Source organism: Rhinichthys klamathensis, unplaced genomic scaffold (genome assembly GCF_029890125.1).
Source record: "Rhinichthys klamathensis goyatoka isolate OS25496 unplaced genomic scaffold, OSU_Roscu_1.1 h1tg000310l_1, whole genome shotgun sequence".
NCBI classification, from domain to species: Eukaryota; Metazoa; Chordata; class Actinopteri; order Cypriniformes; family Leuciscidae; genus Rhinichthys; species Rhinichthys klamathensis.
Window position 1 is genome coordinate 451,879 of NW_026606828.1, and position 72,089 is coordinate 523,967.

Below are 72,089 nucleotides of genomic sequence, written 5' to 3' on the forward strand. Positions count from 1 at the left end.
GTTACAACTCCAGTGACCTCACCCAAGCAAACATAAATAGTGAATTGCAATACAAATACAATACAAACGTCATTATCAATTCAGCTTAAGTTATAATAGGCCTAGAGAAAGCAAACGTTTTGGTCTCATTGTTAATTGTAGAGGAGAAACCATAAGTGTGCAAAAATGGAAACAGCTACCCCATGTGGCAAGGTAGAATTATTATTCAATTCATATAATCTTCCATTTTAACAAGGCGCTTACAACTTCCCTAGTTTTTAGTCACAGTTTAAACTTGCAATTGCAATTTCATAGCTCACAGATTACTACAAAATACCTGGCATTCTTGTGATCTAAAAAACATGCCAAGCAATAGTAGGATTTATAGATTTACATTGAAAGACTGGATAAGATTTAAAGTCATCAAGAGCGTTCAAATTTCAGTGGTCATAGGCAATTCTCAAATATGTGCATGCGTCAAAAATCACAGCTGTATAACTTTTAGAATCACTGAATTTTCATAAATGAATTCATTTTTGTAGCTGATAATGTGTTTAAATCCAAAGCAAATGTCTGACTTGCAGTAACTGTCAAATGTATTAAATCCTTATAACCAAAATATACCCATCAGCTGACAAGTCAAGAAACTCTTAAGCCAGACACTGTTGACAATGTTCATGAAATATTTTTAAAAGACTGATCATTTCATAACATGTTGCAACAGCCCCTGACCCCACAGCTGTGATGAAATCTTTTGTGGTAAACTACAAAGTCATTCATGTTAACGTTTAACCAGCAACCTACAGAGTTAAAAATACATCCAAAAAGTTCATCAAAGTTGTCCTAAGACAGATAGACAAGAACGGGTATTGTTCAAAATGTATAACTTGATGAAAGGTTTTGATCCACTTCAAATGTTGACTACTGTAGTTAAGTGTACATTCAACAGCATCTTAAAAATTGGCAACAGAAAATAAAACATTTTTACACTTCAAATAATTAATTTGAGTTGAAACCATCACACTTTTAACTCAGGCAGAGAGTGTTAGTATTTATATTCTGGCGTCCCTGATGTTTTCTTAAAGGCACAGTATGCAAGTTTCTCCACTAGAGGTCTCTAATTCAAATTCGGCATTCACACCATGTCGTAAATTCCGTAAATAAAGCTCCGTGTGCTTTTGAGTGGCTCTCGATGTACTTTGATGTCATATATTGATCGGTTGAACACACCTTAAATCTGATGTGGTCAGGTGGTACAAGTCGTAGCTCTCAGAGTTTACATGTTGTAATTACAAGTTCTACAATCATAAAGGCTTTTTAAAGTTCAGGGACATTTCACGTAGCTGTTTTTATTACGCTTATATGCCACAGTCGGCCGCCGCCACTCCTTTAGTTTTGGTGTTTATGCATGTTTTGCGATTAAAGTTTCATTTAACAAAATTTGTTACAGTTACGTTTGATTTTATCTCATTCTAATGGAACAGCCGAATTACTGTGAATTACTACTTGAAGTGCTGGATTACTACTCATAGAGGTCACTTTATTTGACTAATTAAAATTATGGGGTAACAGCGCTGTTTTACTTGGTAAAAACAATCATACTAAAATACATTGGTTTGTATTGAAAGTTATAACATTACATGTGCGTTCGCTCTAGTACGAGACACTTGTTGCACACTGCAGTATGCAAGATCGATATTAGAATTTCATATTACTAAAAGCTTGTGTTGCTTAATGGCATTTAATTAATGTTAAAACATTGTGTTGTGGAGAAAATGCTGTATTACTGTTCCTACAAATAAAGCTCTTCTTAGATTATGCCACTTAAATTTAGTTGAGAACTTAAATATCCTACTTAACTAAACTTAATATTTTAAGTCAAGCATGAACATACTTTAAGTTGTGATAAATAATCACAGCAATCCTTTTTTACAGTGCATGTTAGGCACTTGACAAAATAGTGTTGTCTGATCAACATTTTGGGTACAAACGTGTTACTCGCGGTAAATCAAGAAAACGAGATTCAAATAAGACGGTGTTGAGCTATAAAACAAGATTAGTTCTCTGGGTTGATAAATGTGTCCAAACAGTTGCTCACCTGTCTAATAAAACATTATACAGCGATTTTGATGTTTCTCATGGAAATCGAAAGGGTAACGCGAATATGATGTCATTAACAGATGACGCAATGACACGGGACATTACACTGTTTAAAATTGCTAATTTCTCTGGATTTAAACATTTTTGGAAACATTTGGGATAATGCAAGTACACGTCAACAAAATTGAAAACATTTTTGAATTTTACATATTGTGCCTTTAATGAAAATTGAAGTTCTCGAAATGCATCAACCAGATCACTCACAGATTCCCCAACAAGGCTCCTCGTAAAATTCTTTATTCATAAACTTGATGCAAGTTTACAAATATACTGTACATGGTCAAAATTCTCTTATAATGAAAAAAAAAAAAAAAAACGAAAAAAAAAAAAAACACCCCAGAAAGCATGCCAACAGTGTGAGCTTTAAGAACCATTCCGTGAAATGGCACCAGAGACGAGCTTTGTTATTAGTTAATGTGAGGTTCACGTTCGGTGTGAAAACAAAAAACAAACAAGTCATTACTGTTCGGACAAGGAAAGAAGAAAGACTAATCAGTCACAGAAATCTTGGTCAACGCAGACAAGCCCAAGTCAACAACTCAGAGAACGCAGATGTACTTCTGAGATGAATAACCCCCTAAAAGGAACATCAGTCGGAAAGGTCTGCCTTTTCAAATCTCACCGATGAAAACCCAAGACCGAGCTCATCTCTGAAACAAGACAGCAGCAATTACTCGCAAAGCAGACCCTTGAGTTACTCAAGACATTCCTGCTGTAATGGCTCTCTTGAATTACATTTACATGTGATTGGAGTAAAAGATTACATTTGCATCCATGTTAAAGATAATACGGAATACGTATCCAAGAGCCTGCCTGTTATGGAAGTTCAAACTCAGGACTGATCCAAGAGGCACAATCACAACATTCTGTGCAAATACTAAACCCAAATGCCCCAAAATATTTACAACTGGAAAAAGTTGAAGTCAGAGGGGTGAGAAACAACAAAAACATAAGTTACATTTGATTGAGCACTCAAATTCAGTAAACACAATGGAAATCTGATGCATTTTTATAGCCAGAGTCGTCCAATCACATATGGCCTTTAACACTTCTTACGATGGAACCAAGCCCCATCATAAAACACTAAATAGAGGCCACAGGAAGCTGTTAAAACAATCCTTCTTTGCTTTCGGGAACTAAAGAAAGTCCTTGAAGTGGATAGGTAGAGCAAACGGACCGAAAAAGCATTTTCTAACAAAATGGATTTTCCTGAGTTTTTAAATGGAAACTGCAAGACGCCTTCACATGCGCGAGCCTTCGACAGCCAGTTTTATAATACAGTCCAAAACAAAGACAAAAAAAATAGGGAGGTATGGTGTATTTTGACCAGTTCTCTTTCGCCGGTAACGTTAAGACTTTATACTGGACGTTGAAATCCGAGAGGTAAAATAAACAATGCCTTGAGTTTTGTATGATTTGTCCATCGGGCATGGAAAGAAACAGTGCTCTTTTAGTGTTGTGCTATGAGAAGAGTATTATTTGCGCTCTTGAATCCATCGATGCTCACAAAATAAAACTGACAGTATTGAAAAACTCTCGGTTTAAGTACTGCTGATCATGAGAGGTCCATTAGTAATGTAAACCTCAAATGTCTCAATCTGTAACAGCTGTTTTAATGGAGCAGAAATTATGAACATCTTTCAAAACAGGAAATAACAATTAAGGGTGGGAACAAAAAAAAAAAAAAGAGTTATGTTCATATCACTTATATAAATACAATTTTTAAGATATTACCCCAGTTATTTTGAGAAACATCAACCTTTTCCCCCCATTTCGAGTCCAAAAAAGTCCTCAGGTGAAAACAACTCTGATAATTCCCCCACTTCACATAAACACCACATTTAAGACGCCTCAAATCCATTTACAAGTATACAAGTGGAGCTCTGTTCAACTATGGAGCCACGGCAAGATCCACTTCGCCTTTTCAAAGCCAAAGCTTGCATTTGTCCATTATTGTTCAGATCAGCCACATGCTAAAAGCGAGCGCAAGGAAACTGAGTGGAGTTCATCCGAACGAGATCTGGAGCTAGAGTCGTATAAACGCCCTTTCTTCTCGTCCTCGACGTTATCATTAATATCAGGGGTTGCTTAAGAAGCTTGCGCATATAATTGTGGCAAATAATGATTCTTCAACAACATCAGCATTTAATGTACCAGTACATGTTAACTCAAAATGCATGGGGTGGGGGTCTCTATAGATACAAGAGCAGTGGCACATTGTCTTCACATTGTCTCTAGTTGCATCCATATCCTGTTTTAAGTTCAGTAAACCATCATTTAAAGTCCATGGCCATAAGAACGTCCTTTAAAAGCAGACAGAGAGGATCAGATCCAGCATCTTCATTGGGCATCTCCATCTATGTAATAATCCTGAACAGAGCCATGCTCCAGTAAAAGTGAGGAGGAAGCAACAAAAAGTAGAGAAAGAAAAGAAAAACACATCTTTCTCTGATCAGACCATTTTGACGCCATGTTAGATGCCTTATTAGTACCAAGGCTCTTAAAGTCCCATCAGTATAGAAAGAAAGAATGAATATGAATATGAGAGAGAGAGAGAGACGCATGAGAAACAGACATAAATCCAGATGTCACGGGATATGGTCAAAGAGTCCAGCCTTGCAGGAGATAAAGGACGATGCAAATTTCCGAGCATTCCAGACAGCGAGAGAACGTGTCCCCTTGATGGTTTCAACTTACACGTCTCAAGCTGAAGAGGTGAAAAACATTAGTAAAATAAAGCAAAGGTTTGACCAGACATCCCATGTTTGCAGTGTGCAAGTGGAGCGATTCTTCTACTAGCCATCTTCTTTAGGAGGTGTGTACCAGCCTAGAGGAAAAACATCAGAAAACACATCTGAGAGCAGTTCAAAGCGCATTAATTCTGTACCTCATTTTGTAGTTTCTCCACCTACCATTCTTTTCATGAATCTGAACCAATGATTTGTATGACTGTTGTGCTCTGGCAAGATTGTATTGATTCTGCACAAAAACAAAAGGGAAAGGGTCCGTATTTCTGCAAGCAAATATTTTTGGTCTCTGATCATGAGGCGGCCAGACAAACCTTATTTGCTCCAAATTGCACTCTGGCTTTCCCTTTGACTAAGGTGGCATTGATTTGCATGATGACTGACTCTATTGAGTAGGCACTGCTCCAGCCCTATGATCAACGCCACAGATTAGATTGATTTTATTTCAGATTTATTTCAATAGTTAAACCTTAAAGTGAATTCAAACCTGTTTTGTGAGTAGCTCCATACACAAGGCTCCTCCTCCAAGAACATAGCTGGATGAGAAAAAAGGACAAATCAAATTACTATTTATTTCTACCAAACTGTGATTCTGAAAATTAACATTATTTGTATAACTCATATTTTATATTTTTAAGAAATACATTTTCAAGAAATTAAAAGCTTAATGTAAAACAACATGAATTAATAATTGAAAACTGTATGACTGTGCATTCTAACATGCATAAGTGTTCTATAGAAATCTATACAAACATAAGTGCAAGTCTTTAAATGTAAATATTAATACTGGCAATAGACAGGTGCTCACCCTCCAGACAGGACAGGAGACACAACCCGTACAAAGGGAGGATCAAAAGGAAAGTTATCCTGCCATCAGAAAGAAAGAAAACAAAACTTCAGTTGCGTAATCTTGCCTTTCAATCAAATTATCTTCAATCTGTATTTTTTTGGTACAAAAACGAAACAAAACAACACTAACTTTATAAGAGAAATTGAGCAGAATGTAGTCCATGCCTTCTTTTTCCTTCAAAACCTGCAAGTCGCTGTGTAACGGACTGTCCGGGTCAACACTTAAACACGGAAGAATGATTTTCAGTTAAACCATCATCAGCCTATATGTTATTTCATATGTTGTGCAACCATACTTACGTCCTTAACTTGACATGCCACTCATACAGGCTATCATTGACTAACTCCACTGAATAGATACCTGGAAACGACACAATGGAAGAGTAAACGAACAGATCATACAGATCTGTAACAGTCCTTTCACTAGAACAAGATAAAAATCATTTTCAAAACCATTTTAAGGTGCACTCCTGACGTAAAAGTGGCAGCTCCGAAAGTGAAGCTACTTAAAATGTGGCCAGATTCCAAGATCAGATCACATACTTTGTGGAGAAGGCAATCTCAGAAATGTGTTGTGATGGCAGACAAAGCAAAAAAAACTAAAAAAAAAGAAAATGGGCAAGGGAACTGTTCTAAATTACAGGTAAGTTGTTCACTTAGAAGGCAACAGCCTACTCAGGCAGTATGAAGGTTTGGAACAGACACATGGAAAGATCAAAACTGAAATTACCTGTCTTATAACTCTGTGATCTATAGATCTCCCTGAGTTCCTTCATGAGGCGGTCAGAGGCCTGAACTGAACCGGACACTGCACCCTAAGAGGGTTTAGGAAAAACAGCATTTAGGGAACATATACAGCACTACAAGGCGCAATCTTTCAAATTATTCTTCAGTGGATAAATGACAGAATTTGTTCATTGAAAAAGCTGACCCAACTTGTAAATAAACCAAATCATTTGCTTTATTGCATTATATTACACAACACAAGGAGGATAGAGTAGCAGGGCTCTGGCTCAAAGTGTCTTTCTGAATTGACGGAACGGTCACTTGCGAATGAGACAATACTGTTTATATCGATATACAGTAGTTTGATACGAGCGCATCTGAAAAATAGCGGTGGACAGGAACGTGCATTATTCAATTTGTCCTACACATGAGACGAGCTTTATGTTAAGGGCTTTAAAATAACTGGTAAGATAACACGTATAGTTTAAAGCGGCTTGCTCTGGCAGACGTGCTGACCGATCGATACTTGTGCTGTTTAATGTGTTTGAGATGTAGTGCTTTCCTCAGTGCATAACTTACATTTCACAGGTATATTCCTCATCTGTAAATGTTAGAAACTCATGCAAATATTTCCACTTTGCTGTCAGGAGTGAATCTCCGCTAAACTTCACAGATTCCCGTGAGCGAGCGCCGCCGCGCGCATGCGCGAAAATCAGACAGTGAGCATTCATATTGCTAAAATAATTGTTGGATAATAAATTTGCCACATGTAGAATTTTCAACCTACAAGTGAGTGTATTTATATGATAGCAGTAACTGTATAGTGACTATTGTAATGTGGTTATCAAATGTAGGTTAATCAATCTGTGCTCTTGTTTTTATTTATTTTTTAGTTTAGTGACTTTAAAATCATTATTTTTGTTTTTAGATTGTAATGTTACAATGTTAGAATTTAATGTGATTTTAACCCATTTTTGCACATAATATATATATAACATTAGACTATGCTATAGGCTAGTTGTTTTCATAGCCTTCAATATGAACACTGTTTGTAGGACAATATTGGGCAGGATATGCAATAAAAATTTTTTTTTTTTAAATAAATACAGATTTTATCATCCAAGTACAAAAACATAGAAAATACAGAGATATATACCGTATATCGCCATTCACCCAAAAAATACAGAAATTTTTTGGCCATATCACCCAGCCCTAATTCACACAAAATGATGTCAAAATGCCAACCTTGTCGAGAATCATCGTAAACATAGTCGGTTGTGTCTTAAGTAGGGTTGGGAACCAAGAACCGGTTCTTATGCAGAACCGGTAGTGTTTTTTAAAAAATACCGGAACCGTGCGAAATTCCTGAGTTTCGGTTCCGAAAACGGTTCTGATGCGATGTGTGGACGAAGTGCTGGGAGCTTATCCTTTAATAGCGACGTCTCACCACATGAATATTAAAATTGTAATGAATGCACTGTCCCTCGCGCTTTTCGTATAACAAGTTACTTTTTTTTTTTTTGCGTCAGATATCAACGCAGAGAGAGAGAATAAAGACAGTAGAGCTGTGCCATTAATCTTTAAACGATCTCGATTCAAACACCCACGCGATCTTATTCCTAAATGACAAAAACTTCACACCGGGACATTCAAATCAGTTTGCGCTGTCGCTGACCCAGAGAGAGCAGTTCTACATGAAACAGCTAGCTTTACTTTCAGTCTTTTCAACAACACAGTATCGATATTTCTGTGTTAAAAATATTCAAATGATCACAGAAGTACTGAGATAAAAGTTTATAGTTCGAGGATAAACACTGATGTCTACTGTAGCAACCAAAACAGTTAATCACCTTTTGAAAGTCGCTTCAAATAACGAAAATTCGCTTCAGAATTTACAAAATGTACATAATGAGCGATTACATCATGAATGCCTTTTTTCAAAACGTGTTTTTGTCTTATCCTGAATCACTACGGTAAGTCGTAAGACTCGGACTACTTTACACTGGTCGGTTCGGCACTGCTGCAGAGTAGCCCAGTGCCTGCGTGACTCACCCGCGTCATAGACATAAACATAGAGAAGTAGCTCCGGCTACAATGTTCTTCCGCAAGACGCATGCATTTCTGTTTATTAACTGCTAGAGCACTTTAATCCAGTAAGGAAACAAGTTAAGTTTTTATGAATCAATCATTCAAACCGATTTTAAAAATATTATGTTTCACCTGTCTGGATCTTACATGTGTGTTCAAGCATATTCTACCCCTTCTGAGAGGGTATTCCACTGCTGGAGATACAATAAGATATAGGAGAGGTCCCAAATTATCCTTGACAATGCAACATTTTTTATTTTCCTTCAGAAAAAATTATTGCTAAATAATATGTTGCATTTGTTGACATTGCCAGTCTGTTAAACTCATTTGACAAGTATTAGATATAAAACACAAAAAGGATTGTGTATTTTCCCCGTACTACTATTTGTATTAGTTGTTTTAATAATTTTTATTGAATGGGAACCGGAACCGGAATCGTTTGGCGGAATCGGAACCGGAACCGAAAAAATTATCACGATTCCCAACCCTAGTCTTAAGTGAGCATAAACATGAGAAGATGCATGTGTAAATATTGGATCCGTGCAGCTCTTACAGTGACAGGTGCCTAATATTACTGCTGCTGTCTGTTATTATATGTTAATCAAACAAAAGACAGAAAATTGAAAGACAGACTGAATTACTGTAATAAGGGTTCATCTATATTTATACAGTGAGATGTATTACTATTTCTGTACCTGAAAATCTAATTTCGATCTACATGAAAAACCTGAAAAGCACTGTTTATTTCATTTGTATACGTTTGTTCTGTTGTATTTATTTGTGCTATTGCTCATAATTTGATTTGTTCTTATTTTATAACTGACTGTCTTTAACAATATTTCAAATTTATATGAGTTAGGCTAGTAGTTTTTAGTGTCATAACCTTATCTATTAAGGTTACATGGATCAAAAACAACTAAAACAATAACTAGCCCTTTTTTATTTTATTTATTTATTACTTTTGTTGTGGGTGCCAGTGAAAATTTTGGCAGGGCAAGTAAAAATGTCAACCACTGCCCCGACTAGGCCAGTAGAAAAAACCCTGGTTATCAGTGCTATTTTGCATCAATCAAAAAAGCTGCTTTTTTAAGTGCTCCACCCAACCCCAAAGTTAAATAAAAAGGGTACCTTACCGAATGGACACTTACGTTCAAGTGGTCCTGCCTCTGGTTCTTTCGGATTTTCTCCAGAATTGCCAGATTCTCCTTCTCGATGCCATCGTCCTCCGACTTTTTCCCATCGACCGGTTCCTCTTTCATGTCATAGTGGTCTAGATCTTCAATATCCTGCTGCCACAGCAACAAACAAAAGAACGTGTTAGGTGTCATCTAGTCTTTTCGTCGTAACTGTAATCATAAAGAAGCCTTTGCATCCCCCAAAGCTTAATACCTCTGCCATTTCCTCTTCCTCCTCCTCTTCTGATGTCACTTCATCAGTTGTTCCATGCTGGGAACAACAAGAACATGAAACAAAGTTTACATCAGCTCAAACACACCTTAAAAACTAGAGATGTTCCGATACCCTTTTTCCCTTCCCGATACCGATTCCGATACCTGGACACAGGGTATCAGCCTATACCCAATACCGATCCGATACCTGGGTCTGTACAGTATTGTATGAATTGATAGAATTATTTTATGGTGTGCTTCAGACTTATCCCTTAATTAAACATGAACAAATACATAGAGTGAACTAGAGTATTTTTATTATCTGACATACATTTCACAGCAATATATTATTTATCTTTCTTAAATGAAAAAGAACTTAAAATGCAGCCACACATCTAATACTGTAAACTGAAAAAAGGTATTTTAGATTTACAATATATAACTGTATAAAAAAAAGTGCAACAAATAAATCTAGGAATCTAAAAAAATGATATATGAATAATATAAGAAAATTATCTCTTTATAATTTAAGGTCCATAAACAGTTTTGTTAAATAAACGGCATTTCAGTTTTGACATCGGCTGGTCATCCAGAATAATAAACTTAATAACTTACATGTTGTATCGGTTATATTTATGATCGTTTGAATGAAGCTTTCAGAGATAGTTGATTCTGGCGCGGCTCATCCTTCTCTGCCCTTGCCTGTGTAATCGTGTTTTGCGGGGTTACTCTGTGTTACTTGAAGTTGCTAATACTTGTTCCACCCCTCGAAATTGCAGTATGGCATATGAGACATGTCGGCGTTTTACTACCTGGTTGTCCAGTCTGAAATACTGCTAAACAGCGGACATACTGCTATCGCGCGCTTTCTTCTTCGCTGCTCTAAACAGTGGTTGCTTGTGTGGCAACAGCACGACTTCCTGTGTTGCCACAAGCAACCACTGTTTAGAGCAGCGAAGAAGAATTGAGCTCCGATTTGCAGCGTTACGCAAAGCTAGCTTGCATAACTAGTTATTGTTTAAGAAAATGGTATCGGATCGGTACGCGGATAGAAGTACTCGCCGATACCAGAATTTTTATTGGTATCGGCGGCATTTCCGATACTAGTATCGGAATCGGAACAACTCTATTAAAAACAGGGGAAAAGGAAGGGGTAAGAAGGCTATGTAGGTCTGATTTGGGCTACCTTCTTGTCTTGACTGATGGGTCCAGCAGGAAGAGGCTGATCCAGCATCTCCACATCAGGATGCTGGGGCAGGTTATAGAGTCGGCATAAATCACAGATCAGCCTTTTCAGCTGCTGTAGGAGCTGCATAAGAAAAAGTGGTAACAACTGGTGAGGAACTTCATTAGAGAAAAACTAACTAATATAAAACAGCTGATCTACTATAAAGCATTGGGTCACATAGAAAGAAAAAAAAGCTAGATAAAGTGTGTTTCAGATAAAGAAACCAGTCTCATCCTGACCGACCAATATGTGGATTTAGGTTCATTATGGATTAGGGCTGCACGATTATGGCACAATCATATTTGGGTCAATGCATTATAAAGCAGGGCTTGACAATAAGGACTGCACCAGCGTGATCAACGCTCGGGACAGTTGACGGAACTGCATCAAGCATCGCTGCATTGTTACAAAAGTTGGTAACACTAGGGCTGTGACGGTGGCAGTTTTTTACCACCGTCGTGGTAATGAACTAAGCACCGGCAGTGGCGCGGTGGTTGGGGGGTGTTATATATATATATATATATATATATATATATATACACACACACATCAATTAAATACATATTGAAATAAAATAATAATAATAAACAAGACTCAAACATCCATTTCGTAACAGACATGCGTGTTTATTTGAGCACTTCCGTCAATGAAACATCACACTAAAGCCTGTAAAGCATTGAAATAAATATCAGTAAATAATATTAACTTAAATAATATAATAGCTAAATAATTAACACATTCGTTTAATATTTCCACACAAAGACGCGTGATATAGCCTAAGCCTACCGCTCTCCACTTTGAGAGGGATCAGGGATGTAGGACACAAGCAGAAAGACCATCTCTCTTTATATATATATATATATATATATATATATTCATGTTTTCTACTTGTCTTATCTTCCACAAGGGCAAGAAATTTAAGCTGTTTGATTTTGAGCTGCCAGAGAAAGCAAAACTAAAATCACCCGCACGTGTGAAACGCACTTTACAAACAATCTTGATGCGCCTTACCAAGTCTAATAACAAGCACAAACTGTGTTGAATATGACGTGCAAGTAAAAAGGTAGGCTATCTTTCCTACAATGTTTTTCTACTTTATTTAATAAAGAATGCAAATATAATATGCCTACTTTAAAGCAAACCAAAGGAAGACACGTTTAATGCGAAAATGGGTGAGACGTGTGTGAAGATTTGGCAAAAGAAACAAGAGATTCCATGTCCAATGGAATAACTAATGGACTATTGTTAAATTAGCTGATAATTGGAAGACCAGATCGCAAAACAGAATACAAAGCCTGTATTCTCTGTATTGTACTCCTGTCATAATTTTCATGTAAAACAGCATTCACATACCAAATAAATTGTTTTGGAGGACCACCGCTGGTGCTACTCAGCCACTGCGGTGGCGCTTTACAACCACGGTGGTGCGGTTGTCAAGTTTACCGGCACAGCCCTAGGTAACACTTTACAATAAGGTTGATTAGTTAACATTAGTTACTGTATTAACTAACATGTACTAACAATGAGCAATACATTTGTTACAGTATTTATTAATCTTTGTTAATATTAATGAATAAAAATACAGCTGTTCATTGTTTGTTCATGTTAGTTCACAGTACATTAATGTTAACAAATACAACCTTTGATTTTAATAACATTAGTAAATGTTGAAATGAATATTAATTAACTAAGCTTAATAAATGCTGAAGTAGTATTGTTCATTCTCAGTTCATGTTAACTAAGATTAACTAATGAACCTGATTGTAAAATGTTACCCAAAAGTTTCTCAATTAATTATTTGCACATGTTTTTAAGCCTTGCCAATTGAAATATGGAAGCGGAAGACGATACAAAAGAGAACTCAATTCAGTACTTGCGCACTGTTTGAGAAGTTTTGTGTGCGCATACACCCAGGAAGCTGTGGTGCAGACAGTGTGCAGACAGTGTGCGAATAATAAATTGAGTTCCCTTTCACATCTTCGTGCGCTTGAATGGACAAATTCACACATAATTGTGTCTTGGTGAGATTCCATATAAACATAGTTGGTTATGACTTGTGAACGTAAACAGTTGAAAAATAAAACGCATGTGTAACAGTATATTGGATTGGTGCATTTGCTTAAAGATGCTTTAATGATAATCAAACAACAAAGGACAAAGTACTTGTCTTTAATAATACTTAATTTATATTAGTTATACTTGTAGTTTTTGGTGTCATAACCTTATTTATTAAGGTTTATTTGAAATAAATTATTTTGTGGAGGGGACAGTAAAAATGTTGGCAACCTCAGCATTAAAATAAATGTGCCAAGCTCTTAGAAAATGTTCTCTATTCTTGTTGGTTTCATATGAATTTGACAAACTACTATACCATTTAACAAAAGCTCTTTCATTTCTCTTTCACCTGTGTACACATTTTAATCATTAGTATTTTCAAAAATGTTTCATACCAATGTTTTTTTGTTTCTATGATATCAAATCAGTTGCATCAACATGACATTTTTCATTTCCTGAACTCCCCAGAAATATCGAAATGGGTTTTAATTTAAACACATGTTCTTTATAGAGAGGTTTTCAGATCACTGCGTGTACGAATTGCATGTTTCATGTATTTTTGGAATAAATCAATAGATCCGGACAAATATGTGAAAATAATAGTTCAATAGAATTGAAAATAATCAATTTTATTAGATTTAAGATTTTTTTTTAATGTTTTTTTGAAGGAAGTCTCACATGCTGCATTTATTTGATTAACAATAATATTGTGAAATATTATTACAATTTAAATCAACGTTTTTCTATGTATTTATTTTCTATAATTTAAAATTAGATTTATTCCTGTGATTCAAAGCTAAATTTTCAGCATCATTACTCCAGTCTTCAGTGTCACATGATCCTTCAGATATCATTCTAATATGCTGATTTGGTGAAACCTTTCTTATTATAAATGTTGCAAACAGCTGTGCTACTTAAAGCCCACAGAAGTACCTTGAAATGCACAGCGTTGACGTAATTTCCACTGAAACAGGAAGACAATAGATTTCCCTTTTAGATTTAATATGAAACTATTACTAAAGCAAAACCGTGAACTTAATCATGCTGAGGATGTGTTGATTGAAAAGTGTGTACATGGCATTGGTGTTATCTCTTCTACTCGTCAATGCTGTTTATAATGCCGAGTCTAACTGTTTCTCCACCATATAGCTTTAAAATATAGCATTCTGTGCCGAATTCAAATGGGTCTGATATATGTTTTCTGGTCTGCTCTGTGCTAACATGACTCTGGACCAGAGACGACTGTGTTAGCACTGCGGCGGTTCGTGTCCAACTAACGGAAAACCAGACTTCATTCCCCCCAATGGAAAGCATATTTGCACTGTCTGAATCATTTCCTATCTATTACGCATTATCTGCTATTCACCATATAGAAAATAGTAATTGTGTGAATAAGTGGCCAATTTCAGCCACAGATTCAGCATCTATTTATGGTGCAGGGGGCGGGACTCTTCAGCTTCTAGAGAGCATTTGATTGGACAGAAAATGTGATGAGAAGCTGAAGTACAGAGTGATGTCATCAAAATTGTTAATCCATATTGGCGGAAGTGAGAGACTCGGTTTTGAACGCTTATATCTAGGGATGGGAATTGATAAGATTTTATCAATATCAATGCCACTAACGATTCTGCTCATCGATCCGATTCTTTAACGATTCTCTTATCGATTACTTTTTATGTAATTTATGTAATAAATGGAACCTTATTGTAAAGTGTTACCGATTAGTTATAGGCCTACAACGATTAAACGTACCGTGAGTTCAGTGTTGGAAAGATCAGTTGTTTTAACCATTCATTAAAACGAATCGGTTCAAATGAGTCATCATTAGTTAGCGAATTGGACGTGTCATTATCGAACGTGTGCCGGCGGTTGGGACATCCCACAAGATGTGTCATCAGAGAAAACATTTCATCACTGGATAGTTTTTTTCGTTTTATTTAAAGTGTGGTTTATGTCAGCTGAATGTGCGGAACGCTTTACAGAGAAGATAAGGCAACGTATTTTAGCACAATTCACACCCAGCGGTAGCCTAATTCAGGAAAAACAAATCTCCGAATGCTCCACATGAAACTTTAGTCTCCCCTTACCATCGTGTCGTTTATTTTGATTAATATGTGCGAGGGAGAGAGCAAGACAGCGCTTAGTTTTGAGACGGTGAAGCCGCCTTGCTCCGAAGAGAGAGAGTGCGCGCGCGCGACCGGGGCTCTCTCTCTCTCTCTGCTCGTTCAGTTAAACATGCGCCCTGTCACAAGCGCAGCAGTTCATCTACATTACTCACCGATCAAATAAGACTTTGGCGGTACAAAAATTCGCTTTGGACGCCGTGCTATGGTGCTTGATAAAAGGACAAAAGGGACAGTTGTGAGTTCACGGTCTGTAGCCTACATACTATGGCTGAGCAGGAGCATCGATAAGAGGACTCGTTAACGTCGAGGGCATACAATATCGATGGATCGTAAAACTTAGAACCGGTTCTCGAGTAGAACCGGTTTTCAATTCCCATCCCTACTTATATCTTATAAATGTAAATTTTGTCATTGTTTCGGAGAACACTAGCTTACAGATAACATTAAGGCTAACATATACTAAAAGCCAAAATACTTCATGGGGACTTTAATATTTTTGTGGAAACGTGATAGATTTGTCTTTCAGGATTCAGATATATGTAGAAGTCTTACTGTCACATTACTGATCAATTTAAAGCATTTTTTACTTAATCATTTCTTTAAAAAAAAAAATCTACTGACTACCAACTTTTGAACAGTAATGTACAGTAAAATACTTATTTTGTGTTGCATTTTGATGATCACATCTCATTGAAATCTCAGATAGCGGAAAAACCTCCTTACCAAAGTATTGCCTCTTCTGACATCCTCTAGCCGTTCAAGGACTTCGGTCAGACTTGGGTCATCGGAATCAACGAACCATATTGGTGGCGTTGAAGGGTAAGACTCCTACAAAAATATCAAGAGTTACAACATCAGCATCTTCCTAATTGCATCCAAACCCTTTGTCCTTTCACAAGGTTACTGAAGTCTGATCGGATCCATTCAGCCACTTGCATAAGAAGCCACATCAACAGCTGCCAAACCAATTAATCAAACACGTCTAAATGAACACCCAAAAGAGACCACAGCAGACCTGTGCAGTGGAGTGTGAGTCAGAGCTGATGTTCCTGTGGTCCATGTAAAATCACTTGAACATTATGTTCCCATCCACTACTTACAAATCTCCTCCCAACATTGGAGGGTCAAAAGGATGGCGACGTGATTTGCTTCTGCTTGTCAGGACCACACACACTGAACTTACAGCACCACACACATCAAAATATAAACTCAGCGAACTAACTGACCTCAATAACACCACAACGGCAGCCAGTTGCACTGCAGTGGCGATGCAGCGCGTTTTCATAGATAGTGAACGTTATGACAACACCTCTTGATAATCGAGTAGACTTAATATTCACTCAACATCGTGTCCTCTAAATTGCTGTGAAAATGTCAGGAATCGCTCAAATTATTAAGTTTGGAAATGCGCTAATATCGCTAGCACACACCATTAGTAATCATGATAGCAATGAGAAATTACGATAATTATATTGCAACAAAATTACGATAGATTTAACTGGATATAGAGTTGGATCATTTTAAATCTACGCATTTCTTAACAGGCCTCGCTAAATGAAGAACTTCGACAAAACAGCTAATTAATTGCTAAATTAGATAGCCAACATTATAACTGACCGTTTACACAAAATATGTGGTTTTATTACAACATGTATATTCAAAAATAGCATCTCAGAGTCGGTCTAGAAAGACGACATGGACAAAAAAACATTTTGTCCAAAACGTCGTTTAGCTAGCTAATGTATCATTTTGCTAAATTAGCACACAAGCGAATTACCTGCTAACTAACTTAATTGCAAAATCCACACCGACGCGGAATAAAACAACTATCCGTTTTATTTAACTAACTTGTGTTTGATATGATCAAATAAGCCTGAATATTAGCTGGCGAGTTTGTTTAGCTAACACAGTTAAAGCGAGAGCCAACGCAGTTAACTTTGTTAGCTAATCAACTAGCAGGCTAAATGTAGCTCGGGCTAGGAGTGGGTACTTGTTTATCTGCTATTTTGACATCCGTTTGAGGATATGTAATCGATTCTGGTCGGTCTAAATGCTTTTATTCACATTATGATGGCTTTAATCGAGTCAAAGGGGGGTTGTGGTGATGTTATTTCACTCGGCCTTGTCTTGTTCGCATGTAAGCTACACAAGGCTGATGAATCTTACCGTGATGTTGCAGTGAATAATTAGCAGCTTTTCTCCTGTCACATTAAACTGGCAGCTCAGTTCATCGGGTTTCCAGTCGATTATTCTGAATCGCTCATGGTTTGGATCAAAGATTGACTCCAGGAACTTTAATTCGGCCTTGAGCCCCGACACCGACATCTTCCACTCATCTCATCAGCAGCCAGGCCGCGGGGGGAAGGGACGTGCACGGATACTGCGAGCGCGCAGCTGATCCCAGGGAGTGTGTGTGTGTGTGTGTGTGTGCGCGCGCGCACAGCAGAGGCTGGACGAGAGAAACAACAAAGAGGGGGTGGGGAGGAGAGGAGCGCTGAAGACAGGGGAGAGACCAGCAAACAACGCCCGCCAAACAAATAATGTGAGAGGGGCCACGGGGATGATGATGATCAGTAGGCATGGAGGCTGATGGTTTTGTTTTCATACTCGCATGAATGTATTTTTTTTTTCTGGTCGACCATCCTGAATTAATAATAATTATAATAATAATAATATATTATAAAGATCATAATTATTATTATTTATTAACCAACAGTAACCCGTTTGATCATCCACTTGCACTATCTATCAAATAAAATAATTCAGTAAAAAATAATAATAGCCTACATTAAACATATATTATAATATCGTAGTAGGCCTAAGTGTTATTAATAATAATAATAATAATACACATGTATGAGATCTTTATAAGTGTCAATAATAATAATAATGATGATAATAATAATATAATAATAATAGGTTAATAATAAATAAATAAAAATTATATTAAAATTATCATTATGGTTTATTATTTTTTAGGATGGTCGACTACAAATAATTTGAGTAGGAACCAACAGTAACCCATATGATCATCACCTTGCACTATCTATCATATAAAATAATTCAAGAAATAAGTCAATAATAATAATATATTAAACATATATTATAATGTCGTAGTAAGTGTTATTAATAATAATAATAATAATAATAAACATATAATAAGATCTTAATAAGTGTCAATAATAATACAAATATATATGTTGAAATTATCATTATGATTTATTATTTTTAAGATGGTCGACTAGAAATCATTTGAGTAGGAACCAACATGTAGTCCATGTGATCATCACCCTGCACCCGCATATAAAATAATTGTAATAATACAAATAATAATTGTTATCCTTCTTGTTAAAAACCGAGCAAAGAACAACACTCGGAGATGTGTCTCCCGCCGCTCTGCATACGTCATCTCCTTCATCGCTCTGATTGGTTTTAGGTCTATCCGCGACGTCCGTTGGTGACGCCCCTCTGGAAATGATTTGTCTACTATGACGCTTTGCCAGACCATAACTCAGTTAACTGAGAATGCTCTGGTTTTAACCAGGCTAATCATTATTACTATTATTACTAAAATGTTTCACACCTATACAGATGGTGCTGCAATCAAAACCTGCTGCGTATTTGGACTGATTTTGGACTGACTGGTATTTTTGTGGGTGTCTGCTGTTGCTATTTGTCTCCATCTAGCGGCGCATATAGTTTCCAGAGAACTGTACAATTGTATAGTTTCTACAGAACGTTACTTTATTTTCGACACATAGGTCCATATCAGTAAAAAAGAAAAAACAAGTATTACAAGCGCCTGTCTAAAATTGTAACTGAACGAAATGAATACTAAATGCTAAAGAGAGCGATTTTATAGATAATTGCTTTTATAGATGTGTCCTAAATTGGCATTATGACCGAAACCTTTTTACCGAAAGTGTCAGAGAGAGAGAGAGAGCTGTTACAGTGATATATAGGATGAGCTTTTAAAGCTGCACTACTTTTTTTTTAGTTATTGGGTTTTTATGGGCGGGAGCAATTTTCCTCTGTAGGTCAATGCCTTTTGATATTCAAAGCTACAAGTCATTCACAGCAACAAAGTAAGTTTGTAGAGGAGCGTCTGCGCGCCAACACTGACCAAACATGAAATATCTTCAGCTTCTTCCTCTTCTGCTCCTCATCCTCCAGAGCCACGAGGTCCATATGAACACAATTGAGAAGAACCAGGACTGTGCTTGGAGTTGTTCTGAGGTTTGTAAGTTACATTTATATATATATATATATATATATATATATATATATATATATATATATATATATATATATATATATATATATATAAATGGAATAGAGTAATTTACGTTATGTTTATTTGTTTGTTTTGTATACTATTAATTTAGTAATTTTCTTTTACTTTATATTACCTTGAAATTACTTGAGTAGAGCATTGCTGCAGTAATAACTTGATTTTTAAAAAGTTTAACATCAATATGCTGGAATTATGTCTTTTCCATGTAACACATTTAACTACAGACAGTGCTATTTCAGGATCAATTGCATATATTAATATTTCATTTAAGTATGCCAGTTCTTATTTATATGAGCTATTGCTGTTTTATATCAGAAAAGAGTAGTGGCAGGTTAAGTGGCTTTTAATTATGAGTCATAAAAATATGATCTCATCTAATAAAGCTTTGTGTTTGTAATACATTAAAGAAGCATTAGTCGCAGTCTTACAGAAGCACACTTTGCGAATGTTTGCTTAAGACTGAGACCAAAACATCCCACTCTCACTGATCCAGGTCATTGGACAGGCCAAGTTAATATTTTTGTATTCTTTTGATTACTGTAACTGGATATGAGGATACACTACACTAGACTCTCTGCCTGATATTTGCTCTGTCTAACCAGGAACTTCCTCAGGTGTCAGGAGTGAGGGAAACCCCTTGTTTTACTATCCTTACACATTTCCTGTTACTGTAAATGTTAAAGCATTTTTGGACCCATGAATGGGAAAGTAGTTTACATTATTGTTACTCAGTTTAGTATTTTTTTAAAAGTCAAACAATTTCGATCTCTTCAAACAGGGTCTACAGTGTAAACCCAGAGCTTACTGTGAGTATCTATCTATCTATCTATCTATCTATCAATCTATCTATCTATCTATCTATCTATCTATCTATCTATCTATCTATCTATCTATCTATCTATCTATCTATCTATCTATCTATCTATCTATCTATCACAATATATCGCAATACAAAAATGCAACAAAATGAATCGTGTATGATATCTATCTATTTGTCTGTGGCACTAACATATTCTATAACTCATAGCTCCACTGTCAGAATTTCCCTGCAGAGATCAGCCTTCTCTCAGCGGCGTGTTCAGTAATGTGATGTTGTCTACCGCTTTGGCGTGTGAGGAGAGGAAATGTTCACTCCAGCTCAGAATTGCAACATCAGTGAATGTTACTGGTGTGTATGATTCAGCTCACATTAATATTCTATGAATGAAATGCCTTTGATGTGGTACACGTTTCAAATGGAAAAAATATACAATTTATTAATTGCTATATATTTGTTGGCTAAAACGATAGTTTAATATTTCTTTAAGATATACCTCTTATTTTTTGGATGATATTTTTATATTTTATATTTTCGTATTTGAATGTTTCACAAATCGTTTGGTGTTCGATAATTGTTTTACTGATTCAGTGTAGCTGACATTTAGCATTATGATAACTTACCCTACTATGATCAATATGTTCAATGAACTGCATCCTTTTGTCAGCTGGAAAAGTTCAAGATTGCTGTGTAATTACTCAGGTCTACTGAGTCATGCTGTATTAAAAACAAAGACTGCGGTAACTCATTGACACAGTACTGCTTCTTAGTACAACTATCTTTCAAAACAACTTTTTTCAAAAAAATAAGTTATTAATTACTTACTTTATAATCGGAAAGGTCTAACATTAACCAACCACATAGTGCCTTAATAGTTACTACCTTGTTGATTTAGCCTCAAATGTTAATTCAAGGAAAAACTGTGCAAAATGTCACCACTTTGCTCCACCCATAAATAAATAAATAGGTTCTTATAAAGTTTTGACCTGTTTTCCAGGTGATATCCGTGGAGTTTTAGTGTGTGCTGATTCTGCAGGGATGATAGGACATTGCCAGATTTATACATTTGGCAGAGTTGGCAGAGGAAACGCCACAGGAAAACAGGTATGAACATATTAAGCTACAATTAGACATCTAGCTAGCATAACCACTGAGCATTTATCAAGGACATAAATCTGTCATTGTAATCTCCTGCCGTGTATGATTGTCAGATATTGTATAATCTGTTTCTACTTCTAGGTTGATGTGCAGTTTAAGTGTGTTCCCGTTAGACCTGGACAGCATATGTTTGTGACTCTCAAAACGATTCCCAACTACTGTACGGCCATGCAGTCACAACAACACATTGTTCCCGGTATCAGTATTGTGTTTTTTTTCTAATTCCACCCATTTGAACTTCCTCCTTATTCTGTTTTTCAGCAGTCTATATTCTTATTCCCAGACACATGAGTCATGACATGAATAACAATATCTATTGCCCTTTTCTTTTTAATGCCAGAATGCAGTCATGAAGGAATCAGAGACTCAATTGCAGAGTGCATCAGTAAGTTTCATTATTATGATGTCAATACAATGATAGATAGATAGATAGATAGATAGATAGATAGATAGATAGATAGATAGATAGATAGATAGATAGATAGATAGATAGATAGATAGATGGATGGATGGATGGATGGATGGATGGATGGATGGATGGATTACAGATAGATAGACAGTCAGACAGATAGATAGACAGACAGACAGATATGTCAGTATGTAAAGCCTTAACTGTTTTGTCATTTTGTTGTAGCTGGGAAGCTGGCATACACTGTAGATAAAGACAGGAATACATTAACAGTGAAAGTGACTAATGCTCGTGAGGACACAGATTACAATCTCAGGCTCTGCCATAAACGCAGTGTTATCTGTGCAGGGGAAGGGCCACACAGAACGGTAAGAAGAGCGAGCACACTTCTCCACAAGTTCCTCAAGACTTTGTCATTGACATTTTACCCTTTTGTTTTGCATTATGTTTTAGATAAAACCACAACATCTGCAGAAAAGCATAACGCTTCAGTATTCCAAAGCATTACCCTGTTTGTGCATTGAGGTATGAAAGCTTTATTTTATAGAAAATGATGTTCTTAATGTGCAATCTGACTGTTAGAGAATGAACCGATGATTTCCACTATCTTCTTTTTCAGGGTTGGCCTGCCAGAGCAGATGCACGGAGAGTTCAAGTGTGTCCATTCAAAAACAGTGAGTAAAATGTACAATATTCAAAACAAAAGTCATTTAACTTTTAGATGTTTTCAATTTTTCAATTTACACGACAAAAAATGTTTTGTGAAGTAACCTACAACTTCATAGCAAGTGGCAACATCTAAGTCAATCTTCAGACCCACCTCAAGACTGAATTTAAAAAAAATCTTGCATTGGCTTGCTAATTTGCACTTGGTTGTGTTGTATCTGTATTGGATTTTATATACTAGTTAGCACTTGCTCATATTTGTAAATGGAGTACTTATTTCTTATCCAAACAGCCAATAACATAGAACATGGAGAGTGTCAGTTTGATTCACTTCTCGCGAGAGAGCCGGCACAATTCACTTCTCTGCTGAAGATTAAGAGATCATTATTAAAAAATACAATGAAAATAAATGCATTTACATAGTTTTGTGAAGTAACCTACAACTTCATAGCAAGTGGCAACATCTAAGTCAATCTTCAGACCCGCCTCAAGACTGAATTAAAAAAAAATCTTGCATTGGCCTGCTTATTTGCACTTGGTTGTGTTGTATCTGTATTGGATTTTATATACTAGTTAGCACTTGCTCATATTTGTAAATGGAGTACTTATTTCTTATCCAAACAGCCAATAACATACTGTAGAATATGGAGAGTGTCAGTTTGATTCACTTCTCGCGAGAGAGCCGGCACAATTCACTTCTCTGCTGAAGATTAAGAGATCATTATTAAAAAATACAATGAAAATAAATGCATTTACATAGTTTTGTATTTTTACTTGTTTGGACCAGAGTAGCCACTTCCTAGGTAGTGGCTAATGGGGATCCAAATAAACATGCTTGGCATTTGCTGGTGGCATCATGTCACCCATAATGAACTTCTGCGCAAAGCTAACATCACCTCATTGGAATACATGCTTTTCAGTCATTTTTGAAGGAAAAATGTTATATTTGTTTTTATTTTATTTTTTGGTAATGGTACGGAATGGCACTTGCTATGTGAACACAAAAACAAATGATTCAAACAGGTTTAATAGTCCTGAAAAAAATAGTCACACTTGTGCTCCTCACGGTCAAAAAAGACCGCATTGGAAATGAATGGGAGACGAATTTCATCTAGTGAAAACTTTCTGTACTGCGGCCAAACAAAATCTTACTAAAAGCGAACACAAGTTTTTTAACACAACTTGTTTAGATTTATGGCTTTGATTTTCTCACAGTTTTAGAGTAAAATTTGTTTTTGAAAATATATATTTCATATAAAAATGTCATAAAATTCTTAAAAAAAAACTTGTTTAAAAACTATTTTCACTTCAGTAATAATCTGCTAAGTGTCATCTTTGAAAAGAGATCAAACTTAAGTCTGTGCTCTAAAGCATTCGAGATTTACGACGGTTTAAGTTGGAAAATACATTTTCAGGTGTATGTTCAAAAAGTGAATAAATGGATTATAAATACAGCGTAAATATAATTTACTACCATGAAATCCCCGTAAAAAAAAAAAAAAGAAATAAAAAACATTTTCGAACTATAGTATCATTGAAATAAAAAATATTAACTTCGGTCATTTTTGACCGACACGCGAAGAGCACCAGAGGGTTAGTAGGCCTACATCCAACTGCGCTGGATCGGTCATGTTATTAGATATAGTGACCTTCTGACCGGATGCCACTGCTGCTGTGTGTTTGGTGAGCTCCCGCAAGGACAGTAAACTGTGGACCGCCCTAAAACACATTATATAGATCATCTGAAAGTTATACCGAAGGTCTATGGCGTCCCAGTAACATCCATCGAAGGTCTGGCACCTGTAAGACCGGTCTTGATGCCTAGGAAGCGGCCATGTCCCAGGCGGCAGAGGAAAGCCGCCAGGGCAGGCATGCATGCTGTACTTTCAACACTGTGGGTGCATCTGCACCTCAGAGTTTAGTCTCTGCAGTCACTTACATGTCCACTCTAAGACTGATCAATAGCAATGCATCATCTCAAACTTACCTGGGTAGCAACTAAAACCGGCTTTATGCAACAGGCCACAGTTTTACTACATAATGTTCAAACATGGATAAATGTGTGTTATTTGAGTTCACGTTGTGACGCATGAGTTCATTATAAGCTGTACTTGTGTCTTCTGAATGAGAACATGTTTAAACCTGAGCAGAATTAGGGAATTTTTGTTGAGAGGTAGATTGAGAACTGAATGAATGGTTTGGGTTTTGGTGAGAGTGTGTTAGCAATCAAGACAAACTGTAAATCACTATGGACAAGAGAGATTTTGATTATAATTTTGAACATGTTTTTGTTTAAAATGCAGATTTAGAAGAACTGTGGTCTGGGATAACCTATGACTTCAGTAAGGACGAGCTGATATGGGAGCCGCTGTGTCCTGTCAAAGTGTCAGTTTCTCTATGCCATGTTGATGGAGGAAAAAGCTGCCGAGACCTCGGAAATGTTTTTCATTCAAAGGGGGAAAAAGTATGTTCTCATCCTCTCTGATCTTTTGTTCCTTTTTAGTACATCTGCAGTTATAGCTGCTGATTGTCAGGAACCCTTTCATCATTTCTTACTGTTTTTACCTCAGGTGATATTCTCCTCTGTGGATCCACACCCTACTCTTTGCACGAAGGTAGAATGTTTTTTATTGCTTTCTTTGACCCAAAAATGAAAATTTTGTCCGAATTTTCTCAACCTCGTGATCCTAAACGTGTGGTTTTTATTTTTCCTTGGAACAATAAAGGAGAAATGAAGCAGTATATTCCTGCTGCTCTATACTAAACGTGATGGGACTAGAGCTGTCATGCTACAAAAATGTCAAAACATAAAAACATTATAGAAGTTGTCCATATGACTATCCTGCGCTATATCCATATTGTTCTCGCGGTATATTACACTTAGCTTTAAAGATAATGGTAATCGTATCTATAGCTATCTAGCTACATAGCTATACCGGCGGAGAAGGTTTTCTGTGAATTTTAATGAAAAACATCTTATAATTTTAATTATGGTCTATTCCTGAAACAAAAACTGTCAAACGGCTTGGAATTTACCACATGAGTTGTTAAGACATGAAGACAGAATTTTCATTTTTGGGTGAACTGTTACTTTAAATTAATGGTCATTGACAAATAATGATTTCATTGAAAATGGATTATTGGGTTGGGTCAGAATTCACAGTAATGACGTTATTTTTTTTATTTTTTTTTTATAGTTTACTACTGAAGTGGGGACATGGATTAAGTGTCCTTTTGCCAAAGGGAATTTCTCAGGTATACAAAGTACTACCACAGCAAACACAAATATGTTTTGCTTACTCTCCATTTAGTTATGGAAATGTTACTTTTGAATGTTCTCTGAAAGTTCTAAAACAATAACTTTTAAAAAATGTTAGATGAACGTCCAATTAAAATGTTTTAGAAAAAAAAAACTCCCATGAACGTTCTTTTAATGTTACTGGAAGAATGTTTACACATAAGTTACTGCCAGAACGCCCTGAGAACGTTCCCTGTTAGCTAGGACATGTTTAACAAGCAGTTTGTTTATGTTACACACTGTATGATGGCTAAATGACTTTAATGTTTTATCCGACAAGTTTGGACAGCAAAGATGACATCAAAAAATGGTCAGCAGTGGGCAGAGATATCAACATGGGTCAAAGCCAACTTCTCAGTTTCAGTGTGTGAGATGAAACCATCTTCTAAGTGCAAACAAATCGAGGGAAACAAGTCCCAAACCCTTTCTGTGGTAAGGAGACATTAGCAGAATTATCAGCATGTAGGATTAGTGATAACATCTTCAGAGCAATTGTACATGATATGATGTCATACAGATGTTTTTTTCATAATTTTGTTTTTCGGTACTCTCCTATTCATCTTAGTAAACCATGCCTTGAGGCTTCCATTGAAAGCAATTCCCCTGTCAAAGTAAAACTTTTCACCTGGTTTGTAACTGATGACATGACAAAGAAAAGGGTCTGTTCTAAGGAAAACAGGGGCAGTCTTGTTTAAGCCTGTTTGATGCCACGCCAGTTCTTATTTGTTTTCTAGGGCAAAATGAAGCGCACAGTTTTCAACTTGTCTAAAAATGCATGTGAAGTGTGTGTTTGCATCCAGGTAAGACAACAAAGAAAGTGACAGTGCTGATAAAACTTATTGGATTTATGTAATTTATGATTTATTGATGTACATTGTTTCATGTTTTCCTGTGCAAAAGGTCCAGAGGGTAGATGTGCACTTCTCAGTCCCTGTACTTCAGTGCGACTTGCAGTGTTGTAAGTACATAGCCTATAATGGTGATGAGGTTGGGTAACCCCCTTTGAAACTGTAGCTGAGCTACAAGATATACAGCTGATCATAATGCCAAGTAGTTCAACTACAGGCAAGCTAATCTAAAAATTTTTTTACATGTAGCTACAGTGCACTACAAGTTTCAAAATAGTAGATAACTACATTGTGGGGGAATACAATGTGGGGAAAAACATAGCAATGCAGCTTTTATTAGTGTGGCATCTTACTGCAATAGCTACACTATTTTGAAAACAGCTAAGCTAGTGTCATGCTAATGAAAATCTGAGTTAAAGGGTTAGTTCGCCCATTAAAGACATGAAGTTGTATGCAATCCTTACCAGCACTATAGTGCATACACACTGACCCACTCTGTTGTCACCTCCCTGGTCAGAGTTCTGGCCGCTGGAAGTTTTTCAATAAAGTACTCCCGGTTATTTTCCGGGGCCACAAAACTGTGCGTTTTTACGTGAAAAAATGATTTGCGGTTCAAAGCTTGATTAATTTACCACACAAAAAACACGCCGGTCAAAATTCATACCTCAGTTTTAATCGGCACTATTTTCTATCCATTTCTATCAATCCGCGCTGCTGTCAACGTCAACAGTGCGCATCAGCTGTTCCATAGTGTTTACACAATCGATTGACAACGACGTAAAAAGTATTAAATTAACAATGGTGCGAACTTGTAAATTCCCAGGCTGTGACCACAAGGATGTGCCGGGATCAAAGTTCAGATTCCATCGTTTTCCTGTTTCGAATATATCTATGAGACAGCTTTGGCTGGTTGCCATCGGCTACTCTGCGGGAGCTTAAATATCCAGAATAAAGGATTTTCGTGTGTGTAGTGCTCACTTCAGCGAAGACGATTACATCCCCAACCAAGGAGGAAAAGGAAAATTAAAGAATTTTGCTGTACCAATACCACAGGTAAGCTCTATTTACTAACTTTATGATCCCATGTCTAAACTGTACGGTAAACAAGCTGATGTTTAGACTCCATTATAAAACACGTGAAAAGATGTCTAATATAAAAACAGTATATAGGGATATTGGTACAATTTGCTGAGAAAACTATTTGATTGAACACACACACAATTGAGGTTTTGTGTTGCAATCAATAACATTGTCGTTGTGCTAAAATTACTTTCATCATCTGATCCGTCTGACATTGTGCTAAAATTGGTTTCATCATCAGAAGTTTCGCAGTCAGACATGTTGTCAGCGAGTCGCGCTATCAACAGCTGATCGGAACGTGCGCACTGTTCTGTAACGTTGACATCAGCGCGGATTGATAGAAATGGATAGAAAATAGTTCCGATTAAAACTGAGGAATTAATTTTGACCGGCGTGTTTTTTGTGTGGTAAATTAATCAAGCTTTGAAACGCAAATCATTTTTTCACGTAAAAACGCACAGTTTTGTGGCCCCGGAAAATAACCGAGAGTACTTTATTGAAAAACTTCCAGCGGCCAGAACTCTGACCAGGGAGATGACAACAGAGTGGGTCAGTGTGTATGCACTATAGTGCTGGTAAGGATTGCATACAACTTCATGTCTTAAATGGGCGAACTAACCCTTTAAGTGCGTCGCCTGTAATACATTTACAGCTACTTATACTTCCAAATAGTTCAACTACAGTCAAGCTAATCTTTTATAGTGGTAGCTGCTAACAGAAAATAGCTAAATTGTGGGTATAAAACAATGGTGTGAAAAATATGACAATGTAGCGATTTTACTTACTGGAAAAGCGAAACAATTTTGATAGCTAAATTAGTGTCATGCTAATAAAAATGTAGTTATAAGTACCGTCATCTGCGATACAGCTAAAGCTACTCACGAACCGCTGTACAAATGACAGTAAAGTTAATCTTTTAAAAAATAGTGACATGTCGCTACACTCAAGCTACTAAAAAAGTAGCTAACTACTTTATAAAGTTGTGGCCACAATAAAATGGGATGAAAAATAAAGCAATGTAGCATTTTACAGTGTAGCTCCTTACTGAAAAAGCTACACTGTTTTGAAAACAGTTAAAATAGCATCATGCTAATGAAAATGTAGCTGATTTAGAAAGTGTCGCCCGTGCTACAGCTACAGCTACTCAACGAACCGTTTTTGGAACTTGATTAAATGCTATTAATTTTTACAATATGTTTTAATGATACAGAGACCTCTTACATTTCAAAAGATCAAGGCAGATTTGATTTCTCATGTCATGTTCCGTTAAAAAAAAAAACAGTTCCATGTAGCTTCACTACAAGCTAAAAACGTAATTAACTATATTATAAAGTTGTGACCACAAAGTAATGCAATGAAAATTTATGCGGTGGCAATGTAGCTTTTTACTGGAAAGCTAGTTTCATGTCAATGAAAATGTCCACTTTTATTTGTACTGTATTGCCACTGTTTACACAAGACCACAAGCTATTAAGAATGTGCATTTTGTTGTTTAATCACAGTAAATTGGTGTCGTGCCCAGGAGAGAAGTCACTTTCAGGACATTGAGAAGATCTTACTGTCTGCTGTCATTTTTCTGACAGTGATCCTGGCAGCTGCCTTGTTTGGTAGATTGACAATTAAAGGTAAACTGACAGCAGTTCGACACACCTGTTGCCGCTGGCTTGAAGGAAATGGTGAGAATGTTGTTGGTAACAGTACACATTTGGTCTGAGATGATAGAATCCACGACAAAAGAATTCTAAATGTAAGTTTAATGACCATTTCCAGTCAAAATAAGAGTAGTAATAATAATAATTAAAAGCAAATGCCAGATGGAAGGCTTCAACTCAAGTCAAATAATAGTAGACCTACCAGTTCCAAACCCGCATTTATGCAAAATGAATTGGGTGTGGACTTGTTGCAATAAATAAGATGCAAATCTCTGATATACTGGTTGCTAGACTCCAGTTGCTACTGTTTGTTTTTCTTGGAAATTTCTTGGTTTATTTTCATGTGTTTGTTTCTGGTTCAATAGATGAGGACAAGAAAAGAAAAGCATGGATGAAACTGACGTGTCAGGGGACGGTAGGTTAACCAAGATGATATGATGGATAATGAGTCCTCAGCATGCTAGTTTACTATCTATGATTACAATCATATAATTCATGGCATCCCCGGCGTGAACAGACATGAGCCCCCCCACATACTCTCTTGAGTAGTTACTTATTTTGAAAGTACTTACTTCACAACAGCTAAAAAAGTATGTTCTATAGTATGAGTGTGTTTAGTATGAATATAATCCAGACATACTACGTTCGCCATGTTGTCATTATCATGTGACCTGCCAGTGTCAGTTGCGTCGCTTCTCTGCCATTCATAAATCCTCTCCCGTGGCCTCATGGGATAGTAAAGTGTCCATTGTTTGCACACTTCAGAATCTCACCGGAAGTAGTAGGTCTTCCGGGTACTTTTTTCTACTCTTTTATGAGTACTGTGAATTTGGGCATACTTCTTTTGTCACATACTGTTTTTCACCTACTATATAGTAGGGAAGTATGCGATTTCAGATGCAGCCAGTGTTTACATATAACATCCTTTTAACTTTTACCTAATATGTCTTATGTTCCCTTTGACAGAATCATTGACATGTGGAGGTGGATTATGGGACAGTTCTCGATGAAGCATACATGTCTTAAAGTTTGTTTTGTTTTCTACTGTAAGGATTGAAACTTTAGCATAATTTGCATGTCTTGTCTGATGCACACACAGAAGTTGTAACATCTGAGTCATGCATTTAAATACATTTGTTTTCAATAATGCAAAAGCTGCTTTTAGAGTTCATAACATGCGATGTATTAGAATGCCAAAATATAACTTTATACACATATTTTAAAGCATTTGTATATAAAATGTATGTAAGACCAATATAAGACTGAACTTGGTGAACTTGTGTGACTAATTGTTTCCTGCTACTTCCTGCTTGGCATAATCAAATTGGTTTGCTACCTGTGAACTACTACTTGTGTACAGCAGAGGGCAGTCTCGTTCTTAAATGAATGTAGGTATCAGCAGTGTGAATTAGCTTTTGCTTCTCATGTTGATATTTCTCTCACGTCAGGCTTGTAACTAGGTCACAAATGGGTGGTCAGCTTACAGACACTTGTGTAACCCTGTCTTTTGGTTCATTGCCATAGAAACTTTTGCGACTTCATATGTTCCTGTGTTGCTTTTGCCGTCGTCATTGTTTATAAATGGCACACGTTTCTCTGATCCTGAGGATGCAGAGGCTGGATGACATTCTTGGATGGTGCGGCTCTTTGCCGATGGGAGGGGCATGGTGAAATCAGCTCTGGGGTTTACTGATGAAAACATTCTTGAAGGATAGAGTAAGGCCCAAACAACAGAGCTCAATCCCAGATATAGGACAAATTCAGTTTTGGGGAGATGCCACCATCGTCCATCTCAGTCAGTGATTCTATTGTGTTTTTATGAGCATAAATGGGGCGATTTTTTTGATCATACCTAGAGTTCACAGGGTTTAGCTCACCGCGTGGTATGTGGGCGTTAACGCTAGGGAGTTTTGACTGGTGTAAACACTGTAAAACAAACCCATGTGAAAATTGTTGGCCCCAATGACCTCATTGCTGCCTCCAGACTCCACCTGCTGTCTGCGAGTCTTCAGCTGGGAGTGAAGCATTTTGATACTTTCCATACGGACCAGACCGCTACCTTTTCTGTACCTCCCTTACAGAATGTTCGACTGATTGTGCTGCTGCCGAAACGTGTTTGGGATAAAGGGATAAAGCACTGAAAAAAAGAAACAGACAAAAGCATTTGCTGAGTTGTTGTATGTTTAGCTACTTCCACTAGTGACCGCCAGTGACCTTTTTGGTTGGGGTCAACAGCCACCAGCCCTGTCCTCTAACCTTTGGGTTGGTCAGTTTTATTACCATGGACTCATACCATCTGTGGGTTTTTGAACCTATAAATCCCAAAGCAGAGAGTATAATTCCATTCTCACTTCAGAAAATGCTCACTTCGCTACTATGTAGTATTCAAAAATCAATATACTTAGTATTTGATGTGGAACTTTGTGACTGATAAAATTGTATGTATTGTATCGTATGAATGTGTTATATGAATGAAATCCGGACTTACTACATCCACCATGCTGTCATTGCATTGTGACTTGCACCGTTGTTTCACTGTCATTCACTACTCCTCTCCCATGGCCTCATGGGACAGTAAAGTGTCCAGATGTGCACTTCAGAATCTCGATGGAAGTAGGTAATCTGGGTACTTTCCATGTATTGTTTTATGAATAGGCCTACTATGAAGAGTGCACTGTAGGATGTCCTAATTTGTAGTATTAATGAAACAGAAGTTATGTGCAACTATAATACTTTGCTATTTCATGATGGAAATTTTGCTTCAGCAATATTTAAGGTGATATTTGATATGTAATTTAAAATACACTATGAACATGTTTTCTATACAGTATTTACAGTGTAAACCAATGTTCTGTCATTTCTAATCAGGCACCGCATAGAGGAACCATAAAAAGTTGATTCAATCGCTTTTCGAATACACTGAATCACTTTACAAAATGAGTCAACGTTTCGAGTCAAATCTGTCTGGTTAAAGAAGTACGAGAAAAGTGTTGGTTTTAGTGACATACAAAACTATACTCAAATTTAAAGAACCTAGATTAAAAAAAACGTTTCGAAATCAGTGATAATTATAGCCTACATTTAATGTTGGTTCATGGGTTCATCATATTTCTCCTGAGATCAACACGTGATTCGGTCAGCTTGATAAAAGCTCCGAAGCATTCATTCTAAATAAAAGATTCATTAAGTGAATCGCGGAGCATTGTTTGGACCTGACCATATAGAGAAGTAAGTTAATTTTTTAATTGAATTTAGTAGGCTACGTCATAATCTGAAAGTACGCGATTTTGGGCGCAGCACATAACGTTACATCAGACACGAATGACTCATTGCGACCAATTAAAACTAAATTGCGTCCGTTTAAACTGGAAACTTCTGTTGCAGCGTTGTTATACAATTGGTGATGTATTTTTACCTCCAGTTTAGTCATTTGAATAATCTTTTGTGTCATAATTGTTACACATAATTGTGTCACATTGTAATACTACGCGGTACGAATGATAATTCAACACTTTCAGTGTAAGTTAGCCTACACAGACTGAAACCGTTGCAGACTGAGGCATCAGTGGTTATTTCCAGTCAGTGCGGTTTAAGAAAAGGCCACTTCTATCGTGGATGTGGAAAAGGAAACCATTTAAAACATTTAGGACGTGGTATTCCTGACTCTGGCAGATTTGTCTTCTTACAGCTAAGGGAGTTAATGAGTTCAATGTTTCTATTTGAAGTTTTTGGAACAGATACTATTTAGCTTCATCTAAACACCATAGAATAACATAATGGAACATTGGGAAGCGGAGAGGAAGGAAAATAGCCCATAAATTCATGGTCCGGTGCCTCCAAGGGACATCATAATGGTCCATTGGGCACAAACCCCTGTGGGGGTGGTAGTGGGGTCAGGTTTGCATTCAGTACCCTGGGACTATCCATAATGAATCTTCCTCTGAGTGGAGTCCAGCCAGCTCGCTAAAGTACAAACCAGTACACCAAGGCCCTTGTCTAATGGTGATAATGGTCTGCTGGCACTGGGCATGAAATCCATTGCAGAAACAGCCGGACTCACAATGAGGAGAGATGGTCTAGCAAAACAGACACAAAGAGATAGGTGGAGTCAACTTTAACCTTTGGGGGTCCATGTCCAACATGACATTCTACAGCTATTTTGTTTAAATTAATGGTTAAGTCATTGCTTATGCTCTGCTTTATGACAGTATGCTTTATGACTACACTTTTGCAATAAATTAATCAATTATTAAACAATGTGTATTTAAAAATTGACTGTTTAAGGAAGTTTAAGTTTAGGGCTCAAAAAAAGAAAAAGAAACATTTAGGGGCCAAATAATTTTTTAGGCTGACTGAATGGCTTCATCCGAAATCGCATATTTCACGACTGTGTAGTAGATGTCTGAATTCACAGTATTTATAAAACTGTAGGCAAGAAGTACCCGGATGACTTACTTTTGGTGAGATTCTGAAGTGCACATCTGCTGGACACTTTACTATCCCATGAGGCCACGGGAGAGGATAAATGAATGGCAGTGAAGCTACGCAACTGATGCTGGTAGGTCACATGACAATTACAATATGATGGATGTAGTACGTCTGGATTATATTCTCCACACATTGATACTATAACATACTTTTTTAACAGTTGCAAAGTAATTACCCAGTAAGTATGCGATTTCAGACAGTCCACTTGATAAAGAGTGAGGTTCAAAAGCGCTTCAGTTCACTGAGTGCAAAGCTTCTCACTTTATCTATGTTGTTCTAGCTGTATTCACTGACAGTTTAGTGATCCTGATTGTGTTTGTGCCTTATAAAGTTCACTGTTTTGACAATTCATTCAGCAGTTCTGATTGGTCGAGCAGCGTTCAAATATGCTGATAAAACAGTTTGACTGCACTGTTTCTTTTGTCATTATCGCACTCATTCAATCCCATAATGCACTTCAATTATGAGTGTACAGCTGATGTACATTTCCATGCACTGTAAGTGACATTTCCCGCATCTCAATTCTCGCTAGAACATGCCGTCCGCAGGCCGCACGACTTACGGCTCCTCACTTATTTTCATTTACTCTTGCAGCAAAATCTCTTCTCTGATGACGTGTTTACTGGCGTGAGGGCGGGACACCCTTTTCTTGTTCGAGAAGCCGTTCATACGTCACAATAGGATAGAAAAGGCTATCGCAACTTCCGTTTAATGCCAACTTTAAGTCATTTCATACTTTAACATAAATGATCATACATTTGTGTAGGTATATTGTTTGTAATACATCCATGTGTATTTACATAGTTATGCATTTATTATTAATTAAATGAATATACATCATTTAAATAATATAATTAATATAAATCATTGTGTCAAAGTGCTAGATCGAGTGATAATTGTCTATTGGGATGTTTAATATGTAAAACAAAAGTGTATTTTGTCTTATTTAACCATAATAATGATGACTGGTGTGTACATTTCCCCAGTGATCTTTTATTCCCTATCCACCTTATTTTGCGTAAGTAAGCTATTTTTATGGCAGCAATATCAATAACACTTATCAGCCACATCCACTCGAGGACAACAGCCACTATACATTCAGGTCGTGTATATACACAGGATCATTAGGATTACTAAGCCACTGCTTGTCAGTACATGACGGTCCTACCAGTGATCACACATTCCAGGAAATTGCATCCATTGAAAAAGGTTCTTTCCTAACACCGTGTTCCTCACAAGCTCTTTGAATTACAGTCCCTTGAGGGGTTGTGGTGGTAGTTGATATCACTGAACAATTGAATTGTTCCTAGACTTGTTGAGACAACTGTTTTGTACTTTACTGTATAATTCACTTCATATGGTAATTAGTTTGCTACTTGTTTAATTACATTCCTCAGTGGTGCCTCCAAGCCATATGGGAGAATATGTAATAATGCACTTGTCAAATTGGCAACCGTTTAATTATTATTATTTTTTTCATAACAGACACGCCAATGAAAACATTTCAAAGACGTTTCAGACAAAACATAGCCTTTTTGGCGTCTGCATATCTTGACCCAGTGTTATCTGGCTGTGATTTATGGTCCCGCATATGTTAAACTCAATGTTAACCAAGTCTCTTAACCAAACCCACCGTGCCACATGCATAAATAGATCAGTAAACGATCAATGATGAATGACTCCAAAGCATATGGAAATAGATTTGAAATAAATACACTTCCCCGCCCCCCACTGAGCACATTCAAACTCACTTCTCAGATATTCATGAGTCCACCACCGCCATATTGTCTGGCCATTCTGAGACTTTGTCTCAATTTTGGACAAAGAGGACAATGGGATAGACACCTGTCACCAGTCTATGGGCGTAACAGAGACATCATCCTGCTGCAATGTTCCATCCACTCTGGGCAGAAAAGTGTCCCATGCTGAATTTCACAGTCTTCCCTAATGATTTTTAATGCTCATATTTCATGCTTTCTGTGACATTATCTGTTTGGCCATGTAGATTTTTCCATGCACTTTCCAAGTGCCTTCTGTTTATTTGTATAGGGCCTGTGGACACACTCATTACCCCACCACCCAATGTCCTTGGAAGGCCCCTGTAGAGTTCATAGAAGGGGGTCTGAACAGATGGTTCCTGGTGAACCCCCCACATCGGACACTCTCTTCACACTGCATCACTGTCATTTAAGCCAGTTGCGCCTTTGAGGGGGGAAATTGAGGATATCTTAAGTTAATTATATTAAACAACCAAGTTACTACAAGAATTCATACAGTGCAGCAGATACAAAATGTAAGATACAAAAACGAAAATATAGGGACAAAAATACCCATTTTGTTCTTTAGCATTGTATTCAGTAATATAAATAGTATTTAAAATATTTTATTAATTCAAAGTATACTTATACAAAATAAAATAATGTGTCCCCATTAAACAAGCCCCTAGGAATCATTTGCAAGTGACAAATATTGCATGAAAAAAGTCAAGTCTCGCTGTGTCAAAAAGACGTAGCGAGTTTTTTTCCACAACATTTCCAAAACCTTCCTAAGGCTGACAAACTTAGAGTGGTTAACTTATTTTAAAGACTGTTCCTGAACATTATAACAGCAACGTTTATCTGTACGCTGCACATTTTATGGAGAACAGCTTGTTTTCTGTTGCTTTGTAAGCTCTCGCTTACCGCTCCTTTGGAAAACTAACTATGGTTTTGTAATCGATTACTGTTTGTATTACCATAGTTTTCTGACAAATATCACGATTAAATGGTGTATAACATTGTATCTATAATGTATAAAAAAATTATAAAAAAAATACCACTTTGAAACGTCCTGTGAACTTGTTCGTTAACATTGTCAGGGTCTGAATCGGGCTCGAATTGATTTGAAATTGATGCCATCCTCATTATTTACACTAGAGAAGAACTCACAGACATTTCCCGAACATGCGCCAAGGTCTGCCAATCACAGCACATTTCGTATTTCAGAAATAGGGGTGTAACGGAGCAGGCTCCCGCACCACCTCCTCTTCACCACCGGAGGGAACCGTCTCCGGAATATTAACTTTACCCATCGAACTCCAATTCCCATCATGCCTCATACCTGGGACTGATTGCACTCACACCTGCACCTCATTCACACACACTCATATAAGCCTCATTCACACACTCATTCAGTGCGAAGTCTTGATCTGCCCCGGCCATCATTTCTGAGCGTTATTTCCCGAGTTTTGTTTCCTGTGTTTGATCTTGGATTGTTTATCGTTGCTGACCCTTCTCTGCCTGCCCTGACCCCGGACTGTTTACTGGACTCTGATTCTTCTCTGCCTGCCTCGACCCTTTGCCTGTTTACCTGGTTTGTCTCAGCCTTGCCTTCTCTGTTCTGTTTGCCACTGTTGGACCCTGCCTGTTTTGATTATTCTAATAAATGCTGCAAATGGATCCTCCTGACTCCGCCTCATCACAACAGAAGACTTCGCCCACACTCGATCCAGCAGCAGTCATGCAGCTCGCCACTGAGGTATCTGCTCAAGCTTCCCAGTTATCCTTGCATCACCATCAGCTGAGCCGACTCACTTCTCTCACCGAGGATCTGGTTCAATCACTGCAAAGCTTGCGAATATCAACCTTCAGCGCGCCCGCTGAACATTCACAAGGTGCATCTTCCCACGCTGTCAACACTTCCGGCCACCCTCGTCTTGCTTTCCCTGAGAAATTTGACGGCAACCCAACCAAATGCAAGGGTTTTCTGGTACAGTGCACGCTTTACCTCGATCAGCAACCATCATTCTACCCCAATGATGCTGGACGTATTGCATTCGTTTGTTCACTACTCACCGGAAAGGCATTAGAATGGGCTACGGCAGTTTGGAGACCCGATGGTTCTGCATTTCCCTCATTCACGGGGTTTCTGCAGCAATTCCGTGATGTCTTTGAACACTCCACTGCAAAAGGGAATCCGGGAGAACAGTTGTTAACTCTCTCTCAAGGACGAAACACCGCTGCCGAGTATGCTCTCACTTTTCGCACTCTCGCGGCTCAAACCAACTGGGTCGAGGATACTCTTAAAACACTCTTCAGGAAGGGACTAATAGTCGAGTTACAGTCTGAGTTGGCCTGCCGAGATGAGGGCCGGAACCTGAATGAATTCATTGATCTCGCCATCCAGGTTGATAATCTGATGCGTTCTCGCTGCCACCCTAGAGCCCCACCACGATACACAAACGAAGCCGCCACGGCACCCGAGCCCATGCAACTGGGGTTCACCCATCTCTCTCCAGAGGAACGAGAACGCCGCCAGCAAAACCGCCTCTGCCTGTACTGTGGTCAGCCAGGCCACATGAGAATCGATTGTCCCATTCGCCCTGCCAATAGGACCCAAGCGGTGAGTAACAAAGAGAATCAATGTACATCCAACCTCTTACTACCCATTCGTTTGTCCGTCCGGGACCAAAGCATTTCAACCACTGCTATGATCGATTCCAGAGCTGCGGGGAACTTCATTTCCCGCGAATTCGCTTCTTTACATCAGCTAAAATTGAACCCCTGTTCTTCTTCTTTGACAGTGGAGGCGCTAGACGGACGCCCCATCGGAGGGGGAAGAATTCACCGGGTGACTGAAGAGATCACAATGCACATCGGGGTCCTGCACTCTGAGAAAATTCAATTCTACGTCATTCAAGCTTCACATCATAGGATAATACTCGGTCTGCCTTGGTTACGTATCCACAATCCACAAATTTCTTGGAGAGAGGGTCAAATCACTCAATGGGATGTCACATGTCACGAACACTGCTTGAATAGGATCACTCAAGTTCCTCAACCCATCTCAACTAACCCCACTTCTGATCAACAAGAGATAAAACTCCCTCCAGAATACGCAGATCTAACGTAAGCCTTCAGCAAGAGGAAAGCATCACAACTTCCTGAACATCGCTCCATTGACTGTGCCATCGAACTCATGCCCGGAGCCGTTCCACCTAAAGGTCGAATTTTTCCCTTATCTCAGCCTGAATCTGAAGCCATGAAGCAGTACATTGAGGAGGAATTAGCCAAAGGTTTCATTAGACCCTCAACATCTCCAGCATCAGCAGGTTTCTTCTTTGTTAAGAAAAAGGATGGAGGGTTGAGACCCTGTATTGACTATCGTGGACTCAATGAGGTGACTGTTAAGTTCCGCTATCCCTTACCTCTTGTTCCAGCCGCTCTCGAACAACTCCGCCAGGCCAAATATTACACCAAACTGGACCTTCGCAATGCCTATAACCTCATTCGCATTCGGGAGGGAGATGAATGGAAAACGGCGTTTTCAACCAGCAGTGGGCACTATGAATATTTGGTTATGCCGTTCGGCCTGTCTAACAGTCCTTCTGTCTTTCAGTCATTCATGAATGATGTTTTTCGGGACATGTTGGATAGATGGGTGATCGTATACATCGACGACATTCTAATTTTCTCGAATTCCCTAGAAGAACACATTCAACACGTCAGAATGGTTCTGAAACGTCTACTGCAGTACCAACTATACGCCAAAGCAGAGAAATGTGAGTTTCATCAAACCAGCACGTCTTTTCTTGGGTATATAATCAGTCAGGAGGGAGTGGCTATGGACGACAAAAAAGTCAAAGCAGTGTTGGACTGGCCCTTACCCCAAACCGTCAAAGAATTGCAACGCTTCCTGGGCTTTGCCAACTTCTACAGACGTTTCGTCCGAAACTTCAGTACTGTAGCCGCTCCTCTCACCGCCATTACCAAAAGCCACACCAACCGGCTGCAGTGGAGCTCAGAAGAAAATCAAGCATTCGACAGACTCAAAGCCCTGTTCACTTCTGCTCCCATTCTCCGACACCCAGACCCAGCGCTTCAATTCATCGTGGAGGTGGATGCCTCCAACACAGGAGTGGGGGGCATTCTCTCACAACGCCAAGATGATCCGGAAAAAATGTTCCCATGTGCTTTCTTCTCCAGGAAATTGTCTCCAGCGGAGCAAAACCACGATGTAGGAAACCGTGAATTGTTGGCCATGAAACTCGCTCTCGAGGAATGGCGACACTGGCTGGAGGGAGCAACCCAACCCTTCATTATCCTTACCGACCACAAGAACCTTGAATACCTTCGGTCAGCCAAACGTTTGAACCCCCGTCAGGCCAGGTGGGCCTTGTTCTTCACTAGATTTCAGTTTACTGTCTCCTATCGTCCAGGGTCCAAGAACATTAAAGCTGATGCTCTCTCCCGCCAGACGGAAGAATCCGCTCAACTCCCTGTCACAGATAACATTATCCCAGAAAAACTCCTAGTGGCTCCGGTACAGTGGGATATTATAACAGAGATCGAGCAGTTCAACAGTCAGAACCTCCAACAGAACCTCCAACCGAGTGTCCTGAGGGTCGCTTATTCGTTCCAGAACCTTTGCGCTCACGACTCACAGAACAGATACACTCCACACCCAGTTCTGGACATCCCGGCATAACAGCAACCACCCATCTGCTCCGGAACCGCTTCTGGTGGCCTACTTTACAGTCTGATACGACCCGACACATCCAGAACTGCAGAACTTGTAACACATCCAAATCCTCCCGACAACTGCCAGCCGGACTCTTAAAACCACTCCCCATACCGCAACGCCCCTGGTCTCATATAGCCATCGACTTCATCACAGATTTGCCCAATTCACAAGGTCACACTGTCATACTCACCATTGTGGATCGTTTCTCCAAAGCTTGCAGATTAATTCCTCTTCACAAACTTCCTACGGCTCTAGAAACTGCTGAACATCTTTGCAACCAGGTTTTCCGCTTCTATGGCCTCCCCGAAGACATCGTCTCTGACCGAGGACCTCAGTTCACCTCCAGGTTATGGACATCTTTCTTCAAACACCTCAACGTCAACATCAGCCTCACTTCCGGTTATCACCCCCAATCCAACGGACAAACTGAACGTCTCAACCAAGATGTAATTCATTTTCTACGATCCTACTGTCAACAACATCAAGCTGAATGGAGCAGGTATCTATTCTGGGCCGAATACGCTCAGAATTCCCTCATCAAACCCGCCACTGGAATCACCCCATTCAAATGCATCCTGGGCTTCCAACCCCCACTCTTCCCATGGTTGGGTGAACCCACTGATTTACCCTCTGTCACCGAATGGCTACAACGGAGCGAAGAGGTCTGGAATCAAGCACACACTCACCTACTTCACGCCGTCAGACGCCAAGAACTCCAGGCTAATCGTCATCGCCGCACTGCTCCAGAGTATCAACCTGGCCAATGGGTTTGGCTCTCAACCAGGGACCTCAGACTTCGACTTCCATGTCGCAAACTCAGTCCCAGGTATTTTGGTCCGTTTCAAATTGTTAAACAAATTTCTCCAGTATCATTTCGATTAGACCTGTCCGCTAATTACCGTATTTCTCCTACATTCCATGTATCACTCCTGAAACCTGCCGGTGGTCTGAGAGGAGAGTCGGAGGAGGGAGTCACAGGCCCAAACCCCCCATCCATCCTGGTCGACGGCGAGGAGGCTTATCGTGTGCACGAGTTGCTCGACTCCAGGCGCCGGGGTAACGTCCTCCAGTATCTGGTTGACTGGGAGGGGTTCGGTCCGGAGGAGCGATCCTGGGTCAACTCTGGAGACATCCTAGACCCCACACTCACAGAGGAGTTTCATCGGATGCACCCGGAAAAACCGGCCCCTCGACCCCGTGGGAGACCCCGGCGTCATTTGCTCCTCGTTTCAGGAGCCACTCGCAGGGGGGGGGGGCTCTGTAACGGAGCAGGCTCCCGCACCACCTCCTCTTCACCACCGGAGGGAACCGTCTCCGGAATATTAACTTTACCCATCGAACTCCAATTCCCATCATGCCTCATACCTGGGACTGATTGCACTCACACCTGCACCTCATTCACACACACTCATATAAGCCTCATTCACACACTCATTCAGTGCGAAGTCTTGATCTGCCCCGGCCATCATTTCTGAGCGTTATTTCCCGAGTTTTGTTTCCTGTGTTTGATCTTGGATTGTTTATCGTTGCTGACCCTTTCTGCCTGCCCTGACCCCGGACTGTTTACTGGACTCTGATTCTTCTCTGCCTGCCTCGACCCTTTGCCTGTTTACCTGGTTTGTCTCAGCCTTGCCTTCTCTGTTCTGTTTGCCACTGTTGGACCCTGCCTGTTTTGATTATTCTAATAAATGCTGCAAATGGATCCTCCTGACTCCGCCTCATCACAACAAGGGGCTTCGTCGAAATCGCTGTGTTCGAGCCAGACTGGGGAGAGAGGAGCTGTAATAATGTAAAATATGCGAAAAAAAAGAATGTTTTTTTTTAAATAATCAAGCATGAAAACATATTCTAATACACCCCAAAAACAAAATCAAGACTACGTAAAAGTGCATAATAGGACCCCTTTAATGCTAATTAATTTCTTTAAAAAATCTTACTGACCCCAAATTTTTAACAATAGGGTATATTTGGTATTATCATAAAGAATATGCAAAACTATATTATTACATAATGTTGAATGTGTACAAGTTTTCAAAAAGTGCAAAAATAAAATATTTGACAAATAAACTAAATAATAAAAAAGGCAGAATGCACTTTTCCCAGGCCATATTCCATGTTTGTGTGAATCCTTTAATACATCATTCTGCTTTCCCTTCTTTTTTACATGTGAGCCCTACTCATTGCTCTGGTGTATTGACACCTAGTCGGGGTAATTAGTGAGCAACAGGGACGAGAGGGGATTGACAGCAGCACCACTCCTACTACTTAATTATCTCACCGGAGAGAAGCCCGATGTCCCCAGCTGCTTTCACCCCCCTTCCGAACACATGTAAATCCACACACACATACATTTATGCAGACACACTCTTAAAAGGGCACACTACGCTCATGCTGTGTTATTGCACACCTATGACATCATGACTTCATAACAGTGTTACAGGGAAATAAGACTTCTGCATACAGTCATAATGATGTAAGGTCGGATTAATGGCAGTGCCCCATATGTCTTTGAAATAATCATCATTACATCAGCATGGAATATCATGTTTCCAACAGGGTCAGATCTGTTTGTGCAATAATGCCACAGATTTAGATCACAAAACAACGAAGTGTTCCCCTGAGCACCTCCAAACATTACTATATTCTTAAAGCTGACATATTTCATATTTTGACAATAAGTCAGAAAATAAAAAAATGTATATAAATAGAAAATAAACAAATAAGCCTGATATAGTGCCATAAAAAAATATTTATGAAAATTAAGCTCCGGACCCATGCATCTTTCAGCCAACATTAATGCTGAAATTACTATTGATGATAAAGCACTGAAATAGTTAAATACATTTATAATATACAATTGTAAGTAGCTTATATATTATTGTGCTATGTTGCACTGAATTTAATTAATACTGATTTAATTTTGAAAAAAGTGTCAAGACATTGTATTAATTATAGTAATGACTCTTTTTCTTTGCATTACAATAATGATAATTTGGATGGGAAAGTACTTAATTGTCATGAAAATGATGTCAGCATGCACGCATATAGACACAAAAAAATGAATTAGATTATAAAAATTAATTTAGAGATTTTACTTTTAAACTTATTAAAAGTAAGTGAAATACTATTTAAAAATTACAATTCAAATATTTAAATAAAATATAAAAATATATATATTACTTTTACACACACACACACACACACATAGTATATATATATTATTTTTTCAATTAAGTACATTTCAAAAATATAATTATAAATACTATAAATATAAACTAATATAAGCTCAACAGTTTAAAATCATATACAGTACATTAAAAATGTAGTGACCTATTGAGAATATATAATTCATATGTATAGTTGAATATTTCTTTGAATGCCCGTCTCTGCAGTGCGTATTGGGCTTTTCATATTTTTCACGCCTCAAATTCAGCCATGATAGAAAGAGCAAGGTCAAGATCAGAACAACCAGGCGTTCTCAAGTAACAGCACATTACTGAGTAACACTGAACAAATATTCATTATGTAAAATCCCACACTATCTACATTCTCAACCTTTCCAACAAACCGCACTCACATTATCAAATTCTTTCCATTGAAAATTGCAAGACGAGAGGAAACTGATAATATGGGAAAACACAGCGATTCGAGAAGGATTCCTCACCGTGGGGCTCATATGTGGTCTGTCAAAAGTAAATATTTACCTACGATAGCTGAGGAGGACTCGTGCCAGGACAAACTGACCCTTTTTCTGAACAATATGGATGGACTGACTCACTATTAGTGTATTATATGTAAATATAGGTCTACATAGTGAACTAAATGTGCTGTTCCATAACTTAGTGCAATTACAAAACTGGAAAGCATTAACTACACTCACATAAAAGTACGATGGTATTACTATGTTTTACCATATTTTGCCAAGATACATTGGGATCCAAAACGGCTTGATCATTGAAATAATCAGTTTAAATAATTTTCAATGGCTTTCTTGCCACAGTAAGAAGCCGATTTGAGCCTGTGTGTGTTTCAGGAGTCAGAACATGATGCACTTGGTGAATAGTCTTATTTGTTTTCTATAGCAACCCCCAAAACTATCAGCTATGAGTAAGCATCTGTCAGATTTGTATACAGCTTCTTTTGTTCCTTAGAAAAGAGTCCATAACATCTTCATCATTACAAAAGGCAGGTGTGGCCAAGGCAATATTTTTTGATTGCAGCATGTCAACAAAACCTCTGGCACGTACACGTTCTCTCCAGCTGGGCATGAGAAAATGGTCTCCCTATGTTCTCTGTCATAGCTGAAGCATACAGGGATTGATTTATGATTTGATGTAAGTCTTTAAACTTTTTTTTTCTACTTTTATCATAATAAATATATACATTTTATAAATATATACAAACACACATATTTATATAAATATATATACACATTATATATAAAAAAAAAAAAAGGGAAATATGAAATATTTATATATTTTAAATGACTTTGAAGAAATATGCGTATTTTAAAAATTATTTTTTTTGTTACATATATGTGGGTGATTCTATAATTGCAGGTACATTTGGTCTCCAAAGTCATAATTTTTTTCTGCTTTTTTCAAATGGTTATATTTTTAATTATTTTAATTATTTGTTACTCATTGTCGTGGATCATAGGATGTTACGTCCCATAACAATATCATATTCTTTGTAAAAAGTATCTTTTATAGCTGAAAATCATGATTTTTTGTTGTCCGAATTAGTCAGTGTATTTTCCATCATGTATCATTGCGTTATCAATGTATCATTTGTAATTTTTAATTCATTTTATTTATAAAAGCCCTAAATAGTAATTTTCCTAATTCTACAACATTAAATTGTTTAAAAATAACTTTTATCTTATAAAAATGTGTCCATAAATCTTGCGTCAATTCTGTTACCATACCATACTTTGCCTTTACATTGGTGGAATTATCTCCCACAATTATGTAAGATACAGGAAATGATGTCACTTTCCCTTACTGATAAGATCTGAAGCACTAAAGGTATGTGTGCTCTCTCTAAGAAAATATTTTAATCTAAAAAGTTCTTACACCAAGAGTTACTTTGTAAAATGTCAAAATTGTTACCACAATATCAAAAGGAAAACAGAATCTATCACTGATCACACAGTGGGTTGTTTAAAAGTCGTTTAATCATGTTTAAGTTTTCAATAAGATACCGGAAATAATTTCTGTTAGTGAACAGTTTTTCTCCTTAACTTTTTGAAATGCAAAATGTATCTCCAATTATAGAATCACCCATGTATTTTTTCCCTCACATAACAAAACAATTTAAACTAAAATAGACTATAAGAAGCTAGACAATTCTGCTGTAGCACAGACTGATTGACCAGATATGAGCTGATCCTTTCACTGTGGTTAAGACTTAGTTTAAAGCAAACATTAGCGTTGAGATGAGAGCCCAGCTGTTTGTGACTCACTGCTGCCTGCCTTTCAGGGACATTTCACTGAACGTATGTATATGAACACGCTTCCCTGCAGCCAGCTAAAAGAGCCCTGTATAATTTACAGAGCTTATGAAGTCACATCTGTTGCCGCTGGCAGTGGGTGGGCACCCTTGTCAGACTGTCTCTATACTTGGTCAGCTGTTGAGCTTGATTGGTCTGTTTGTGTGTGAGGCAGAAATAGGCCAATCATTCCCTTTTTAGGGCCGAGAGGGGATCCGTGACCCCAGATCGGAGCTAAATGTCACACAACCTGATGCAGAGCTCTCTGAGAGAATGTCCAGGCCCGATTACTCAGTTGTTTGTTATGCTCGAAGAAGACGAAATAATAATGAAACTTTTTTTTTTTCCTCGCAGCAGATCTTCGCTTGTATGTGCGATGGAGGGGTTCCTGCTTCTGTTTTGAGTCCTTCACACATTTTATAAGCTCTTCACAAACTCCCAGCGGGTAAATGCCATGATATGTATGCACATACAACGTACAACGAGCACATACAACGAGCGTTGTTTTGGATGTTCGATGGAAGTTCTGTCACAAAATAAATGCCGTAAAAGCTGTTTTTCTTGTTTTATCAAAACTAGAGCTGTTTTATCAAGAGCCTCCTTCTCTTTTCAGAACCAAGAGAACCAATCTACAAGTGTGAACACACCCACATTAGCATGCTAACTAAAATGGAACCTCATAAGTGACTAATTATCACTTAATTATCACCTAATTACTGTAGGTAGCAAAACTGCAGAGTACAAGCATAGCTGGCAACTTTTGAGTTTAGCTTGGAGTGACATTCTCCAACTTGGGGGGTTGATGACACTCTCCAATCTCCAACGGGGATATGGAGTCGGGGGGTGAATGGTTGCACACGCAAGGTCTCTCGCTCGCTTTCCCTCTCTCCCGTGCGCGTGCTACGTGGTTTGGAGGACAATCTATGTCTCGCGTGCACGCTCGCTCTAGATTACGGGAGATTTTAACTAATTTGCGGCATAACTAGTCGATCACGAGTGGCTCAACAGGTAGATATATAGATAAACTCATCTTCCACGCATTTGACCGACCAGGTTGACACTTCAGCGTGAGAAATCGGGGGTGTGGCGTGTGAAACCAATCAAATGCGTGTGTCTCATGGCATGCGTGAGAGTTGGCAGCTCTGTACAAGAGAGACTGTAGAATTGATTTGAGTAACTTGTATTTAGCATGTTGCTAAGCTAACAATTCAATCAACTTAAGTTACACTCTAAAGCCATCTTGGTAACATCTACAGGTAGCTATTATCTAGGAGGCTACATAAACTGCACATATTTCAAATTAGTAATAAAATCAAAATCTGGCAACAATGATAACATTAATGTAGCTCAGAACATGCTAACAACCTGTATTTTGCAGGCTAGCAGCTAACGCGCATTTAAGTAAACAAACATGCAATGTTGCTATCAAATAAAAAGAGAGCTCTTTTAACTAAAAGTCTCATAGCCTCCATATTGAGATTTTTTTTTTGTTATTTTTTTATTACAAACTAAAAAAGTTATAATAGTATATCAGTAATACTAACACTATCTACAACAGACGCGAGCGGCGTAACGATGCGACAGAAGCAAACCCATTATAATCAGTAATTCTGGATGCAACGCGACACGACAAGTTCCTGGTGGTAAACTGATTCCCAGTTCTATTTCTGACGTATTTCAAGCGCTTATGCTACTTCTGACACGAAGGACAAATGGATTTGCAACGGTCGCTGTGTTGCGTCCGGTATGGACGTGTAAAATAACCCTGGCCAATCTCCTCCACCATATGCTGTTTCTGCTGCGATATTCCAATAAGCATAAAAAAACGAGTGATTCAATACATAGAAAATGTGCGATATTTAGATACGGTGACAGTTATGCAAACATCAACCAGGGGTAAAACTCCCAATTTTCCATTTTGAACAACTGATTTCCTCTCTAGCTGGATGCCACCCACAGCATGTTTGTGAAAGAGGCATTCCTCGGCATGTAGTGTGGGAACAACCTGGACCATCCGTCCGGAATTCCGACGGAGCATTGTCACACTAGAGCCAGCTGTTGCCATGGAGACCGCCACAAGTGCTCTAGTGCGTGTCCCTTTTTAGAAATGAGTTTCTGAGGTGGGAAGTGCCTCAGGAGAGCCAATCGGTAGCTATCGCCATGCGTTAATAGCGCTTGCTGCTCTTTGAAGCCCTGAATTAATGAGGTTGCACAACGTTTTTTTTCCAAAACCACCTGCTGTACGGCCACATATGCGTGAGGCTGTCGCTTCACCTACGGTATAACAGCCGTTGCTTTAGTTTAAATGTCACAATGGGAACTCGGCATACCAGAATCCAAGGGATGTGGGCAAAGGTTGACAGATGGCTTAAATAACAGTTTGCTACAGAACAAAACGTGAGAATAAGTGCACTTGCTGCAACTTTAAACACACAGGCAAGCTTATACATTCAAATACACTCACACATATAACCTCCAGGCTTGCACAATGTCAGCGGCTCACAGCAAAGCGCTTCGCCCCCTCCACGCATCTGCTTTGAAGACAGGGAACACTGTGTACCCGACTTGTGCACTGGCATCAGGGCAAATGAAGCTCCAGCTTGAGGATATCACATGCATTCACACTTTCACACAGCACAGATCTGACTGCGGCAAATGAATGTTTTATCAGACTCCATTTCAGCTCACTACAATCAATGTTGTCAAGTATTCTGTCCTATGCAGTATGCATTTCAACATAATCTATGTTCTTAAACACTTGCAGAGATTGTAAATAGGCTATCCATACTATAGATTTTTAGTGTTTGCTTACAGTGGCGTAGCATGGGTATGAAGGGCACGTGCATATTGGGGAGCCAGTTGAACGCAACTGGGTGCTCACATGCATACGATGCAAGGGTGTTGTGGGGGGTTTCCAGGGCGTTGCTATGTGGTTGCTTGGGTGTTTTTGGTTGTGTCCGAGTTTAGTTCTGGCGGAAGAGTGACCTCTGACCCGACGCAACTCGTATTGACGAACGCGGAAGCGCAGAGGATAGAGTAAAACAAAACACTGGTCACGAATTAGAAGACTAAAACAAGAATTTTTAAAGAGAAATGTCAGAGGAGCTTGAGTTTGTTGCCCAGCCCTATTTGTTTGAACCACGAGAGGCGTCTACTCTCACCTAAGCTCACGCTACTCCTACATCCTACGTCATACGTCGGGTCAGAGGTCACTATTCCGCCCGAATCTAGACTCATGTACGGCTGTTACCGGAAGCCAGTCATTATAGTTTATAAAATTATAAATATGGATATTTTTCTTACAAAAATGCTTTACTTTACATCGCTTTACTTAAGAAGCCCTTTATTAATCCCCTGGAGTTACTTTTATGATGGATGGATGTGATTTTTTGGGCTTCAAAATCAGGAGATTCACTCCCATTATAAAGCTTGGAAGAGCCAGGATATTTTTTAATATAACTCAAGAGTGTGTTTGGCTGAAAGAGGAAAGTCATATACACCTACGGCTTGAGGGTAAGTAAATTATCGGACAATTTTCATTTTTGGGTGAACTATCCCTTTAAGGTGCGGTCACTTTAGCGACATTTCACTGGCAAAAAGAGTCCGTTGTCAATAGTGTGGCGATGTATGAAGAACTGCTCACACAGAAGTGAAGCAGCTTTTTGTTGTTCAGCGAGGTGAATTCACATGACCAGCTTGAATAGAGCAAAATCCACAGGGGCAACTGTTTCACCCCTGTGCGAAACGCGCAGATTCCTGTTGGAATGCCTGGAATTCACTCACAAAATTTCGCAGAGCAATGTTAAATGTGAGCACACATTTAGTATGAAGCTTCATGGTTGTTCTGAGTGGCTGCCAGTGCCAGGGCATTTCTATGCTGCCATTTCATTTCTTAGTGGGTTTCAGAGTGTTGTGTGGTTTCTAGGGTGTTCTGTGTAATTCCCAAAACATTAATATTTGGTTGCTTGGGCGTTGCTATGTGGCTGCTATGGTGTTTTGGGGTTGCTAGGATGTATGCTGTTGCTAAGGTGTTCTAGATGGTTGCTAGGATGTTGCTATGTGGTTGTTAGGGTGTTCTGAGTGGCTGCCAGGACATTACTATCTGATTGAAGCGACGGTAATTATTTTTGTGCGCAATGCCCCCCAAAAATAACGACTTTATTAAACAATTTTTTTCTTTTCCGTGTCAGTCTCTGACGCTGTTCACGATGTAAACACAGTGCAGCGCTTCAGTATTGGCCTACTCCTGCATCAGCATCACAGGCATGCGTCGTGGTGCTCACATGAACAGTGTCGGAGCACACAAAAAGTATTCTAGTCGCTTCATAACATTAAGTTTGAACCACTGTAGGCACATGGACTATTTTAATGACTTCTTTACTACCTTTCTGGGCCTTGAAGGTGGTAATAGCGTTTCAGTCTATGGAGGGGTCAGAAAGTTCTCGGATTTCATAAAAAATATCTTCATTTGTGTTCCGAAGAAGGTCTTATGGGTTTGGAACGACATGAGGGCGAGTAATTAATGACAGAATTTTCATTTTTGGCTGAACCAACCCTTTAATAAACTGCATGATTAGACAAATATTTCGATGATGAGTTACAAAGTTTCATATTTTGGATTTGCTTTAGCCTTGAAAAGTCACAAAGTGATTTGAATTGTATGTGTCCAAACATCATTGGCAAGAAGTGGGTGCACAACCACATCAGGACATTTTTGTATGCAGCCTGTACGTGACAGAATGAAGACAGCGTATACAGGTGCACGCTCAATCTATCGGGTTCTGATGGGTTTTAATGATGCGCTACGACAACAACATAATGCTACCGACAACAACATGACACATCAAATCTTGTCAGCCATCTCCCCTTGTCCCATTCTAGCTTTATTGTACCCGACCTTTCAGTTCAACTCATGAAAGTCTGTCAAGCACATTTGCTCTAATCCTGCTAATTGCACCACCTCTTGATACAATGTCAGACAGCTTGACTCGCTCTCTTACTGGTCATGTATTCTAGACTGATTGACAGGCCATCCTGCATCTGAGTGAAATTTGATTCTAATTCGATGAACTCTGCAAAGTAATTACATTAACCGAGCGGGTGCCCAGCAGGGTTAGATTCATTAGCTATGTTAGCACTAGGCCCATGCCAAAGCTACAGTCTGGCTTTATGTATGAGCTAGCCTGTGCGACTATTTATTTTCCATGGCCGTGTGGTTTGCAGTGGAACTTATCTTTCACTTTTAGCCGCGCACATGGACGAGCATGAATTTTCCAAGGCAAAAACGAAGGCGTTCGTGAGAGTCAACATTCACTGTATGAGCGTGCACACTGAGGCTTTTGTCCGCTGACTGGAAAACGCTAAAGTTTTCCTTGAGATGGATAGACAAGCCTGAATTACTCCATGCAAGTGTGAATGCATGTGGGTGAGTCAGAGCTGGACGGACGGGGGAAATGGGGTCGTAATAGAGATTTTGTTGTCCACTAGGACCCAAATTGTTCTGGACCTTTGAGGCTAAGAAAACAGTTTGTGTTTCTTGAAGAAAAGAAGCCCTGTTCATGCACAGAGTCTCTGTGTTTCTGCGTTTTTCCACTGCAACTGTGGTTTGTGAAAGAAGGGAGAGAGAGAGGGAGAGTAAATAAGAAGGTGATGCAAGTACAAACTACACTTGGATAATATTCAAAGGAGATGCACAATGAAGGGGAGCACCGATGTGGAAAACAAAATGCAAAAAAAGCTGTAATTATTAATTAATAAACAATAATTAACTACCATTCTTGTAATATACAGTTGGCTTATAAGTGTTCATCCTCACTGTAATAAATAAAACACAATGACATTTTTATGATCCCTCGTATAAAAAAAAACATACAGATTTGGCTAATTCTGCAAGGTGCATATAAATTATGAGCAGAACTGTAAATGGACGATATTCTGACAGATATATATATATCAGAATAGTAGAGTAACCAAGATTTTATAGTCGACATGAAATGAAAGTTGCGATAGTCTTTTCTTCCCTATAGTGAGTGACGTGTATCTGAGTGAAACAGCTTTTTAAACCAGGAAAAATGTAGGGCGGGACTTTATTTTGTTTATGGGGAATTGATCGATCTCATGTGATTGACAGATTGTCCCGCCCTCATGCCAGTAAACACATCGTCAGAGAAGAGAAGAGATGACGCTGCAAGAGCGAGAGGAAGTTATTTTGATTAAAGGTTACGAGGACACATGACTTAAAAAAATTAATGATGTGCATGGATAAATTATTTATAATAAATACAGCAATAATCCATACAAATATAAGAATGGTCAATTTTGATTTCATGGTGACTTTAAGCATGCTTTCTATAAACAAACTGCTGTTTTGTGAAATAATAATGACAAAAAATTATACATTTTGAAAAAATTATTAAATTAATGGATAAATAAAAAAAATAGAACAAACTGAAACTTCCATGTGTGTCCAGCAGGGTGCTCTAGTCTCTGTTGTCTGTGTGAACGTGTAGTTTGAGAGAAAGGCGTGGCAGCGTGTGCAGGTCAGTGGGTTCGTTGTGGTGATGGGGAATGCAGCTCCGGCAGCGCCACACAGACGCTCTGTTAACTCACTCTACGGCCCCATCTCTTTCTTTCTCTCACTCTCTCACACACACACACACACAACTGAGGGCTGCACTCTTCCTCCGCCAGTCACAAATCTGCAGACATCCCATTGAGCCCTGAAGGACAGGGGACAAGAAAGACAAAGAGAGACGGAGATCAGAGGTCATGTATCTCCACTACGCCCATTTAAATTAGAATGATATTTAAAGAGCGAGACACAGAGCAAGACGCATATTGATTTCAGTCATGTATATTTCACATCTTACTCAACATAATCTCATAATGTTTAACTATGAATAAATTATCTCAGACAGTGACCCTCATATTAGGTTATGCATGTCAGATGGAAAAAAAACATGACATTTTAATTATTAAACTGAATAAAAATTCTGTCTGTGTGTGTGCACATATATATATATATATATATAGGGATTTTTTTAGGAAATTATAAAAGATTAAAAAGGAAGTGCAAATACAGAAATTAAAATGTATTTATATACACAATTGATTTGAGACCACAGTGAAAATATGGGATTCAAAATAATAAAAATTATGGAAATGTATAATTGGTTTTGAAAATTGCAAAAAATTAATAATAAAAAAAAAAAAAAAAAAAAAAAATCTAAACTAAAATACTGTTATATAAAAAATATGAATATGAAATGTCCATATTATAAATAAAATTTGTGCCACTGACCAATTTGTGTGTGTGTATATTATTCATTTGATTTCATCATTATGTTCAGGCGTGTGTTTGTCTGCTATCTCCCTTAAGTTCAGTTTAGTTTGTGAGTGTTTGTCGGGTCTCGTCTCTGTGTTGTGAATGTACCTTGTTGGATTGACCTTGTTGGAATTAAAGCCTGTCTACCTTCTTCCTCATCTTCGTGAGTTGAGTCCCTCCCACACAACCCGTGACAGAAGACCCTACCCAAAAGCAAAAGTTAAACGGTGAATCGTTGGTGTTTGTTTTTCTTCGTCTCAGTTCGTGTTTTTGTTTCAGATTTTATTTTCATCATGGACTTCCCTGCCGTCAAGCTACTATGCCTTGAATAGGGAGAACAATCCCTGAAGCAACATCTGGAGGAAGTTTTTGATCTGGCTCCTCAGACCACCTTCCCGGACGACTGCCTCTGCACGTTTCTTCACGCTGGCCTCAACACCGCCACTCGAGCGCAGTTGTCTGGGGAACCTCCTCGAGGGAGCTTCGCCGACTTTGTGAAACGGGTGCTGGTATCCTGTGGATCATCCTTCACCGCTGATGACGTCACCAGCCCCACTCCAAACCCAGTGCCCAGCCAGAACCCATCGGTTGGGGTAATGCAGTTTGAGCCCACTGCAGACGTCGAACCTTTCTCTGCAAGCAGCGAGCCCAAGCCATCGGGGGCATGTGTGCCCAACATCGATATGGAGCCTGAGATGCACCAGTCTGACCAGGTGCACGTGCCGGCTGCTCCATCCACCGCCAAAGAAGTTGTCATGGAATTGGAGGGCAACGAGGAGAGCCCCGCCCAACCTCCCGCCACTGAGAGATTAGCACTGGCAGCACCACTTTCAGCTCTTCAATCAGACGATTCTTCTTCGGCCCTCTCCTTCCACCTCATCAAATCATCTTAGAGGACTTAGCCCTCATCATTGGACTGTTTCTCTCTCTCCGCCATCGCCCTCAGCCTTCACTGTTACCCACCTGTCCCCGTCTCCCACCAGTCCCTCTGGATCCACCTCGGGCCAGCTGGAAGCCGTCTTCGCATGGGCAAGTGGAGTCCACAACTTCGCCTACAACCTCGGCTGACGTTGCTCCTCCTCAACCCGTCTCCCAGACTCCCTCGCCTATGCTCCTTCCACCCTCGATTCCAGTGTAAACCATCTGCCTTTCGGCCACACCTGTGCTTTGGCCCTCCACTCCTTCTTCTACGGCCAGCTCAGCCATCCCTCAGGCTACCGCCCTGGGTCGCCACAGCTCGCCCTCTGGACCCACTCTGACATCGCGTGAGATCATCGCTGTGGCTCAGTCACCAGGGCCCTCGTCGCCACTCCCTCGACTCTGACCTTCGGCTATGCAGTGGGCTCTCAGTCCAGTGTCATCCCCTTCTGGCAGGGGGTGTTCTGTCACACTGCATGGACTTTGTTTGCGTTTTGCCGCTCCTTGTAAGTTGTCATTGTTATTCATTTGATTTCATCATTAGGTTCAGGTGTGTGTCTCATTATCTCACCTATTTAAGTTCAGTTCAGTTTGTGTGTTTGTCGGCTCTCGTCTCAGCATGGTTGTTCAGTTGTGGATGTACCTTGTTATATATATATATATATATATATATATATGCATGTCATGGGTCATTGTAAATTCATTGCAATTTTCAAAATCCTAAACCCTTCAATTTAACATTTCCATAATTTTGATTATTTTGAATCCCATATTTTCAATGTGGTCTCAAATCGATTGTGTATATAAATACATTTTAATTCCTGTATATGCACTTCCTTTTATAATTTCCTAAAAAATCCCCTTTGTATTACTCACCTAAATTCATTGTTTTAAAATACTATGAGTACAACTACAGGGCAAATGCTTATGACAGAAGTAGCATCACTTGAACCCGTGCTGTTGCCAGTTTTGCAGTAGAAGGCAGCAGGAAGCAAAGCGTGACTGTCTGACTGTAGTAAGAGAGCGTGACTACATTTTGAAAAAGCCAGAGACAGAAGGGCGGTGTTTCTTTAAGAGTGCTGCAGTACGGCAGACAGGTGAATCGAGGACACGCTGGCACTAGATGTTCCAGGGAGAACGAGAGAGAGCGAGAGAGAGAGAGCGAGATGTTACACCCCATCATTTTCAGACATGAGACTGAAACCACTCTACTGCACAGAGAAAAAAGGAAAAAAGGGGACAGAGGACCGTAATTCTTCATTATATTCAGGCTCTCCACACTTTCAGGAGGGGCCCACTATAATTATGCTCTACTTATAATTTACATAAGCCCTAAATAACCTCAGCTTTATTGATGATTTCAATGTAAATGCAAGCCTATGCAAAGGCAGGGGTATCCACTCCAACCATAGAAATGAAGTCTAGCCTGTTCTTACAGACTGCCCCTTAAATGGTTGCTAACATAGTAACCATTACACTTTATAAATAACTGTTAAGCTTTAAAATGGCGTTAAGTAATGTCCAATGAGCACTGGACTTTTCCCAAATCTATGCAAAGTTAATTCATTATTTTTTTTTATTTCGAGCAATATAGACCCCTTTTCAGTTGGTAAACATGGTGACGTTTTTTTTTGTGGGTGGAGCTTAGGTGGAGGCAGAACGATCCCTCTGGCCGCTTCCCTAACGTTAGTTTGCAAGTTTTGTTAGCTTGTTTTTTTAACAATGACTGGAGAAAATTCAATTTTATCTTAATGTGCAAGGTCACTCAGTGTCCAGGACCGCGATTGTTATTTGCAAATGTTAATTTTAACGGACGGAACCAGATTGGCTGACCCGTACACACTCACTCAATGGATGGACGATCTGACAGGATTAACGTTAACGCTACCGCCGGTTGAGTGGCCTGACTTCTACACCTATCCGATAGAGAAACCGAGCGTAAAGAGAAACTTAGGGCATATAAATCTTTAGATGCCTATAACTATGTGCTGAATGGTCATGTACAAGACTTGTGTGGTACGATCCGCAGTTCTGCCTAGCCAGCGCAAAGAAGACGACAATGTAAAGAGTGACATTACGGTGCAATAGGGCTTGGGTGTCGTGACGTCATTACTTGGTGTGGCCGCCATGTTGATTGCCTCCTTTACTGCTACTCGGACTACTGCGCACTGTTTATAGACGTACACCCTCTCAGTTGTGTGTCTTAATTTGATTAATTTGGCATTACTATTTCACACCACAAACAAGGTACCAATACTAACATGTGACGTGAACACACTGCAGATCATTGATTGGTCAGACAGAATCGTCACTACCAGCGTCATTGTATTTGCGAGACATTAAACCCGCTAGATTTAAATAGCCAGTAACAGCCACCGCTGTAGCACCTGTTTTAAAACTACTTGCTTGACTTGCTTGAAGAGAAAAGAAAGAAAGAAAACTTCCAAAAAAGAAATGGCTGAATCGTGGTCAGTGGACGAAGTGCAGACGTTCCTCTCGTTGGTTGCCAAGGAGCAGATGACGTTAAACTATAACGGATTATATAATCCCACCCACTTTGAAGCGGTATAACTGCAGTGGAAAAGCAAACCGAGCCGTGCAGTGCCGAGCCGAGTCGTACCACGCAGTGGAAAAGCGAAGCGAGCTGAACCGTGCCGCGCCGAGCCGAACCGTACTAAGCCGTACCAGCAGTGGAAAAGCGCCATTTGTTGGAAATTTCATATGGATCCAAACCGTTAATAGTGCCGATTTTGTCCACATACCGGTCCCTGGCTTCCCTATTTAACTTATCTCGGTAAATTCCACATCCTTTTAGGGATTTTAATATCTTTTTCTTTCTTTTCTTTCTCCCAACTTTGCTTCTTCTCCTCGTTCGACTTGCTGTATGTTTACATTCGCGAGGCCATCAACATGGCCGCCATGTCCCAGAATGCAATGCGGCACCCAACCCCTATTTTAATGATGTGAATATTTTCTAGAAATAAAAATTCCAGATACAGCATATTCATTTTTCATTGATTTTTGCACCCAACAACACAACAAGATGACATTTAGTAATAATAATAATAATTTAAGCTCCTTATGTAGCCGAATCTGTGCTGGTTTGTATTAGCCGCCTCCAGTTGTCCGTTTGTTTTGCGTCCAGCTAACGCTGTGACGTAGCCTAATTGTGACGTCGGCGCAAAAGGGGTCTATAGTGACATATAACAAAGGCAATAAGAAGCATTTGATTTTTAACAACATAAATCAATCAATTGCTCGAAACGGACTGGGAAGTCAGATTTATTTAGACCCACCCCGGTCAAAGTAATTCAGAACAAAATTCATTTTAAGTATAGAAATGTAAATGGGTGGAACCAACTCATGCTAACAACTTATGAGCAAGTAAACATGCAATTTAACATCTCTCTTCCAGTTGTTAAGTAGGACAATTTGACATTCACGCATGAAAATGGTCTTCATTTACATAAACAATGACCAACAATGTTGTCAAGTGCTCTGCAACGACACAGTAATTGCCAAACAAACTGTTGATTTAACATTTGAAATGTTAGTTAGCATATTCCGGTTAGCATAAGGGAGCATTTGGTTTACAAAACAAACTGAACCGATTGGGCTATCACTTTGAAAGTCTAAAAAATAAACAGCACTTTTTTGGGAACTTTTGGGAAAATTTTTGAACAATATATTCTTAATGGAAGTATTTATAGAAAGGGGACAAGTTTTAGTTGGTTTAGCTTAGCATGGCCCATTAGCCCATAGTTGTAGAAGGTGTAATTGTAATCTGGGCCTCTTTCTCTAGACGGCCATTCAGTTTTTGTTATGCTATGCATAAATTGGAAATATTTCATTATATTAGATGTTTCACCAGTGACCAATATTTTTGGAGGGCTCTTAAAAGCATTAAAACAAACTTGGTCTGCTGCCTTATTTCAAATAAATGCTCTTATTTTGAACTCAAAATCTTACCATATAAATGTCTTTACTGTCACTTTTGAATGCATCCTTTATGAATAAATTTCTTTTTAAAAAAATCGTATACTGACATCAAACTTTTGTTTAGTGTTTCTGAACTTATCTTTACCCTATATCGACCAAACCGTAAATTGAACATTCAGACCTGCTTTGTGATAATTCAGAACTTTATAAAACCTGATACTTTAGGGCAATACCATTTATTGCTCTACATTTGAATAGATTTGAGGGTTTGGGTTTAGTAGCTGTAGTTGTAGCAGCAGTGCTCTAACTGTACAGTGCAAAGGGGGGTGGAATGTTTTGGATTCAGCGTTCCATTCTACCATGCGCCCTGTATATCCATTGTGTTTTATGTTGTGAAATTCCACAGGCATTGTGTCATGGAGTTACGTTAAGGCCAGGGATTGGCTTCATTCCTATGATTGAATGTTTTCCACCTGAATACTGAACTCATGCTAGTCCAGATGAGAGAAACTCTGTCAAAGAGAAAACTGCATAAAGACTGGCGATTATTTAATCATTGGTTTGCTTCCATTACAGATGTGTCACAGTTACAGTAAATGAGCAACTCCCCTCACTCTCTGTTATTCACTGTTCTCTCTGGCCTTGAAATGAAAAGGCAAAAATACAAATGTGAACACTCAATAGTCTATTTGCAGTTCAGCGGGATTCAACAACAACAGCCCAAAAAGAAAGGGATATCTTTAATATCTCAATTTATCCACGTGATCTCATTAGCAATCGTAGGTATTTACACATGATGCTCACTTCAAAAGATTTTTTAAAATGTGCGTTAATGTAAGGCTGCATTAAAAAAAAAGTTAAAATAAGTATTTTCTATATTAATATATTTTAAAGTGTTTTTTATGGCTGAATTTATTTAATCAAAAATACAGTAAAAACAATTATTGTGAAATATAATTACAAATTAAAAGAACTGTTTTCTATTTGAATATATTTTAAAATGTAATTTATTCCTTTGATACAAAGCTGAATATTCAGCATCATTACTCCAGTCTTCAGTGTCACATGATCCTTCAGAAATCATTCTAATATGCTGATTTGCTGCTCAAGAAACATTTCTTATTATTATCAATGTTGAAAACAGTAGTGCTGCATGATATTTTTGTGGAAATTGTGATACATTTATTTTTCAGGATTCTTTGATGAATAGAAAGTACAAAAGAACATACATTTATTTGAAATGTAGAAATCTTTCGTAAAATTATAAATTTCTTTGCTGTAACTTTTGATCAATTTAATGCATCCTTGCTGAATAAAAGCATTAATTTCTTTAAAAAAACGAAATCTTACTGACCTCAAACTTTTGAACGGCAGGAATGACAAACTTATGCTTACGTAAATACTTTAACATTTTAGATTCTGTCAATACGTATATTGTAACTTTTAGGATATATCCAAAAATGTTTGCTAAAAAAAATTAGGCATACAAATAAATATGAGATCAGCCTGTTCTTTGTAGACAGTAATGCTGTCTCAGAAATGTCTCCTACTTCCTATGCTTTTCTTCTGATCAGACGACCCCAGTAATCTTAAATGTCTCTAGAGGTTCAGAAGAGACTCTGCGCTCAGATTTGAAGAGATATGAAAGTCATCATCAAAAGTCTTTTTAATATAAACTCAAACGCTCGTCAAAAGTTCCAACACCAAATTATCTGAGCTATGGATATTAACTAGAACATGAACTATATGCTTACTATGTCAACAGATGTCACAAAAAAAGCATAGATGAGGCAGAGATGATACTTAAATGAAATATTAACGTCTAACCAACTATTAGGTCTCTAAACTAACATAACTAACAGAGCTATTAAGTCTCCTGAGCTTGGAGTAATGAGCAACAAAATGTTCCCCTCGAAAGTGTGAATTATAAGTGACATTATCATTAATAAGTCAAAAGTAATTAGCTAGCAGCTGATAGAGCTTGACTTTAAGCACAATTCAATAGATCCTCGCTTGAAGCCATAAAGATTGACTTTCAAAAGCCATCAGTAAGATGTCTCCCTTTGAACATTCTGACAGTCTTCTCTTCTTCATTGCCAACTTTGTAGCACATCAAACACGCCAACCGCAGTATCTTAATGCAACATTTGTTTGAGCATACACATTTTCAGTTGCCTCAGATAGAGCCTTTCTATGAGGGAAAGGCAAACAGAACTGAACACTCCGCACATTGTTGTGAAGGGTGATTGCGAACAACACCGGTCTTGTCTGACGATACTCAAGACCGTGGAGAACTTGATGGATGAGGGTTTTATTTCTAAACTCGACAGGACCTGTCAGTGTAAAACTGCTGCTTGTTCCTCTGCAAGGCTCGCCAGACATTTTGGCTCCAGGGAGGTGGCTTTGCGCCTGGCTCCCTTGGAGAGCCCAAAGATTTAAGAAAACACATCATGTGAAAAGGGCATTTTAAAATGGACCCCGACACCCACCATGTAAGTGAGTGAGGTCATCGTAGTTACCTCAGAGAAACCTTTGTTAGCGGCTGGATGGTGAGGAGAATTTCTGGAGCTCTGCCTGAGCTCTGGTCCCACTCGTCTTATGGGAAACAAACCTCATTAAAACACCCTCCGATGTCAATTGTTTATTGTTCTGCAGCAGTTCGGACTTGATTTTTGCTGACTTATCATCATTTATAATGGTTGCCAATATGATTAAAGTTGTTTACTTGGGAATCAATGTGTCAGATTGTCAATTAGCAGAATGTCTGTGAGCGAATGCCAACGGTAAATGATTGCTGGTGATGTGCGAGGTTGCTTATTGGTACAATAACTCTTCACCATCTCTCCCGCTTCCCCTCCCGCCCTTTCATCTGTTGCCTGTCTGGGTGAGAAAAATTCCTGGGTGATTGTTGAGGGGCCCACTGTGTTCATGAACAAAAGGCCTCCTCACTCTCTCAGGGTGGCAGAGTGCTTGGTTTCCGGCATGAGGTCATTCTGTTGGAGGAGAGAGAGAGAGAGAGAGGAAGAGATGTCATTCAGGACTTGAATCGGAGATTATGCTGGTTGCTTGGGATGGAGGCAGGACGAGTTAGGCTGGAGGGAGTTTGTGTATGTACACAAGTCCCAGCTTGGCCTGGTTAGCACAGTGTTGGGGAAGCTAATTTGAACTGTAGCTTGCCAAGTTTCAAGCTTATCGCAATTTAAAGTTTAGCTTAGACGAGTTAGATACACTACAAGCTACTTAAAATGAGTAGCTAACAATGATGTCATTTTGTTGATGTAATTATGCTAGATGTATTTAAATTCATAAGTGTTATTTTAGTATTATTTATATACCATTATAGTAACATTTTGAACTAGATTTATTTAAATTTTTGTTGAAGTCTTATTCATATTTTTTTGTAATATAATTACACAATATACTTGGTTGCACAAATCGCATGACGCATGAGAATGAATATGTTTTTAATCACAATATTCAAGGAATGCATGGGGAAAACAGGAAAGCTATAAACAACCACCAAGTAAAACTAAGACGGCGCAGAACAATTAACACGAATGGTATAAATACACAGAGATAACAAGGTAACTGTAACAGGTGAATGTAATCCAATTAGAAACCATTGAAACTAACTAGCAAACAGAACTCAGGAAAAGCAGGACAGGGAACAGAATAAAAACTAAACCAAAACAGACATTTTAGAGACCATTACAATAGTAATATTTTAATATTTCTATATAGCTTTAATGTAATTGTAGTGCTTTAGCTTAAACTTTAAGTCAGTTAGTTGCCAAAACAACATTAAGTTTTCATCCAATATTTATATTTTCTTTTATGATTACCAAAAACAAATTTTAATAGTTTTCGTTTGAAGTTAACAATAACAACACTGAATCAAAACATTATTTACCTGGCAAACACATACATTTACACTAAATACAACTAACTACACTACACATAATACCCCCTACTTAAATAACTTAGGGTGTATTCACACCAGGAAAGTCCGCTAGTTCACTTGCTTTGGTCCGGACCAAATACAATGTTGATTTTTTTTTTGTTTGGTGTGGTTCGCTTTCACACTGCCCTTTTTGCAAGTGAACCAAAATTCGTAAACAAAACCACACTTGTGCTAAGGTCATCCATTCAATGGACAGAAATTCGAACCGTACCAGAGTTTGTTTGGAACCGGACCGACACCACCGCTTCAGCTGGGTCTCAGTGCGGTTGTTTTGTTTCACTAAAAAAATAAAATAATATTAAAATAAAGGCGATAAAGCACAGGGAAGATATTGTGAGAAATGTCAAAAGTCCTTTTTTTTTTTGTCCATACAAAATAGAAGTCAATGGTCACCAAAGCCGTTTGGTTTACCAACATTCTCCAAAGTAGTTTCTTTTGTGTTCCGCAGATACATCAGGTCTGGAACGCCATGAAGGTGATTAAAACAGTTTAAAATTTTTGGGTGAACTATCCCTTTAAGGCTGCATGCACAATACAATGTGCCATAAAAAAGGTGCTGTATCATGACAAAACGTGTTAGGGAAAAAAATAGCTTGTTATTGAAAAAACTCTACTTTTGAAATAGCTGAGCTGCTGTCATGCAATTGAAAAATAGTTAAGTTAGCAACTTCGCTACCTTTAGTTAGCCACAGTTTCACCTGAACAAAAAAAGGAACAATATGGTACGTTTTGAAACCCAGACTGGATAATACTTCCTTAGAGAGCTCCCGAAGACCTCCTGGCAAACTACATATCAGTTGTCAGCACAAAAATAAAACTCCTGAGACTTTTTTTCACAAAAGCTTCCCATCCGACTCAACATCATCAATGTGTCTGTACTAGGTTGATATGTACCTATAAAATCTGACTGTGACTCAAGAGGATTGTCAATGGATTGTATGTCACTTCCTTCCTGTCTGTCCCAAGCTCTTAACCCGTTTGATATGACAGGTTATTTAACCGTAATCCTCCTGTCTTGATCTATCGCCACAGCATATGTGGACCAGGCGGCAAAGCTCAAATCCTCATACGGTCTGGTATCAGCGAATTGATGGCCTTGTCTAAGGGATACAGATCATTGTGCTTCGCTATAGATGGGTGAGTGAGTTCAGGGCACTCTGTCAGTGTCGCTCACAGCCCGGCGGTGCCAGGCTGAGTCAGAATGGCCTTTTCTCTTTCTCTGCATACTCAGAGCCAGCTGTGAAAGGCTACCACACAGACCAGTGCTTCTTCACTGTCTCTTTACTATGTAAAGGGATGGTAAACAAAGGGACAAGTGAGTTAAAGTCATATTAGCCTAATGAACCAGGCTGGCAAGGCTGAGTTTGGATGTGGTCTAGTCTTGTGGTGAAACATCCAGGCTTATGACCAAGTTCAGCCGGTTCACCCAGCAAGGGGTGCTCCATGAACCATCACCATTGTGTCCTGAGCGAGACTCTTAACCCCAGGGTGCTCCAAGCGGATTGACCCTGCAATAAATCAAAGTCTTTCTAAAAGCAAGTCAGTCCTCTCAGTGACCATCTTGAAAAACTCCCCTGTGCAGCTATTTCCGATCATGCCAGTTCAGCAAGGATACATTTTCAATAACTTTTTAAATCACCAATAAAATCTATCTATCTATCTATCTATCTATCTATCTATCTATCTATCTATCTATCTATCTATCTATCTATCTATCTATCTATCTATCTATCTATCTATCTATCTATCTATCTATCTATCTATCTATCTATCTATCTATCTATAATCAGTCAATCAATCAATCAATCAATCAACCATCCACCTACACACCCACCCACCCACTTTGGATAAAAGCATCACTTAAATGGCAAACTACTCGTTATTTGTTTGGATAAAGTGAGGAAAATCTTTCCAAAAATAAGTAAGATACCTAATACAACATAACTGGAGTTGCCTGTAGATTCATAGCTCTAACTTGATGACTGAGTCGTTTGTATGTGAGAAGGTGAATAAAGAGCCTCTTTTCTGGATAAGATCCAAACCGCAGTGTTGGTAATGAACACCTTATGTATGTCAAAAGACGCACTTGAATGAAGCCGCTTTTTGACCCTCCCCCCTCCTTTTTCCGTATGCACCACATTCGGTTGCGTTTAGAGTCATTCATTACAAATGGAGCCCCCACCCCCAGCCATGTGTCCCATGACAGCTGAACGAGCAAACTTTCTGGCAAAGGTAGAGAGAAGGAAAGCTTAAAATCTGCTTGACACAGGATGTTGAAAATGGAGTCATCAGGCATCTTACGTACCTTCAAGAGCCAGACCTTTTTAAAATGTGAAAATCCAATATGAATTAGTACATTTAAGAAGAGTCGGCAATTGACACTGCTGGTTCAAATACGATCAGATTGCTTTTGACCTTTGGTCAGTTACCATGTGACTGAATCCGAGGAGTCAGAATAGGGTCAACCTTGGGTGAATTTTGCAGTAAGTGTAACAGAAGCCGTAATGACCGTGCTACTGCGTAACCTGTTCTGTCCATGTCAGTAGCAACGGCTTTATTTAGTTTGACCCAATTCCCTACTTTGATCCCCTCTGCGGCAGTAGCCTTACTACATGCAATCCAGACTGATCTCATGAAATGGCGTATGTATGACACGCCAATTCGTATTTCCATTTTTGGCATGCTATCAACACGCATAATCACTTTTCAGCGTGTTTATCAACGCCTTTGACTTAACGTTACATTACTGTATTATGTATATATAGATATATGACCTACCTACCCCAACCCCGTCCCTAAACCTACCCGTCACTGGGGTTAATACCATTTATGAGTGTTCTCCTACCATCCTAGGAAAAGAAATATCGCTCCAAAGATGTAGATATAGATTTTGCTTCGTTTCGCTCGGACATTTAACGGCGTACACATACACGCGGAATCACTCGGACATTTAATGGCGTAGACATACACGCAAAAGATTTCGGCGTGGACATACACGCGGACAGCTCAAAATGCGTATAGATAACACGCCACTTGACTTGAAAGTGGCGTGTATGTTTACGCAAAGTCATGATGTCATGTTGTGCAATCTAACATCATTTAAATACTTAGCAATGGTCTCTAGTTCTGATGTGAATAAGCACTGAGAAAACACATTGCATTCAATCTGTACTGTACAACCAGACAAAACCATTTGTTTTAATTCTATAACTTAAACAAACGGCCTATTGGGGGTGGCTAAGTCAACAATAGCATTAACAATTGTGGAATCAGATTCATTGTTTGCCTTACAAATCTACATATTCAGCAGCTAAAATGGCCATTGTCCCGACAAATACAAACTAGCCTGAACCAAGTGACCTCATCAAAACAGGGTGTCTGACAAAACTGTCTGCTTCCCTCTGAACTTCCTGTTGTGAGGCATGGACCCTAAATCCCCTGTTTGCTGTCCAGCACCTCTTCCTGTTTTCCACATGCCTGCTGGGAGTTTGTTATTGTCATCTACCACAGCTGGGCTCTGGTTGGACATGTTCCCTGAGCAAACACATCCAAACACATGACACTCTCCATGCAAAATAGAGCCTGAATCTCCTAAAAATGAGGGCATTCTTTCCTGTTCTGGGATTTTCCGGTTTGCAACCCTGTTATAAACATTTGGGCCATTTTGTAATTTTCTGGTGATGAACATAAAATACTTAATTATTTAAAAATATTTATAAAAAAAAAATTAATAATGAAACTCAAAATGAAGCATATAAAATTTATAATTTGGTAACATGGTTGCAAGTGTTTTCTTGTATTCCTGTCAAGGTTTAAAATATATTAAAAAATTGTCATTAAATTAGTTAATTAAAAATAGTTACTACAATGACTTGAATCTAAATAAATTCAACAGATTTTGTCAACATAAATTACATTACTGTATCATTTTAGTTGTAGGATATGGGATTTGTGTCTTAAAAAAAAATGCTATACACTTCATTCATCTCTCTTAATGCCAGATGTTCATATCCGGGAAAAGACAGAAATACAATGGTGATATTTCTAAATGCTTCCTTCCCCATTAGGCTAAGTGGCGAGCCTGACAGATCTTCAAATAAATATTTGAAATAGTCACATCTGGTTTTCGATCCAAAGGAAGGAGGTCAATGAGAACGCAGCCCACTTGTTTTGACACGTCGCTCGTATGCGAGGATGTCAGTAACATTTGACCCTGACCAATAGCCAGCATTTCCTGCAAGCCTCAAGGCATGTGTGTCCGCTCAGATCTGTCAATGCACACATCCTGTGCCCACATCACCCAATGAAGTGGTAGTCATTCAGCTCTAATTCTACCATTGTTAATGTAAAAGCCTGGATATCGTTTCTCCAAAACAAAACTGGTAAGCTCTTCTGTATGTTCAAAACGTGTATTTTGAAGAATAGCAAGAAAGTCTGGCCATTTCATTCAATCTTAAGTGGGACTTGAGCAGAAAAACAATAAACAAGCTATATATTATAAGTTTAGCAATCAAATCAAGAGCATTAAAATGACTTTGTTTACTCGCTTGGTTCGTGTAAGGCCAATTTTTCTGACCCTTAACAGGCCTAATCCCTATATAAAATCTTGTTTTCTACAGACAGCAATGCTCACTGATGCAAACAATAAAGGAAATCAAGTACAGTAGTTGCCCTGCTATATTGCTGGAGGGGCTTATATTGAAATGCGACAATCATAAGAAGCAAAAGAGATGCAACGACATATTAATCTGGCATTATAATCCATTCACTTTGCTGTTAGAAAAACAAATGCAGAAATGGTTTGTGGACATCTGAATATAACAGATAATGATGCTTATAGGACAAATAGGGTAGGCCTATTACAGAGAAGTTATAATAAATATATATTTTTAAAAAATTATTGGCTCTTATTAATTTAATGAATTTATATAATTCATCATTAATGAACACACTAGCATCACAGTGACCCTTTCATCACAATTGCGAGTGTAAATCGCAAAAAAAAAAAAAAAAAAACTGCAGGAAACTTGATGGCGATATCTGATTCGTTAACAATTCATCAACGAACTTTGGTTCTTTTGAATCTGTCAAACTGGTTTGCAAAGGCAAAATGATTCACGATTCTAAATCTATGACAATGCGCAATAGATCTCCACTGGAAATGAGAAATAAGTTCTATGTGTTTACGGATATACATTCATTTGAAGCGTTTTTGGTTTAAGAACTATGAATTGTAATGAAATGCTGCTTGATGTGACAGAATCCCCCCGGCTTTCCCAGAACTCCTCGCAAAAAGTGCATTCATAAGTCAATTTATAAAAAAGAGTTACCATTTAAATTTCACCAAAATGTCATGAATTAATCATTAAATGACCATAAGCACTTTTAAATGTCTACAAAACATAATTTAAATGAACTCTGAATTGTATGAGATAGTGAATTGGAAATAGTTTTCTTAAAACCAGTGCATCTATTCTGGTATTTCTATTACAGGCAATGTCTGTATTTGGTATCTGACAGGTGACTGCAGGTCTGACCCATGTCAGGAATCCAGTAACAGTCTTTACTCGTTTCACCCGGCTTCCAGAGAATGAATATGTACTTGTTTTGTAATTAATGAATTGCTCATGCAATCAAATTAATCAAGAGTTGATTATTTTATAGAAAGAGAACTTTATTCTTATTCATTTTTTTCTGCTCTTCTCATGATAACTATATGAGATGTAAAGACAACTGTGTCTAAGGCCATGAAGATCAATAACGCACTAGATGTCCACTAACGCATTAATTATTTTTAGGATTTATAGCACCATTGGTCACTATATGTTAAACTATGACAGTGAATCATGTGTAGAAGTTTGCATCTGTGCTCTGTGTCCTGTGTGGATGTAGCTTTCATGTTCTGTTCCAGTGAATTCCTGAAGTCAATTATCCATTTGACTACAAGTATAAGTGTTTCTGTATCTTAAGTTAGTTGGAGACTGGATCCTCTTTTTCATTTTTCTACGGCCTGTGGAAGTGTGGAGATTGAAGAACTTTGAGAACTTCTCTTCTCTGTTGACGTGTTTACTGGCGTGAGGGCGGGACAACCTGTCACTCACATGAGATCGACCAATAGCAAACCACAAACATCCAATCAATTCCCAAAGGACAAAATCAAGTCCCGCCCTACATTTTTTTTCTTGTTCGAGAAGCTCAGATATACCATCGCAACTTCCATTTCATGCCGACTTAAACAATTTACTAAACACAAATACACTTTAAGAAAAAAATCTGTAGAAAAACGGATAATGTCCTGGAAGAAAATTATACCTGTACTTTTTCCGGTAAAGGTTACGGACATTTTCTTCAACCTTAAACCACAAGAAAATATAATTAAAAAACGTGCGTAAATCAAAATGAAAAGTCAATACAGAACATTCACTTATATTAACACGGTACATTGAGCCATACATTTACAAACTTTTCTTAGAGTTTAATAACCCTAACAAAAACACCACACATACCTATTATTAGAATATACTTTGAATATACAACACTGATTCGAAGCTCCTACATGTGGGTGCTCATTGAAGTGAGCGGTCAGGCCAAAACACATGCTTGGCACATGCCTCTCATTAAACGACCAATCAAGCTGTTGTGGTATGCTCTTTATTTGCTCATCCCCAAATGCTATTAAGGTGAAAGCAGAAATATTTCTATACCAATCTGAACTATCATTATCGTCCTGACATGTCATTCTGAAATGACATGCTGTCTCACCCCGGGGCTCTTCTGGTCTGGCACAAATGGTGCTATATTGAGAGACCTCATGTGCCCTATGAGGCAGAGATATCAAGCTGCCACCTTTGGCACATAGTGGACAGATGCAGAGATTGACGCATAGCATACCCTTGAGAAAAGCCTGACCTCAGATGACTGCTAACTCCATGGACCATTGGAATGACTCCATGCATTGTTCAGAGAGCCATTGTGGTCTGTTTATTCTCTAAAACAAAAGGATGAACACACAGTAAATAAGTCTCATTTGTACGTCTGCTTTGAATCAGCAATGATCAATATGCAAGTTCTGAATCACCCAGGGCAAAGTGAAACCAAAACAAGACTGAAGTGACTTTAAACTTTGGAGACAAATAGTTTACATTAGCCAAGGTCCTCACAATTGAGAGCCGTTCACCAATGGTATCATTTTCTGAACAGGGCATAGGCTTCAAGGGAATGTTTTAGGTGTTTAAGTCAGCATGAAATGAAATTTCCAAATGCATGTTGTTGATTTTATTGTGAACAGTTTAATGTTTTGACCTTAGTTCTTAAAGGGATAGTTCAATCAAACTTTTAAATTGTGTCATCAATTACTCACTTTCATGTTCTAATCCTGTATGGCTTTTGTTCATCTTTGAAACACAATATTTCTGTCCCTCCATTGAAAGTCTATTCACCCAAAATCCTGACACTTCAAAATGTTCATAAAGAGATTGTAAAATAAATCCAGTGAATCGAGCGGTTTAATTCAAGTCTTCTGAAGAGACATTATGGCTTTTTATGATGAACAGATTTAATTTAGGCTTGTATTCACACATAAACATTGATCAGCGAACATATATGGTAAACGGAAGCTCAATCGTATTGCTTGACGCACAAGAACAAACCTCATTAGTTCTTGCAATGGCTAAAATGTTCTGGCGTGACACGCATCAAAGGAATAGTTCACCCAAAAAGGAAAATTGTCATCATTTACTCACCCTCAAGTTGTTCCAAACCTGTATGAATTTCTTTCTTCTGCTGAAACACAAAAGAAGATATTTTGAAGAATATAAACAGTTGCTGGGCCCCATTGACTTCCATAGTATAGAAAAAAAATAATTATGGTCGTCAATGGCTACCGTCAACTGTCTAGTTACCAACCTTCTTTAAAATATCTTCTTTTGTGTTTACCAGAAGAAATAAATTCATGTTTGGAACATCATAAGGGTGAGTAAATGACAGAATTTTCATTTTTGGGTGACCTATCCCTTCAAGCAAGTGTGAGCTTCCGTTTTTCCTCCACATGGACTTCTCAATTTGCGAAAAGAAAAGAAACAAAAGGCTCCTTTTAAGTACTATTTTTACTGTAGTAAAAGTTGCTGAACTTCAAATCACTAACATATTTATCAGTGCAAGTTTTTACTTTTGGCAGTTGTTGAATGCTTATTTTAGTTCCAGCCATCAATACATTTATATTGTACATACAGTAATAGTAAGATGTCAGTACGGTATAAATCACCAACCTAATAACAAGTAAAGAGTAATAATAAGGTTCACGTTGTGACAGATTGTGCCAGTTGTTTGTGTGGCATTACACCAGATGTACAGATACATTTCATTTCAACAGATTACATTTCATGGAGTTCCGAGCATGGTTTGGAAGAGGCACTATAGGCTAGTGAAAACGTTTCTGTCCTGAGGTGACCCACATGATGTTATTTTCAGTCTAAACGTATTTAGCACTTACCCATGGAGCTCATTCTACTTGGCAGTAAAATTTCTTGCTCATTGGCAGCATCTGCTATCTGTCCCAATAACTGAGGACCTTGTGTACATCTGTGTCACTGCAGTAGATAAAAAGACTGCCAAGTTTGCCCAAATTGTTATGCCCATAGTTGATGGTTACCATCAAATTAGTACAAATTATTGAACTAGCCAATCATAGGAAAATACTTTTGCAAACTAAGCTAATGCTTATGATGCAATGCAATCTAATCCTTGAGGAGTCTTGAATATATCCACAGTAAATCCCTCTACAAAAATGAATCTTTTTCATTAGAACACCACATAACATTAGGAAATGGTCTCTAAAGCAGATAATAAGATTTGTGTATATGAGGTGTCAATCATTTCCAACAATGTTGGAAACTTTAATCGGTCTTAAGTAAAGAACATCTCTTTTAAAGAGTTCAAAGTTTAGAGTTCACATGACATGACTATTGAATGAAGCCTTGAGTAGTTTAGAGACCATGACACAAGCAAAATGTCGGATAAATCTGAATTCTGCGATTTCTTTTGTTGTTTAATTAACGTTAATAACACAGACAATAGCAGGTTTATGAGGCTGCTGTCACTTTAAGACCGAATGTTGTTTAGAAAAATTTTGTATTTCTAAATGAAAGTGAAATGTATTCACATGATAAATACTAAATACTTGTACTTAGTACATCTGACAATAACGATTTTGAGGTATAGTTCACCAAAAATATAAATTTTCATGAGATTACCCTCATGTTGTTTTAAACCCTTATGACTTGGGTTGGGTATCCTTTGAATTTTATCGATTCATAGTTTTGATTCCAAAAAGGTAAAAAAAAAAATAATATCGATATCATTCACATTCATTCAGTTTTTTTGCAAAACATTTTGTTGCAGCTGAATACCATGAACAAAAATCAACAGGCTAAAGAAGACTTACACGAGGAGCTTTTGCCTATGGTTTTAACAAAAACAAAAACACAGCAAAAACTAGCCTAACTAATCAAGCATTATTAAAGACAAGTAAACACTCACTAATTAAATAAGAACAAATAAATCCATTAGCAATTGCACACAACTGAACAAAGATAAAATTAAATAAACAGTGATTCAAGTAGGTCTAGTATTCCAACGCTATCTCACGACCAATTCGTACGAATTCGTACGAGTGATTAAAAGGTGGCTAATTCGTACTAATTCATACGACCTCACTCGTACGAATTCGTACGATTTGTCTAAACCCACGTGATGAGTAGGTTTAGGGGCGGGGTCAGGGGCAGGTCATTCGTACGAATTCATACGAATTTGGTAACTCGTAAAATATGTACGAATTAGCAAAAATCGTACGAATTTGTACGAGTGAGGTCGTATGAATAAGTACGAATTAGCCACCTCGT

The 72,089-nt window shown here is 38.4% G+C and overlaps 2 protein-coding genes across 10 annotated transcripts; one reads left to right on the top strand and one right to left on the bottom strand.

Annotated features, from left to right (window-relative positions):
* Nucleotides 1-2,360: 2,360 nt before the first annotated feature.
* On the bottom strand, nt 2,361-17,769 carry ube2q2 (ubiquitin-conjugating enzyme E2Q family member 2). Of its 4 annotated transcripts, none has more exons than XM_056271029.1 (13): nt 17,513-17,769; nt 16,070-16,174; nt 11,124-11,246; nt 9,939-9,995; nt 9,698-9,835; nt 6,466-6,550; nt 6,036-6,096; nt 5,866-5,956; nt 5,695-5,753; nt 5,374-5,422; nt 5,201-5,296; nt 5,052-5,118; nt 2,361-4,966 (listed from the first exon to the last, which is right to left on the bottom strand). In XM_056271029.1, the coding sequence occupies exons 1-13, from the start codon at nt 17,669-17,671 to the stop codon at nt 4,935-4,937; spliced, it is 1,122 nt and encodes a 373-aa protein (XP_056127004.1). In that variant the 5' UTR covers nt 17,672-17,769; the 3' UTR covers nt 2,361-4,934. The 4 variants fall into 4 exon arrangements, with proteins under 4 accessions (XP_056127004.1, XP_056127002.1, XP_056127003.1 ...); XM_056271027.1 differs by having other exon boundaries at nt 9,683-9,835; XM_056271028.1 differs by having other exon boundaries at nt 9,698-9,838.
* Nucleotides 17,770-17,797: 28 nt separating this feature from the next.
* il17rel (interleukin 17 receptor E-like) lies at nt 17,798-30,165 on the top strand. Of its 6 annotated transcripts, none has more exons than XM_056271015.1 (18): nt 17,798-17,888; nt 19,520-19,582; nt 20,419-20,446; nt 20,668-20,808; nt 21,455-21,561; nt 21,697-21,811; nt 21,956-22,000; nt 22,250-22,392; nt 22,478-22,549; nt 22,644-22,698; nt 24,994-25,154; nt 25,261-25,305; nt 25,888-25,945; nt 26,269-26,420; nt 26,723-26,788; nt 26,889-26,946; nt 29,419-29,592; nt 29,934-30,165. In XM_056271015.1, exons 2-18 carry the CDS (start codon nt 19,535-19,537, stop codon nt 29,990-29,992), a joined length of 1,527 nt encoding a protein of 508 aa, XP_056126990.1. In that variant the 5' UTR covers nt 17,798-17,888; nt 19,520-19,534; the 3' UTR covers nt 29,993-30,165. The 6 variants fall into 6 exon arrangements, with proteins under 6 accessions (XP_056126990.1, XP_056126987.1, XP_056126989.1 ...); XM_056271016.1 differs by lacking the exon at nt 17,798-17,888 and adding an exon at nt 20,243-20,310 and having other exon boundaries at nt 19,466-19,582; nt 29,934-30,164; XM_056271012.1 differs by lacking the exon at nt 17,798-17,888 and having other exon boundaries at nt 19,414-19,582.
* The last annotated feature ends 41,924 nt before the right edge of the window (nt 30,166-72,089 follow it).

Excerpts from the sequence above, each read along its gene's own strand:
- il17rel (XM_056271012.1), top strand. The coding sequence starts at position 19,475 with ATGAAATATCTTCAGCTTCTTCCTCTTCTGCTCCTCATCCTCCAGAGC. Across the intron at positions 19,583-20,418 it reads GTGCTTGGAGTTGTTCTGAG|GGTCTACAGTGTAAACCCAG; the intron begins GTTTGTAAGTTA and ends CTCTTCAAACAG. Across the intron at positions 21,812-21,955 it reads ACAACAACACATTGTTCCCG|AATGCAGTCATGAAGGAATC; the intron begins GTATCAGTATTG and ends TTTTAATGCCAG.
- ube2q2 (XM_056271026.1), bottom strand. The coding sequence starts at position 17,671 with ATGTCGGTGTCGGGGCTCAAGGCCGAATTAAAGTTCCTGGAGTCAATC. Across the intron at positions 5,957-6,035 it reads TGGCATGTCAAGTTAAGGAC|TGTTGACCCGGACAGTCCGT; the intron begins GTAAGTATGGTT and ends TCCGTGTTTAAG. Across the intron at positions 5,297-5,373 it reads TGGAGCTACTCACAAAACAG|GGCTGGAGCAGTGCCTACTC; the intron begins GTTTGAATTCAC and ends CGTTGATCATAG.